This window comes from Bufo gargarizans, chromosome 6 (assembly GCF_014858855.1).
Source record: "Bufo gargarizans isolate SCDJY-AF-19 chromosome 6, ASM1485885v1, whole genome shotgun sequence".
Taxonomy (NCBI): Eukaryota; Metazoa; Chordata; class Amphibia; order Anura; family Bufonidae; genus Bufo; species Bufo gargarizans.
Window position 1 is genome coordinate 253,170,458 of NC_058085.1, and position 72,089 is coordinate 253,242,546.

Consider the following 72,089-nt stretch of genomic DNA (forward strand, 5'->3'; position numbering starts at 1 on the left):
ACGTATTTTTGGTCCACATCCAATCTCCATTTTTTGCAAGCCAGATCCATTCACTTCAGTGGGCCGCAAAAAATGCAGACAGCAAATCGTGATGTCTGCATCTGTATATCCGTTTTGTGGCATCTGAAAAAATATAGAACATGTCCTATTCTTGTCCGCATTACAAGGATAGGACTGTTTTATTATGGGCAAAATGCGGAACGCACACGGCAGGTATCTGTGTTTTTCGGATCTGCAATTTGCGAACTGCAAAACCGGCAATGGTCGTGCGCATGAGCCCTTAAAGGTGGCACAAATTGGTGCATCTAGAGTTTCTACACTTTTTCCCGACATGTTGGATAAAGGGGCGTGGCTTAGCTGAAAGAGATAGGGTTTGCTAGAAAGGTGTAAGGACTAAGAGGTGCCATTTGCTCCAAAATAGCGCTACAATTGTGGTGTAAAACTGTCTCAAAGTAAGCCAGCCAATAGTTGGTATAGAGTTAGAGAAAAGAGTCTATCCCTGCGCCACATTTACGGTATTATCAAGCCCATGATAAATATGGTGCCAATGTAGACAGGCTGTCTTAAATTTACCCCATCTTTAGGATTAGTAAATCTTGGCCTAGGTGTTTAAAAGTGTCTAAAACTTTTATTAATTGTGATGCAAGTTATGCATGCCAGTATTTTGGAGCAAATTGTGCCAAATTTCTGTAACATTTTCAGTAGCAAATCTTAACCAAAGACCTCATGCACACGACCGTTGTGTGTTCTGCAATTTGCAGAATGGCACAGACAGCCATTGCTATAACTGCCGATTCTTGTCTGAAAAACGGATAAGAATAGGACAGGTTATATTTTTTTACGGAGCAACGGATGAAGACAGCACACGGAGTGCGGTCCGCATCTTTTGCGGCCCCATTGAAGTTAATGGGTCCGCATCCAAGCCTCAAAAACTGCGGCTCGGATGCGGACCAAAACAACGGTCGTGTTTTCATGAGGCCATAAGTAGCTGACTGGGAAGTGGCCCTGGAAAAAAAACAAAAAGAGGCCCCAAATTTACAGAAGGTGGGGCAACACAAGTAGGCAAGGACAACACAAGTACATGGGATCAGCAATAGTGTAGTGCAGCACTAAATACTGCTGCCCCCGCCACAGTATTTAACTGTATAAGAGTCCTAAGGTACAGCTGAATTCAGGAGGGCACCTGTGGCTGCCGACCAAGTGCATAAGTACCTGATGCTCCTAGCATTTATTACTACTGACAGCATGAGATTATTGAATAGTGTAAGGGATCGTCTCTTTTTAGGGGGTCACACTCACAGATATCTTACTAGACAACGGATTTTCATGTCCAAACTGTGCATTTATTTTGACAGTCTTCTTATAAAGGATAGTCCAGTTATACATTACTGGGTGGGGTGAGGTTCCCGCACCGCCAACACTTAAAACACAAATAAACTCCTGCCCATCTAGCAGGTACCTAAACACAATACGTCCCTACCTCACTCATAGAGCTCAGTTCACACATGGACATTATATGCGGCTTTCCTCAGCCAACATCAATACTGCAGCCTCAAGGCTGTGGCAACTCCAGTACCTTTTGGGGGAGTGCGGCCCAGTAGTCCTTCAGACGCCGGCCGTGCAACCCTCGTTCTCTAGGTGCCGCTAGGTCCTCCAAACCTCAGGCTATTCAAAGCCTTGTGGCCCCCCAGTCCTCCTGACTGAGACCACATACAGAGCCTCTGCTTCACAAAACAGTCTTGCTCTCCCTCCTCAGACTGACCTACTCTGAGGCGCTTTACGCAAAGCTGATTACAGCAGGCCTCACCTGTGATCACCTCAGGTAGAAAGGAAAACCCATACTGGAAGGGTGTGGACTGGGAACTCCCTTTACCAAGCCTAGCCACCAGTCCAAGTAAAATCCAGCCCAGAAAATCTATACACTATGCTTTGCTGAGACTACTGCCACTCTCTGGATTTTATCTGTCTCACATATCTGAGATACCTGAAGTGGCACAACACACCTTCCAGCACTGTTCACATTACCACAGTAGTATAAACTTGGTCAGTGGCTACACCAAACTGAAAAAACTGGATAGATGCTCTACCCAGCGACTCGCCCCTGTGTCGCGAAATAAGTAGGTTATAGTAGAATATAAATATGGGAGGCTGCATATAATAACCACGATCTATGTAGAACTATTAACGATTTATTGATGTTGTTGGTAAAAAGATTTTTTTATTAAACTGTATTTGATGGAGATGGGACGGGGGCCTGCCCAGGAGGGGAGATCGAGGTGCTGATAAGCAGCCTGACCTCGATGTCCCGTCCCAGATTCTCCATCAAATACAGATAACCGAAAATGAAATCACATATTATATCCATAGCCCCAAACCACGAGGTCAATCACCTAGATACAACAGCATGTTCACTCACAGTAATTATTTACTAATAAAACTAACAATACAACCTAGAATAACACACAATCGCACAGGCACAATACGGCATTGCACTATAGCCATTGATTAGTGCACTTTACCGATATATACATATACTACCATATATAGCACTAATCGGTACACCACTATATACACCACTGCTCACGTATCTTTGTCCAAACAAAGGATTCTACAATACAAGCATTCCGAACCCATTCCAAATACAGTGGGGTCACGTGTACACAATTATAAATTCCCTCTATCTGTCTTTTTCTTTATTAGATACACTTCCCCTGTTTCTTTATTAGATACAATATCCCCTTATCAGATACACAATATTTTTTTATTTTTATTAGATACACCCAATTGTCAGTGCAATAACATGAATTTATTATAATTAATTTGTCTTATCTCACATACGCCCTACGGACGATCCATCCCAGGTTTTCATTGACACTTTAATTTTTTGGACAACTCCCTCCCCTGAGATACGCAACTTCCCTATATAAGGACTATAGAAGCCATATACTGCAGGCCACTGAGGAAGCGGCAGTGTGCCCCGAAACACGTTTGGTTACACTGCAGTATTACTATCACCCATAGCGCTGAACAAACCTGGGAACTAGACCAAAAAAGTACCACCTGTCTCCCCAAGAGAAGCATCACCCGAGGACCTGCATCGCAACTGGTTCCTTTGGAAAAACTAAAAGCAAGCCGACCACTCCCGCCCACGTGGGATGCCACACAACGGGCAGGTAGAGCCCAGCCAGCAAGCATTCCATCATCCCATCAGGATGGGTAATGTAACGAACGGCCGGCAACTTGCACAAGGCACCCGTTCTGATCTGTTATACTATATGTCTTTTTTCCTTGAAGCAGCATATTATTCACAACAGTGAACAACATACTACTAACGCATACATGAGCTGCTGGCTAAATGACCTGTGGTCACGTCAGATCACATGCTCCAATCACATGGTCCATCACCACCACTTTTTTTTATATATATTGGGACCTTAAATAAATTATTATAAAACCATATAATGGTCTATACTTCCATACATTATTCAGAGATTTGAGTGCCCCCCCAAACTTTTTATCATTTACATCTATGTATGTGTGATTACCTTTGGGCTTAGAGTGTTGTCTTTGGGGAGAGCACCTTTTCCAGACTATACCTGTTGGGGAGCCACTGATATTACGATTTTTACTCTATCTTTTCAAACTTATTTGTGGCTTATCCTCAAGATAGATCATCAGTATCAGAATGGTGCTGCATAGAACAGCTGATCAGTAAGGAACCCCCACTGTTCTGATATTGATCACCTATCCTGTAAAACCTCTCCTAGGCTGGGTTCACATCACGTTTTTGCCATACACTTAACGTATATGTTGGGGGAAAAAGGGATACAAAAACATAGCACACTACGCTTTTCCATTCTGCAGATGGCAAAAACGTGATGTGAACCCAGCCTTAGGTAGTCATATAGCCTAGGCTGGGTTTACACATTTAGTTTTTTTTATGCAATTTTTTAAGCTAAAAGGGTCTAAGCAGAAGACACGTTTAAAGCCAAGACTGATTCTTCTTCTCTTTTTTAATTCACTCTTGGCTTTGGCTCCATAAGCTGCACTTATCACTGGGATAGATATATGGAGTATTCAAAGCCATTCACTGAAAATAAAACTTCACTTTTAATTCATCCTTATAATACATATAGAGTGGAGTATACCACCTCCATGTAAACCAAAAAGGGGAAGTGGGGTTACAGAACCACCAACTGACTATGGAAAGGCACTATGAATGGCATAGGCAGCACACAATACAGGCTATTACAGCTAAATGATAAAGTACATAGAATATATACTATATTGGACTGTAGTATTCAGGTTAATTTTCTGTGTTGGCACTTTGCCATAAATAAGGCTTTGGGCTGCAGTTTGGGCACTCGGTCTGTAAAAGGTTCGCCATCACTGGACTAAACCATAGGGACAGGCCGAGGTCTGGGCAGGCAGAGTATGAGCAATCTGATACACAGTCTGAGGTCAAGGCAGGCAGCAAAGGGTCAATATGGAGGTCAGGCACAAGTCAGACAGAGGAGGGTCAGAATCCAGTAAATGGCCAAATAAATAGTTAGTACACAGGCAGTCAACATAAACAGGACACTAGCAAGTTTGGAAACCTGTTGCTCAGGCACCCTCTTATAGAGGAAGGTGCCTTAAGTATCCAAAGCTGACCATCCATTGGCTGGTGTGAATAAGGTGTGTGCACACTGGCCCTCTTAGAGCAGGGAAGAGTGCTCATGCACACCCTTTGGGTGAAGGCCTTTCTGGCAAGAAGCAGATCGCGGCCTGCTAAGGAAAACAAACAGGCAACTCCAGTGGTCAAGCCCACCACAAAAGAACAAAGGAAGGGCAGTGGGTCCGGGCCGCCGGAGCAGGAAGGTGAGTGGAGTGTATGATATGGTAGTTTTCCAACGCGGACCATCCAGTCATCAGATGTACACTGATGCCTATAAAGAAATATAAAAGGGTGTTGTGCTATTTTAAGATACCAAGCAATGAACCCAAATTTTCTAAATTGCTGAAACTAGAATAGTCAAATAAACTCACACACACATCCACTTACTCTTTCTGGTTTGTATGGAGGTATAGTGCAAGTAATGTCACTGTCACCACCGCCTAATAAAAAATTACACTGAATTAATGTCACTGATATTTAGGATGCGCACACGTTAAATAGAAGTTTGATGAATACCACACCTCGTGCCCGCTTGACATTACCTACGTCGAGCTCACGAGATGCTGTTTGGTCACGGGTTACCAAAGTGTGAAGTTACGCCCTCCAGAGGAGCAGGTAAGATCGGCTTGGTACAGTTTACACATACACCTCCTGTCCACGTGGGCACAGAGAGGCAACAAGCTGAGAGAGAATTTTCACTGCCGCAATGAAACAGCGCCTTCTCAGCCCGGGTATCTGCCACCAGCTTCTTGTTTGATATAAGCCCGGTCCGCTAACGGGATTATATAGGGTGAGAAACCAACCCGCGATAGCTTATAACTAGGCCAAAACACGGACGTGGGGATTTGTGATCAAGATACAAGATAGCACAAGATTAAATTATATATTTAATCTCCTTAAGGGCACACTAGATATAACACTATAAACACAGAGAATATATACAGTGGTCTGAGGTTACAGGTACAGGTGATATAGTATAAACAGGGTTAAGCAGAGCAAAAGTCAGTTACTGGGTAAGATGAAAGTGGGTTCCTTTCGGTTGTGGTGTGTTCTTTGCTGTAGTCACATAAAGGACAGTGATCTCAGCTAGTTCACGGGTCCCCCTAAAAACACATTACACGATGTGACCCTTCTTCAGAGAAAAGACACGCCCGCTTGCTGGCACAAGCCTCTTCTCAAGACCCTAATGATCACAGACCTTCAACCTACCCAGCTGTCCTTTGATATCCTCCTGCAAATACCAGGCTGTCAGGGTGAACGGTCTCATGATCCTTAATGATTCCGCCTCCTCCATGAAGTTTAACATGAACTTTTTCCAGGTCTTGTACAACTTCCTTCCAAATGTTTCTTTCTTACCTATTGCTTCTAGCCACTCCAGATGGAGCATATGCCTCAAACGCCTTAAAAACTCGGACTTTGATGGTACAGTTGGCTCCAACCATACAGATAACAAGCATCTCTTAGCCTCAAGAACTATCCTATGACCCATTGCTGTAAGGCCCCTATTCTGCTCACTTCCACCTTCATTCGACTCCACCTGCTTTCCCGCATGTAGCATTGCCATCCGGATGTCAATTTCCTCATTAAAATTACTACCATCCTGTAAGACCAGTCCCACCATCTTCCAATATTCCTCCAATTTAGTGCAGCTCCACAGCCCATGTATAAGGTCAGTTTTAGGGGTGGAACACCTAGGACAGGCCACCAACCTATCTGGTTTCGCACTAGTGGCCGGCATATCAAATCCATACTGGGCATGATGTATAATTTTAAAGTGGGTCTCCCTCATTGTCTCATTTACCACTGCCTTGTGTAGGGCTGCAATACCGTTTCTCACCATTGGGTAAACCACCTCCAGGCCTAATTTGTTCCCCCATCTCCCGAACAATCCCTGAGAGAAAGAATCCTCCCAATGGCATCTCAGACTACCGTATAGGAGCGATATGGATTGTCTGTTGCCAGAGATAATGAGTGTGTCAAATTTATTCTGAACCCATTCACCAGCCATGTTAGTAGCTAGACTCTTACAATAGTGCCTGACCTGCAGATATGGGAACAAATCAGATCCCGTCAGCCCCCACCTATCCGTTAGTTCTCGTAGAGTCGCCCATCTGTTCTCCTGAGTATGGAACAAATCCCCTACTGTCTTCAAGCCCTTGATTTTACACTCCCGCAACGACCGCTCCGACTGCCCTGGAAGAAAAGCTGGATTATTGCACAAAGGAAGGTGTTTCGAGATCTGACATGGCAGTCTATATATCTTTCTGAGGTTCTTCCATGTTACAATGGAATCTCGTAATATTAGCGAACACCTAGCTAAGCGTGGGAGTTGAGATAATTTGGTATGCACTAAAGCCTTTAAATCCCAGGGCGTCGCTAGCTGCTTTTCCAACCTCAGATTAGAGTAGTGGGAAGTCTCAATAAACCAATCTATCAGGTGCCTACTCAGACAAGCTAAATTGTAGCCCCTAACGTCAGGAACACTTAGCTCTCCGATCTCCCTTCGCAATTTCAGCTTCCTCAACGATACCCTTGGCTTTTTTACCATTCCAAATGAATTTTATAAAACATCCCTCCAAACTCCTCACATCTGCATGTCTCAGAAGCACTGGTATGGTTTGGAGTGGATACATCAGTTTAGACACTGCTAGCATTTTAATTAAATGACACCTCCCCATTAACGACAGCGGTAACTTCTGCCATCTGACTAGGTCGTCCTTAATTTTGTTGAGCAAAGGTGGATAGTTTAGCTGATAAATGGAGTGCGGTGTCCGTCCAATTTTTATACCTAGGTATTTGATTTGGGATTTTATTAAGGAACCCACTATGCCCTTGTTCCCGTCCGCCCCAAGCTTATTGTTCTGGCCTATTGGTAAAAGTTCACATTTTGACATATTAACTTTGTATCCGGAATACCTCCCGAACCTCTCCAATGCCTCAAAGATGTTTTCAATTTGTCCCTGTGGCTTTGACATAAATAAAATTATATCATCAGCAAATAATGCCGCTTTCACTTGCGCCTTGCCCACCTTAATCCCCTCAAATAAGTTAGACCTGCATAATTCCCTAGCCAGTGGTTCTAATGCCAAATTAAATAATAATGGGGACAAAGGGCAACCCTGTCTAGTCCCCTTTTGTAAGTCGAATGGTTTGGACAGGTGACCCTGCGTATATACCCTTGCCTGCGGTCTATGATACATCTGCGACAAGACTCCCCTAAAAGCCCCTGTGATCTCCATTTTATCTAGGACCGCCTCCAGCCATGCCCACCGAACATTGTCAAACGCTTTCTCAGCATCTAATGTGAGCATGGTTGGTGACTCCCCCTTCTCTGGATCATGCTGCACCCTGTCCATAACAGTAAGTACTGTCCTAATATTTGTCACCGCAGCTCGACCCTGGATGAAACCCACCTGCTCCTGTCCTATTAATGATGGCATAATTTTAGCCAAACGATCTGCAATAATTTTGGACAGAATCTTTGCATCCACATTTATCAGGGAGATGGGTCTATAAGAGCCCGGCAATAATGGGTCTCTCTCAGGCTTGGGTATCAATTTAATATAGGAGAGGCTAGTTCCATCCAGGGTCGGTTCACCCCTAAACATGCCATTGTAAACGTCCACCAACACCGGTGAAAACTGAGTACACAAAGCTTTGTAGTACTCTCCTGTATAACCGTCCAGTCCAGGAGCCTTAGAGTTTCCTAACCCTTTGATCACGCCCTGCAACTCTGTCACCGTGACCTCCGCATTTAAAATAAGTCGTTGTTCCTCGGTCATCTTAGGTAGTCTAATTTTGTCAAGAAGGGTGTCACTCAAGTTAGCATTCTCCCCATCTTTATACAGCTTTTCATAATAATCTCCCAAAATGGAGTTAATCTTTGCAGGATCATGGACCGTTGTCCCTACGGAGTTTTTCAAGCTATTTATGTACTGCGGTTGTCTCAGTCCCTTCGCCAGATTGGCTAGAAGCCTCCCTGACTTGTTACCATACTTGAACATCCTAGCCTCAAACTCAGAGCTACGTAGCAGTTCTCCTTAATACACTGCTCAAAACCTTGGCGTTCCTCTGACCACTTTTTCCTATTTGACTCCGTGGGGTCCTGTTTAAACTCGGCATAAGTTGCCCTAACTTTTTGGCTTGCCTGTTCCAGCTGTGCTTGAGCCTTTTTTTTAAGACCTGCCAGGTATCCCATGATTCTGCCTCTCAACACCGCTTTAGAAGCGTTCCAAAAAAGGTTTGGTGTGTCAATGTGGTTCTCATTATCTGTTTTGTATTCCTCCCACCAGATAGACAATTTTTCCACGAACTCTTCCCTCGTGCACAGTTGTGAGGGAAATCTCCATATGAAATCGGGGCCTCTAGGGAAATCGTCCCTCACCACTAGGGTCACCGGCGCATGATCAGAGATTACCAAGTCTCCTATATCCGACAGTTCTACTCTATGCACTAAATTGGGGGTCACTAATAAATAGTCTATACGAGACCAAGCATTCTGGGGGTGAGAGTAGAAGGTAAAACTGCTATCATCCGGATGGGTTTGACGCCAGACATCTACCAGTCCACCACCCACCAATAACTGCTGCAGTGCCTTGTCTTGCGAGGCCTCCCCCCCTACCCTTCCGTCAATTCTTCTCCTATCTACCACACCACTCAGAACCGCATTAAAATCGCCTCCAACTATCTTATTTACGCACGAATCCTCTAGCAGTCTCAATTCTAGGTCTCTTAGAAAGACCGGATTTCCCGTGTTAGGACAGTAAACATTGTACATGCTATATTGTGTATTCTGCACTTGTACTACAGTATGCACCCATCTCCCCTGAGAATCATTGGTCTGTGCTATAACCTGGCAGTTCAATTGCTTATTGATAAGCGTCATTACCCCAGCTTTCCGGTTGAGTGACGGGGACCCAATAACTCTGCCTACCCATAGCTTCTTCATTCTATCGAAATCCTGCGCCTCAAGATGGGTCTCTTGTAGGAAAACCACATCCGGATTAAGTTTTTTAAGGTGCCGAAGAACCATCCACCTTTTATGAGGCGATTTCAAACCTTTGACATTCCAAGTTATCACTTTCATATCTGCCACCAATGCTTTTTTTCACCCTTTATTTTTTGTTCTGTTTTCTTTTTTTTTTGTTTTGGGGTTTTGTCCCTCCTCTACTTATGAATATATATACTATCACACCTACCGAGCCAGGGGTCCACGTCACTCACCGAAAGCGCTCAGAGAGGTCCCTTGCAAAACAAGCGAACAAAAGATAATTGTTAGATTACCTACAACTTTTGTGCCACTGGCACTAACTTTTAGCGACTCTACCTCCTTCCTCCTCCAATCACAACCCCTTTAACTTCTCTAGTAACTTCCCTTTTTTTCTGGGTTGCGGGTCCCTCTCACTATGATAATTAGGAAAATACTCCTGCTTTATCCAAGTGAGGACTCACTATTAAATATGTTAGACATCCACCCGCGACAATCACATCTGCTACTGTTGTCATCCTCCCCACGCATAATATGTCATTGGCATTACAATTAGCATACAATAAGAACATAACTTGGCGGGCTGAACTGAAGTCCTCCCCAACATAGATGCTGTATCAACTCAATACCACCATCACAAACCAGTAAATATACCAGTCCCACAGGTACTTTGGAAGAACTTATCCGTCCCCCAGTGATATGACCAGGGACAAAAGTCATCTCCTAGGGTAGGAATCCTCTCTCCGGTCCGAAGATCTCCGCCTCCTAGCCCCAGGCTCTGGATACTCTCTTTCTCTCTCTCTTCTCCGTTCCAGATCACTCGGGTTCTCCATTCTGGATGAGCTTCTTCCTCCCCTCCTGTCTTCTGTCACTGTCTCCCCCAAAGTCTGCACGGATTTGATCCACTCTTCAGCTGCCGCCGCCTCATGGTGGATCGTGCTGGATCCATTAGAATGTAGCACCTTTAACTTTGCGGGGTATTGCAGTTGAAACCTGCGTCCCTTTTGATGTAGTAGGGTGCAAACGTGGCTAAACTCCCTCCTTTTCCTAGCCACAGCTGCAGAGTAGTCACCAAAAAGTTATACAGAGTGCCCCAACAACTTTAGTGGGCCTTTCTTAGCTCTGTACGCTTTCAACAGGGCTTCCTTGTCACAATAGTCCAGATATTTCATAATGACCTGACGAGGCTTGGGGCCCAGGCCTCTAGACGAACCCGTCTGATCCTGCTGTTCCTCTATTACCGGGCCAATTCTGTGGGCCCTTTCCACCTTACAACGCCCCTCTAGTCCCAGGGCCTTTGGTAACTCTTTCTCACAGATATCCATCAGGTTCTGTGGCTTGAATTTTTCAGGAAGCCCCACCAATCTCAGGTTACTTCTTCTGGACCGGTTTTCCAGGTCCTCTACCCGATCGTACAAAATCATGTTCTGTTTTGAAAGTTCATTTACTTTTTGAGCAGAAGCAGCCGTTTCATTCTCAGCTCTGGACAATCTCTGCTCAAGCTCCTCCAGTCTCGTGTCATGCTGGGAGACCGCCTCATGCAATTGCTGCAACGAGGCAGACAGAGTTATAGTGAGCGTCTCTCTGATATCAGGGGCTAAATGCCTGGCCACCTCTATAGCCAATCTTCTATAATCAATGTCCACTGAGGTATTCGGCTGATCAACCTGTTCTTCGATCTTACCCCCCTCCAGCAGTATTGCGTCAGTGGAGATGGAGAAGGGCGCGAGTCCGCCATCTTGCCGAGCGTGTCCTCCATGACTCTGCCCCGTCCTTTAGAGATCCTCCGTTTGCCGCTCCGCAACAAGTAGCGGTCCATATACTTATGGACTCTGGATGTTCAGGGGCCAGGACGCTCCCGTCTCAGTCCCCTCCTGCCGATTTATAACGAGCGGGGTATAGTTATTTGTGAGAGGTCACCGGAGCTCCCTCACGCTGCCGCCCGCATCACAAGCGCCGGAACCGGAAGTCCTCGGCACAAGCCTTTTAACCTGTAGCCGGCCCCTCCCCTCCCGGCCTTTGGGACCAACAGATCCGCCTCGGTTCCGGCTACAACTAGATTCCAAACATCATACCGTTAGTTGGTTTCTGTGGGGAGATATGTATATCTCCCTTCCCTGGCATTCCCCCTATCAAACCAAGAATATAGGTACGTTCATCGTGGCCACCGGGACACAAATATGTATCCGGTTTGCGCCTGCGATTGCCGGGCGATTCATAATTACTTATGAAATGTAGGTGCCAACATGTCTGGGAGGTAGCATTGATCCTGGCAAGGGCTGATACCTTCTGCTGGGGGTTTTTCCTGCAGGATCCGTGCTGTCTGACTGGAGGTGTGAAATGTAACAAAAGGTGGCTTGCTAGGAGTTTTCTACTAACTGGCTTCGGCTTTGAAGCAGGGTATCCCTGTGGAGCTTGATTTCCTCTGGATTCTTTCAGCAAATGGTGGGTGTGAGGACATGGCTGACAGTACAGTGGTGGCCAAAAGTTTTGAGAATTACACAAATATTAGTTTTCACAAAATTTGCTGGTAAACTGCTTTTAGATCTTTGTTTCAGTTGTTTCTGTGATGTAGTGAAACATAATTACACGCACTTCATACGTTTCAAAGGCTTTTATCGACAATTACATGACAATTATGCATAGAGTCAGTATTTACAGTATTGGCCCTTCTTTTTCAGGACCTCTGCAATTCGACTGGGCATGCTCTCAATCAACTTCTGGGCCAATTCCTGACTGATAGCAACCTATTCTTTCATAATCACTTCTTGGAGTTTGTCAGAATTAGTGGGTTTTTGTTTGTCTACCCGCCTCTTGAGGATTGACCACATGTTCTCAATGGGATTAAGATCTGGGGAGTTTCCAGGCCATGGATCCAAAATGTCAAACGTTTTGGTCCCCGAGCCACTTAGTTATCACTTTTGCCTTATGGCACTTTTCTCGATCGTGCTGGAAAATGCATTGTTCTTCACCAAACTCTTTTTGGATTGTTGGAAGAAGTTGCTGTTGGAGGGTGTTTTGGTACCATTCTTTATTTATGGCTGTGTTTTGGGGCAAAATTGTGAGTGAGCCCACTCCCTTCGATGAGAAGCAACCCCACACATGAATGGTCTCAGGATGCTTTACTGTTGGCATGACACAGGACTGATGGTAGCGCTCACCATTTCTTCTCCGGACAAGCCTTTTTCCTGATGCCCCAAACAAACGGAAAGAGTCTTCATCGGAGAATATGACTTTGCCCCAGTCCTCAGCAGTCCATTCACCATATTTTCTGCAGAAGATCAATCTGTCCCTGGTGGGTTTTTTTTGGAGAGAAGTGGCTTTTTTGCTGCCCTTCTTGACACCAGGCCATCTTCCAGAAGTCTTCGCCTCACTCTGCGTGCAGATGCGCTCACACCTGACTGCTGCCATTCTTGAGCAAGCTCTGCACTGGTGGCACTCCGATCCCGCAGCGGAATCCTCTTTAGGAGATGATCCTGGCGCTTGCTGGACTTTCTTAGACGCCCTGAAGCCTTCTTAACAAGAATTGAACCTCTTTCCTTGAAGTTCTTGATGATCCTATAAATTGTTGATTGAGGTGCAATCTTAGTAGCCACAATATCCTTGCCTGTGAAGCCATTTTTATGCAACGCAGTGATAACTGCACGCGTTTTCTTTGCAGGTCACCATGGTTAACAATGGAAGAACAATGATTTCAAGCATCACCCTCCTTTTAACAGGTCAAGTCTGCCATTTTAACCCAATCAGCCTAATATAATGATCTCCAGCCTTTTGCTCATCAACGTTCTCACCTGCGTTAACAAGACGATTACTGAAATGATCTCAGCAGGTCCTTTAATGACAGCAATGAAATGCAGTGGAAAGTTTTTTTTGGGGATTAAGTAAATTTTCATGGCAAAGAAGGACTATGCAATTCATCTGATCACTCTTTATAACATTCTGGTGTGTATGCAAATTGCTATTATAAAAACTTAAGCAGCAACTTTTCCAATATCCAATATTTATGTAATTCTCAAAACTTTTGGCCACGACTGTAAATATTAATCCATATTCCTCACAAGGAGGTATAGCGCAAGTATTGTCGCTGTCACCACCGGCTTATAAAAAATTACACTGAATGAATGTCACTGATATTTAGGATGCAAAAACGTTATACAGGAGGTATAGCGCAATTAATGTCACTGTCACCAGCGGCTAATAAAAAATTACACTGAATTAATGTCACTGATATTTAGGATGGGCAAATGTTATATAGGAGATGTAGTGCAGGTAATGTCACTGCCATCAGCATCAACAAAATGTGACTGAATGTCATTGATATTTCAGATACGCAAACATTATACATGAGATGTAGTGCAGGTAATGTAACTGTCCGCAGTGGACACCGTCTACGGAAAAAGTACATTGAATGTCAGATATTTTTAGGCTGCGCACACGTTACACAGGAGATATAGCGCAGATAATGTCACTGTCAGGCCTTTTTTTCTGGCGGAGCGCCCCGGAGAAAAAAAGCCCTGGTCACTGTCACCAGCGGCGAAAAAAATTTGACTGAATGTCACTGATATTTTGGATGCGCTAATGTTATACAGGAGATATGGCCAGGTAATGTCGCTGCCACCAACAGCAAAAACATTACACTGAATGTCATTGATATTTTGGATGTCAATGTCACTGTCACCAGCAGACTAAGAGGAGTTTTTTTTTTGTTTTTTTTTACTGCCACACAATGGAGCATTTTTTGTACTGGTGCACATTATTAGGGGGCTTTATTACAACTGGGGGACTATGGGAGCATTATTACTTCTGGGACACAATAACTGATGGGGGCACTGTAGGAGCACTATTACTACTAGGTGCACTCTGGCACAGAATTATTACTATTGTTGGGATTTTGGGGAGCACTATTACTGTATTACTTAGCACTATTACAGTATCAGCTTAGCACAGTTATTTTTGGGGGACATTATGGTTACACTATTAGTGTCAGGGGCACTATTTGCTGGATGCAGTTATTTTTTTAGAGCATTGTGTTCCAGTAATTATTGAAGGGGGCGTTATCTGTGTGTAACTAGTATTTTCAGGGGGTTTATCTGTTTCTACAGTATAATTTTGGGGGGCAGTGTCTCAGTATTGGGGGGACATGATGGGATGTTGAGAAGGTGGGAGGAAAAGTAGGAAACTAAGATGTCTGTCTGTCTGTCAAACTCTGCAGAGATGAAAGATGGTTCCAAAATCATCATGGTGGTCTGGTCTGAATGGAGATGAAGAAAGAGAACATCTACATCAAAGAAGACGTCACTGGATGTAAAAGGTATGGGCGTGATATATGGGTGGGGCTGTGTGTGGGTGTGGCTTGAGGGTGAGCTGGGACACAGGGGCCCCATAATCTCCTATTACCCGGGGAAGTGCCCCTCCCGAGACCAGGCTCTGGATCTGCCACTGGCTGCCACACACAATAGTCCTTAAAAGGACTTTTGGGTCTCTAACAAGTTTTAGCAATTTAGTGCAGGTTGCGCTAAAAATATATATTGCTGCCGCACACAATAGTCCTTAAAAGGTCTATAACAAGTATAAAAGCTAAAATATTCCTATTTCACTCCCTACACTATCCCTTCAGCTCTCCCTAAGACTGAGCTGAACACGCGTCATCGGGTGCTATATAGCAGCCGATGAGGCGTTTCGGCCAGCGAATCACTGTAATGCCAGTAGCCAACATACCTACGGCATTACAGTGAATTGCAGTACTTACCTGCACGTTTATTGGCACACGCGGTATTCGGCCGAACACCACAAGGTGCCAAGCATCTCGATGCTCGAGTAAAATTAGTGTTTGGCCGAGCATGCTCACCCAACACTAGTCTGTGCCTCTCTATGGCCTCATAGGCTTCAGGCCTTGTGGTCGGTGTCCGATGAGAACGACTGGCAGCTTTAGATGTTTGTCCAGGGATAATTATGGGCATTTTGGGCAGCCATGGCCCCCCCCATCAGCCACGGTCACCCAAAACGTCCTTATTATAATCCTCCATTGCTACATGGTAAAGGGAATCCATTAGCTCATTATTTTAAAAAAGAGCATTGCCACATTCCTAACATTCTGCTGATTCAAACGTTTCTACCCCATTCAGATCTGTGGCTCTGTTGCAGAGAAATCATGTCTATTCTGATATGCAAATTAGCCCTTTGGTGCAACAAGGGCAGCAAACTTGCACCTCCTTGCACCACAAGCTCTTGCCTTTAAAAAAATAAAAATAAAAATCCTCTAGGGCTGAAAGTGTTACTTCAGATTGCTGTCATCATTTAGCAGATACAGTACAAGTGTACTAAATGTCAGCAGTTAGGTGGCAATCTGTAAATTATTGATCTGCTCTTACATTATGTGTTTCTGGAAATTCTGGGACTTGTAGTCCGAAAGTACAACTATAACAGTCTAGGAAAGAAATGTGAACAAATCCCAAAGAGCAAGAGGGGATTCGTAATGGAACAAATCAGAACACTGCAAACGGATCACATGATCAGAGTAATATCACAAGGAGGCTTGGAACGCACAGACAGGAAGCGCTGGTAACTTCTGTCGGGAGGAAAGTCAGTAATAGGAAACGCATAGGAGACACAGAGACAGGAGTGGAGGCATGTAAGTTATTGTATCTGTAACCTTTAGTGCCATTCTAATACAGGAGGAGCAGACTGTGGTGTCCTGTCTGTTATTATACTACAGGAGGAGCAGACTGTGGTGTCCTGTCTGTTATTATACTACAGGAGGAGCAGACTGTGGTGTCCTGTCTGTTATTATAATACAGGAGGAGCAGACTCTGGTGTCCTGTCTGTTATTATACTACAGGAGGAGCAGACTGTGGTGTCCTGTCTGTTATTATAGTACAGGAGGAGCAGACTGTGGTGTCCTGTCTGTTATTATACTACAGGAGGAGCAGACTCTGGTGTCCTGTCTGTTATTATACTACAGGAGGAGCAGACTCTGGTGTCCTGTCTGTTATTATAATACAGGAGGAGCAGACTGTGGTGTCCTGTCTGTTATTATACTACAGGAGGAGCAGACTGTGGTGTCCTGTCTGTTATTATAATACAGGAGGAGCAGACTCTGGTGTCCTGTCTGTTATTATAATACAGGAGGAGCAGACTCTGGTGTCCTGTCTGTTATTATAATACAGGAGGAGCAGACTCTGGTGTCCTGTCTGTTATTATAATACAGGAGGAGCAGACTCTGGTGTCCTGTCTGTTATTATAATACAGGAGGAGCAGACTGTGGTGTCCTGTCTGTTATTATACTACAGGAGGAGCAGACTGTGGTGTCCTGTCTGTTATTATAATACAGGAGGAGCAGACTCTGGTGTCCTGTCTGTTATTATAATAAGGAGGAGCAGACTGTGGTGTCCTGTCTGTTATTATAATACAGGAGGAGCAGACTCTGGTGTCCTGTCTGTTATTATAATACAGGAGGAGCAGACTCTGGTGTCCTGTCTGTTATTATACTACAGGAGGAGCAGACTGTGGTGTCCTGTCTGTTATTATACAGGAGGAGCAGACTCTGGTGTCCTGTCTGTTATTATACTACAGGAGGAGCAGACTCTGGTGTCCTGTCTGTTAGTATAATACAGGAGGAGCAGACTGTGGTGTCCTGTCTGTTATTATAATACAGGAGGAGCAGACTGTGGTGTCCTGTCTGTTATTATACAGGAGGAGCAGACTCTGGTGTCCTGTCTGTTAGTATAATACAGGAGGAGCAGACTGTGGTGTCCTGTCTGTTATTATAATACAGGAGGAGCAGACTGTGGTGTCCTGTCTGTTATTATACAGGAGGAGCAGACTCTGGTGTCCTGTCTGTTAGTATAATACAGGAGGAGCAGACTGTGGTGTCCTGTCTGTTATTATACTACAAGAGGAGCAGACTCTGGTGTCCTGTCTGTTAGTATAATACAGGAGGAGCAGACTGTGGTGTCCTGTCTGTTATTATACTACAAGAGGAGCAGACTGTGGTGTCCTGTCTGTTATTATACTACAGGAGGAGCAGACTCTGGTGTCCTGTCTGTTAGTATAATACAGGAGAAGCAGACTGTGGTGTCCTGTCTGTTATTATACTACAAGAGGAGCAGACTCTGGTGTCCTGTCTGTTATTATAATACAGGAGGAGCAGACTCTGGTGTCCTGTCTGTTATTATACTACAGGAGGAGCAGACTCTGGTGTCCTGTCTGTTATTATAATACAGGAGGAGCAGACTGTGGTGTCCTGTCTGTTATTATACTACAGGAGGAGCAGACTCTGGTGTCCTGTCTGTTATTATAATACAGGAGGAGCAGACTCTGGTGTCCTGTCTGTTATTATAATACAGGAGGAGCAGACTCTGGTGTCCTGTCTGTTATTATAATACAGGAGGAGCAGACTCTGGTGTCCTGTCTGTTATTATAATACAGGAGGAGCAGACTCTGGTGTCCTGTCTGTTATTATACTACAGGAGGAGCAGACTCTGGTGTCCTGTCTGTTATTATACTACAAGAGGAGCAGACTGTGGTGTCCTGTCTGTTATTATACTACAGGAGGAGCAGACTCTGATGTCCTGTCTGTTAGTATAATACAGGAGGAGCAGACTGTGGTGTCCTGTCTGTTATTATACTACAGGAGGAGCAGACTGTGGTGTCCTGTCTGTTATTATACAGGAGGAGCAGACTCTGGTGTCCTGTCTGTTATTATAATACAGGAGGAGCAGACTGTGGTGTCCTGTCTGTTATTATAATACAGGAGGAGCAGACTCTGGTGTCCTGTCTGTTATTATAATACAGGAGGAGCAGACTGTGGTGTCCTGTCTGTTATTATACTACAGGAGGAGCAGACTCTGGTGTCCTGTCTGTTATTATAATACAGGAGGAGCAGACTCTGGTGTCCTGTCTGTTATTATACTACAGGAGGAGCAGACTCTGGTGTCCTGTCTGTTATTATACTACAGGAGGAGCAGACTCTGGTGTCCTGTCTGTTATTATAATACAGGAGGAGCAGACTGTGGTGTCCTGTCTGTTATTATAATACAGGAGGAGCAGACTCTGGTGTCCTGTCTGTTATTATACTACAGGAGGAGCAGACTCTGGTGTCCTGTCTGTTATTATACTACAGGAGGAGCAGACTCTGGTGTCCTGTCTGTTATTATACTACAGGAGGAGCAGACTCTGGTGTCCTGTCTGTTATTATAATACAGGAGGAGCAGACTGTGGTGTCCTGTCTGTTATTATAATACAGGAGGAGCAGACTCTGGTGTCCTGTCTGTTATTATACTACAGGAGGAGCAGACTCTGGTGTCCTGTCTGTTATTATACTACAGGAGGAGCAGACTCTGGTGTCCTGTCTGTTATTATACTACAGGAGGAGCAGACTCTGGTGTCCTGTCTGTTATTATACTACAGGAGGAGCAGACTCTGGTGTCCTGTCTGTTATTATACAGGAGGAGCAGACTCTGGTGTCCTGTCTGTTAGTATAATACAGGAGGAGCAGACTCTGGTGTCCTGTCTGTTATTATAATACAGGAGGAGCAGACTCTGGTGTCCTGTCTGTTATTATACTACAGGAGGAGCAGACTCTGGTGTCCTGTCTGTTAGTATAATACAGGAGGAGCAGACTGTGGTGTCCTGTCTGTTAGTATAATACAGGAGGAGCAGACTGTGGTGTCCTGTCTGTTATTATACTACAGGAGAAGCAGACTCTGGTGTCCTGTCTGTTATTATAATACAGGAGGAGCAGACTCTGGTGTCCTGTCTGTTATTATAATACAGGAGGAGCAGACTCTGGTGTCCTGTCTATTAGTATACTACAGGAGGAGCAGACTGTGGTGTCCTGTCTGTTATTATACTACAGGAGGAGCAGACTCTGGTGTCCTGTATGTTATTATACTACAGGAGGAGCAGACTCTGGTGTCCTGTCTGTTATTATACTACAGGAGGAGCAGACTGTGGTGTCCTGTCTGTTATTAGGACACCACAGTCTGCTCCTCCTGTATTATAATAACAGACAGGACACCAGAGTCTGCTCCTCCTGTATTATAACAGATAGGACACCACAGTCTGCTCCTCCTGTATTATATCTGTTATAATACAGGAGGAGCAGACTCTGGTGTCCTGTCTGTTATTATAATACAGGAGGAGCAGACTCTGGTGTCCTGTCTGTTATTATACTACAGGAGGAGCAGACTGTGGTGTCCTGTCTGTTATTATACTACAGGAGGAGCAGACTGTGGTGTCCTGTCTGTTATTATACTACAGGAGGAGCAGACTCTGGTGTCCTGTCTGTTATTATACTACAGGAGGAGCAGACTGTGGTGTCCTGTCTGTTATTATAATACAGGAGGAGCAGACTCTGGTGTCCTGTCTGTTATTATACTACAGGAGGAGCAGACTGTGGTGTCCTGTCTGTTATTATAATATAGGAGGAGCAGACTGTGGTGTCCTGTCTGTTATTATACTATAGGAGGAGCAGACTCTGGTGTCCTGTCTGTTATTATACTATAGGAGGAGCAGACTGTGGTGTCCTGTCTGTTATTATACTACAGGAGGAGCAGACTCTGGTGTCCTGTCTGTTATTATACTACAGGAGGAGCAGACTCTGGTGTCCTGTCTGTTATTATAATACAGGAGGAGCAGACTGTGGTGTCCTGTCTGTTATTATACTACAGGAGGAGCAGACTCTGGTGTCCTGTCTGTTATTATACTACAGGAGGAGCAGACTGTGGTGTCCTGTCTGTTATTATAATACAGGAGGAGCAGACTGTGGTGTCCTGTCTGTTATTATAATACAGGAGGAGCAGACTGTGGTGTCCTGTCTGTTATTATAATACAGGAGGAGCAGACTCTGGTGTCCTGTCTGTTATTATACTACAGGAAGAGCAGACTCTGGTGTCCTGTCTGTTATTATAATACAGGAGGAGCAGACTCTGGTGTCCTGTCTGTTATTATACTACAGGAGGAGCAGACTCTGGTGTCCTGTCTGTTATTATACTACAGGAGGAGCAGACTCTGGTGTCCTGTCTGTTATTATAATACAGGAGGAGCAGACTCTGGTGTCCTGTCTGTTATTATAATACAGGAGGAGCAGACTGTGGTGTCCTGTCTGTTATTATAATACAAGAGGAGCAGACTCTGGTGTCCTGTCTGTTATTATACTACAGGAGGAGCAGACTCTGGTGTCCTGTCTGTTATTATACAGGAGGAGCAGACTGTGGTGTCCTGTCTGTTATTATACTACAGGAGGAGCAGACTGTGGTGTCCTGTCTGTTATTATACTACAGGAGGAGCAGACTGTGGTGTCCTGTCTGTTATTATAATACAGGAGGAGCAGACTCTGGTGTCCTGTCTGTTATTATAATACAGGAGGAGCAGACTCTGGTGTCCTGTCTGTTATTATAATACAGGAGGAGCAGACTCTGGTGTCCTGTCTGTTATTATAATACAGGAGGAGCAGACTCTGGTGTCCTGTCTGTTATTATAATACAGGAGGAGCAGACTCTGGTGTCCTGTCTGTTATTATAATACAGGAGGAGCAGACTCTGGTGTCCTGTCTGTTATTATAATACAGGAGGAGCAGACTGTGGTGTCCTGTCTGTTATTATAATACAAGAGGAGCAGACTCTGGTGTCCTGTCTGTTATTATACTACAGGAGGAGCAGACTCTGGTGTCCTGTCTGTTATTATACAGGAGGAGCAGACTGTGGTGTCCTGTCTGTTATTATACTACAGGAGGAGCAGACTGTGGTGTCCTGTCTGTTATTATACTACAGGAGGAGCAGACTGTGGTGTCCTGTCTGTTATTATAATACAGGACGAGCAGACTCTGGTGTCCTGTCTGTTATTATAATACAGGAGGAGCAGACTCTGGTGTCCTGTCTGTTATTATAATACAGGAGGAGCAGACTCTGGTGTCCTGTCTGTTATTATAATACAGGAGGAGCAGACTCTGGTGTCCTGTCTGTTATTATAATACAGGAGGAGCAGACTCTGGTGTCCTGTTATAATACAGGAGGAGCAGACTCTGGTGTCCTGTCTGTTATTATAATACAGGAGGAGCAGACTCTGGTGTCCTGTCTGTTATTATACTACAGGAGGAGCAGACTGTGGTGTCCCATCTGTTATTATACTACAGGAGGAGCAGACTGTGGTGTCCCATCTGTTATTATAATACAGGAGGAGCAGACTGTGGTGTCCCATCTGTTATTATAATACAGGAGGAGCAGACTCTGGTGTCCTGTCTGTTATTATAATACAGGAGGAGCAGACTCTGGTGTCCTGGCTGTTATTATATTACAGGAGGAGCAGACTCTGGTGTCCTGTCTACTAGGGATCGACCGATTATCGGATTTACCGATATTATCGGCCGATATTCAGACAGCTGATCGGGTGTCCGACCCCTGCCGATCTGATATTGATGACCTATCCTGGGGATAGGTCATCAATAAATATAACTTGGACAACCCCTTTAATCTTCATTAGTGGCGCAGTGCTCCCCCCCCCCCCAACCCCAGTATTAGACATTGGTGGCGCAGTTCGCCCCCCCTCCCCCCTAGTATTAAGCATTGACGGCGCAGTGCGCCTCCCCCCCAAGCCCCCCAGTATTAAGCATTGGCGGCGCAGTGCGCTCCCCACCCCAGTATTAAAAACATTGGTGGCGCAGTTACCATGGCAGCCAGGACGCTATTGAAGCTCCATGCTGCTGTGTGCACAAAGCACAGAGCAGCAGGGACAGTGTGAGCTCCTATTCACCCTGATAGATCTCTATCAGGGTGACTAGGACAAGGGTTCTAGTCCCTAAGGGGGCTAAAAGTTTTTAAAAATAAAAATAAAAAAAATTACAAAATTAAAACACCAGAATATTAAGTATAAAAGAAAGATTTACAAAAAAAAATACACATTAATTTTCAGCAGATTTGTGGGAATTTTCAAAAATAAAAATTCCCAGAATATCGGTATAAATTATTGGCCTGAAAGTTCACAAATTATCGGTATCGGCCCTAAAAAAAAATCAATATCGGTCGATCCCTACTGTCTACCTGGTTACTATAATACAGGAAGAGCCGACTCTTTTGTCCTTTCTGTGATTGGTTACAATACAGGGGTAGTAGACTAATTAATTTCAATTGCGTTAAGTTGAATATCATCTCCTGCTGCTGATTTGCTATTTATAATGATCCACATCATCTAGTGACATAATTATATACCAGACAATGGTGGGAGATTTTCTTTTACATTGACTATAATTTTATGTTCTCCATCATTAGAGTTTAGATCATATGACTCAGCAGGAATGGATGAAGTAAGGAGTTGCGAGGCTGGAAGATTGTTAAACCTGACACTGGAGATCATCTACCTCCTGACTGGAGAGGTGAGAGTTTGTGTAGTATGTATTGGAATGAGACTGGGGTTGGGGTTGTATCAGTACTTTACACAACATTGTCAGAGGCAGGGTAAAAAAGAGGTTCCAAATATACTGTAAGGGATCGTCTCTTTTCAGGGGGTCACACTCACAGATATCTCACCAGAGAACGGATTTTCATGTCCAAACTGTGCATTTATTTTGACAGTCTTCTCATAAAATATAGTCCAGTTATACATCACTGGGTGGGGTGAGGTTCCCGCACCGCCAACACTTAAAACGCAAATAAACTCCTGCCCGTCTAGGTGCTACCTTAACACAATACGTCCCTACCTCACTCATGGAGCTCAGTTCACACATGGACATTATATGCGGCTTTCCTCAGCCAACATCAATACAGCAGCCTCCAGGCTGTGGCAACTCCAGTACCTTTTGGGGGAGTGCGGCCCAGTAGTCCTTCAGACGCCGGCCGTGCAACCCTCGTTCTCTAGGCGTCGCTAGGTCCTCCAAACCTCAGGCTATTGCATAGCCTCGTGGCTCCTCAGCCTTGCCTAGCTGAGACCACACTGCCAGAACCTCACCAGGCCTCTGTCTGCACACTTACCAGGGTGAGACACACCCAATCACAGAAACCAGATTAAATGGAATCCCTGGACGTGAGCATGCCCTAAGTCCCGGACTGGAGCATGTGGAACAGGCACCCACCCAACACATTGCCTGTTCCCAGTAAAAGCCCGTCCTGAAATAGCTGAACCAGCTACACTATCTATATGGTGTCCCCCAACTACTTTAATGGACACCTGGACTAGGGCTTTTACTCCACTAAGGCCGGGCCCCTTGGTGACGCGCTACTGGTGCAAACAACACCTCAATGTTCACATTGCCACAATACTTTATTTTAAAAATCCGTCTGCTAATCCTTTTTATAGTAAGCCACGCCCCCTGAGCCCCGCTTTGTCGTGCAGCCAGTTCGTTCATGGCTGCACGCAACATGGAGGAGCTTTACAGAATGCTCGTCCATGCCTTTATTGTAACATGCCCAATCTGCCCTCCGGTGATTGCTCTGATTGGCTAGTCCAGGAATCCTCAAACTGCGGCCCTCCAGCTGTTGTAAAACTACAACTCCTACAGTGCCCTGCTGTAGGCTGATGCCTGTAGGCTGTTCGGACATGCTGGGAGTTGTAGTTTTGCAACAGCTGGAGGGCCGCAGTTTGAGGATGCCTGGGCTAGTCTGTACAGACTAGTCAATCACATGATCCTAATGCCGGCTGAAAGGTTTTGATCTCCACAGTCCGTGACTGTGGGGATCAGAACCTTCTAAAATGTGTGTATATATAATATTTCCCCCCCACCCCCCTTGGGCTACAGCCCCAGTGTGCCCCCCTAATTTCAGGATGGCCGGCGGCAGCGCTGCTGATCCCCCTCCCGCCCCGATCTGTTTCAGGATGGCCAAGCTGTTAGCAGAGTGTCAGCTATAATATACAGCTCACACTCTGCTTGAAACGGCCGACATAGGGACCGCTGTATGGAAGGGGTTAAGAGATGGAGGGAGCTCCCTTCCTCCCCCATCGGGCGCTGCTCTGCTGTGGCAGTGTCCCGATGGTTACCATGGCAACCGGACGCCTTCACAGGCATCCGGCTTGCCTTGGTATAGCTGATCAGGCTCCTGCTAAACTCAGAAGCCTGATCAGGCTGAGGCCTCATGCACACGACCGTTCAGTTTTGTTTGCGGTCTGCAAAATGCGGATCCACAACAAATGGAAGCAGCCCGTGTGCCTTCCGCAATTTGCGGAACGGGCGGCCCATTGTAGAAATGCTATTGTCGGCAAAACAGACAAGAATAGGACATGTTCTATGTAACGGATCTCCTGGCACCCCGACTGGGTACCTCCGTTGATGAATGCTCCTAGTGCTTCCCGAGGACTCCAAGCACTCCACTCGACACCGTAACCACCACAGGAACCAGGAACAGCTCTTACAAGAGCTAGTAGTTATAGCCAGGGGAGTATAGCAAATCTTCAGCGTATAGCAATCCCCAGTGTCGATCAGTTACCCAAACACCAGCCTCAACATGATGAAGGGTAAAACAGGAATTCTTTATTGAACACACAAGCATTGACTTATATACACATTTTCCAACAAGGGTACCACCCCCGTGGACCTGGTTGGGAACTGAGGACATAACATAGCAGCCAATCTTTTACAGTTTAAACACAAAAACTATACATTCAACAAACACAATGGCATTGCCTGTGACGCAATTAACAAACACAATGGCATTGCCTGTGACGCACTCAATAACAGAATAGGCATTGTCTTTGACTCAATCAACAAAATAAAATTACCAAAACACAATGGGCTCTGCCTGTGATACAATTGCCAAACAGAATGGGCTAACGTAATCACTCACAGGCAGAAAACACCCATTTTTCCTCAAAACCCCACATATCCCCATAATTTAGCTCTGATCTGGGTGAACAACATATCCAAAAATCACCCAGAGCAGGGGTTCCCGAATTCCATGGAAGTCACATTTGGCCGACCGCAAGCATGGCTTTCCTGCCCAAAACAGTTCCACAGATTTAGGCTGTGCGGCCGGTCTGTCTTCTCCTTCAAAGTTAGTATATGGGCCATAATCCTGAGGCAAGAGGCTGGCACACAGGCCCCTCCAAAACCCAGTGGCGAGGTTAGTTTTGCCACATTCTATTCTTTTTGCGGGGCCACGGAACGGAGCAACGGATGCGGACAGCACACGGAGTGCTGTCCGCATCTTTTGCGGCCCAATTGAAGTGAATGGGTCTGCATCCGAGCCGCAAAAACCGCGGCTCGGATGCGGACCCAAACAACGCATGTGTGCATGAGGCCTTACTGTGAGTGACAATGCGCTGCAGCACGCTATACAGTGTACTGTAGTGTATTGTAAACCATCAGACCCACTGGATATTCAAGAACCAAGTGGGTCTGGGTAAAAAAAAAGTGGGGAAAAAAGTAAAAAAAAAAAACACTAATTTCTTCTTATAGCCACATATTTATAATTGATAAAAAAAAAAAAAAGGAAAATACATTGCACATGTTTGGTTTCATCACGTCCGTAACAATCTGATCTATAAAAGGATCACGTTACTTTCCCCACACGGTAAACACCATAAAAAAAAGAGAAAAACTATGATGACATTTTTCCCACCTCACTTCTCAAAAAAAGGTATCAAAAAAGTCGTATGTAACACAAAATAGTACAAATCAAACCGTCAGTTCATCCCGAAAAAAAATGAGACAATCGCCCCAAAAATTACAAAAATATGGCCTTTAGAAAATGGAGACACAAAAACTTTTTTTTTTTTCTAAAATGTTTTTTTGTGTAAAGCCAAAATAAATTTAAAAAAATAGACAAATTGGGTATCGCTGCGTCAGTAACGACTTGCTCTTTAAAAATATCACACACTCTTCCGCCAAAAGGTAAATTCCGTAAAAAAAGAAAGTGTGCCAAAACAACCCATTTTATTGGTCTATTTGCCCAATAAAGTGTAATATTAAATGATCAAAAAATATTATGTACCCAAAATTGGGACCAATGAAAATGTCAACTCTTCCTGCAAAAAATTAGCCCCTGCACAAGACGATCAGCAGAAAAATAGAAAAAATGTCTTTCAGAAAATGGAGATAGAAAAACATGAAGTAGACATATTTGATAAAATCGCGTCCGTAACAACCTGCTCTATAAAAATAGCACATGATCTAAGGCTACTTTCACACTTGCGTTAGGAGCGTATCCGTCTGGTGTCTGCACAGACAGATCCGCTCCTATAATGCAAACGCTTGCATCCGTTCAGAACGGATCCGTTTGCATAACTGTTTATTTCAGATCTGATTTTTCACTTCGGAAAACTCAGATCCGACAGTATATTCTAAACACAGAAGCGTTCCCATGGTGATGGGGACGCTTCAAGTTAGAATATACTGAGAACTGTGTACATGACTGCCCCCTTCTGCCTGGCAGATGCTGCCAGGCATCAGGGGGCAGACCCCCCCCTCCTGTATTTAACTTATTGGTGGCCAGTGCGGCCCCCCCTCCCTCCCCAGTATTAATTGTAACCAGTGCGGCCCCCCTCCCTCTATATTCATCGGTGGCCAGTGCGGATTCCCAGTATTAAATATGACCAGTGCGGCCTCCCCCTCCCTCCCTCCCTCCCTCCCCAGTATTAAATATGACCAGTGCAGCCCCCCTCCCTCTATATTCATTGGTGGCCGGCCAGTGCGGCCTCTGCTCTCCCCCCCCCCCTAATTAAAATCACCCCCCCCCCAATGATGGGGGGGGGGTGATTTTAATTAGGGGGGGGAGAGGGGAGGCCGCACTGGTCATAATACTTGGAATCCGCACTGGCCACCAATAAATATAGAGGGAGGGGGAGGCCGCACTGGTCATATTTAATACTGGGGAGGGAGGGAGGGGGAGGCCGCACTGGTCATATTTAATACTGGGGAGGGAGGGAGGGGGAGGCCGCACTGGTCATATTTAATACTGGGGAGGGAGGGAGGGGGAGGCCGCACTGGTCATATTTAATACTGGGAATCCGCACTGGCCACCGATGAATATAGAGGGAGGGGGCTATAATTAATACTGGGGAGGGAGGGGGGGCCGCACTGGCCACCAATAAGTTAATTACAGGAGGAGGGGGGGTCTGCCCCCTGCTGCCTGGCAGCATCTGCCAGGCAGCAGGGGGCAGTCGTGTACACAGTTCTTAGTATATTCTAACATGAAGCGTCCCCATCACCATGGGAACGCCTCTGTGTTAGGGTCCATTCACACGTCCGTTGTTTGTTTCCTGATCTGTTCCGTTTTTTTCAATGGGTCCTGAAAAAAAACGGACAGCACAATGTCAGATCAGGAAAGAAACAACGGACGTGTGAATGGACCCTTAGAATATACTGTCGGATCTGAGTTTTACGATGTAACTCAAATCCGATGGTATATTCTAACATAGAGGCGTTCCCATGGTGATGGGGACACTTCAAGTTAAAATATACCATCAGATCGGAGAAAACTCCGATCTGATGGTATATTAATAGGAACTCCTGACTTAACATTGAAAGTCAATAGGGGGACGGATCCGTTTGAAATTGCACCATATTGTGTCAACGTCAAAGGGATCCGTCCCCATTGACTTGCATTGTAAGTCTGGACGGATCCGTTTGGCTCCGCACGGCCAGGCGGACACGAAAACCCTGCAAGCTGCGTTCGGGTGTCCGCCTGCTGAGCGGAGCGGAGGCCAAACGGTGCCAAACTGATGCATTCTGAGAGGATCCGCATCCACTCAGAATGCATTGGGGCTGTACGGATCCGTTCGGGGCCGCTTGTGAGAGCCTTCAAACGGAACTCACAAGCGGACACCCGAACGCTAGTGTGAAAGTAGCCTAACCTGTCAGATGAACACTGTATAAAACAAAAAATAAAAACTGTGCCACAACAGCCATTTTTGGTTACCTTGCCTAACAAAAAGCATAATATAAAGCGATCAAAAAGTAATATGTACCCCAAAATAGTACCAATAAAACCATAATCTCATCCTGCAAAAAATGAGCTCTACATAAGACAATCGCCCAAAAAAAAAAAAAAATATGGCTTTCAGAAAAAGGATACACTAAAACATGACTTTTTTCAAAAATGCTTTCATTGTGTAAAACTGATTTTTTTTTTTTTTTTAAGTAGACATATTAGGTAAGGGCTGCATTTGTAACGACCTGCTCTAAAAAAATATGTCATGCTCTAGCCCCTCAGGTGAATGGCGTAAAACAATAAAATAAAAACTGTGTCAAAACAACCAATTTTTTGGGTCACCTTGACCCACAAAGAGTAATATTGAATGATCCAAAAATCATATGTACCCAAAAATGGTATCAATAAAAACATCAACTCTTCCCACAAAAAATGGTGAGCTTTCAGAAAATAGTGACACAATAAAAACAAGATTTGTTTTGTTTGGCCAGGGATGTCATGTGACGACTCCTCTGAAGATGCATGCTGGGATTTTTACTTTCACTTTGAAGCTGCTCCAAACAGCCTCTCCTCAATGGGAGCATGCTATGCTGAGCACATTAGAAAAATTATATGCACACAGTATATCTCTCATGATACAAATACCTCGTGGCTTTAGTTATTATCTGGGGCCATTTATTTATTTATTTATGTTTATGCGTATGGTTGCCAACCCCTTTAAGTTTATTGAAGGGGTTTTCCAAATTTTTGCTATTGATCATCTGTCCTCCTGATAAGTCATCGATGTTAGATCAGTGGTGGTCTGACACCCGGGATACCCATGATCAGATGCTCAGGCAGCCTCTGGCACTGGAAACAAAATACTGGTACTGTCTGGCCACTAAGCCTTCTGCTTCTGGCTCCATTCACTATTAAATTTCCAGCTCCAGCAGTTTCCAAAACAGCCGATTGGTGATGGTGGAACCCATGTGCTGACCTCTGTCCCCAACGTGTATTCTTCTTTTGACCTCTGAGATTAGTCCAGGTACGGACAGAACCATTCTAGTCAATGGGCCAGTTGACATAGTATAAAACTGCAGCATGCACCGTCTGATTTCTCGCAAGGCTCTGTGTGAGAGAAGCAGACCATACAGTGAAATCTGTGGCAAATCTATAGGAAAATCTGGGACAAAAAGGAAAAGCCACAAAAATCTGCTGTAGAAATTCTGCTGCAGAAAATCCGCCCTGACCGTGTCCTCACTGGCCTGGTTTTTGTGCCTGATTAAAAGTGGATACTATCTACTATTTGCACCTGAAGCTTGTCTGAGCGGGAAGACACAGGCGTTCACTCGTTGGGCACTGGGCCAGTAAGTTATATGGTGCTAACAACGGTTTCTTTGGAACACTATGGTGTGGTATTTCTGATGGCAAAATGTTTTTCTCTTCACCCATAATCCATGCGAGGAGGACCTCCCATCCAGAACAGGAAACTTGAGAAGATAAAAAGGTTTACTGTCCACCAGATAGAAAGTCCTGGGAGACTCTCTCTCTCTTTTTTTTTTTTTTTTTGGGGGGGGGGTTACTTTGTTAACACAAAGGAAAGGCTACTTACCATAATGGTCTGTTCCCTTTGAGGCGTAAGTCTTTTTAAAAGAATAAGGAAGGTCAAAAGACCAAATAAATCCCACTTCAAATTTACAACTTTTATTGTGCAAAACACAAAAAAAGCAGCGTGCATTCCGCATTTTATGAAACGTCCTACGCATTGAACAGTCCTATCCTATTTTTGGGGGGACAAGGTGACTAAAAAATGGTGAATCGCAGTTTTTATTTATTTATTTTTTCGCGTTATGGCGTTCACTACATAGGAGATTTTTTTATAGTTTGGACTTTTCGACATGGCGTTATTTTCTATGGTTATTTATTTATTGTTTATATATTTTATATATAAAATTGGGAAAGGGGGTGATTTATACCTGTCACCGGGATTTTGCGCATAGAGCTGAGGACATGGGTTGCTAGATCACCGCTAGCACATCCACAATACCCAGTCCCCATAGCTCTGTGTGCTTTTATTGTGTAAAAAAACTGATTTGAAACATATGCAAATTAACCTGAGATGAGTCCTGTCCCTGACTCATCTCACATACAGGACTCATCTCAGGTTCATTTGCATATGTATCAAATCGTTTTTTTTACACAATAAAAGCACACAGAGCTATGGGGACTGGGTATTACGGATGTGCTAGCGGCCATCTAGCAACCCATGGCCTCAGCTCTATGCACAAAATCCCGGTGACAGGTTCCCTTTAATATTTTAGTGTTTTGTTTTTGTTTACTTTTTATTTAATAACTATTTCCCCCCTTAGGCTACTTTCACACTTGCGGCAGAGTGATCCGGCAGTCTGCATGCAAACGGACAGCATTTGTAGACTGATCCGGATGCGGATCTGTCTTACAAATTCATTGCAAGAACGGATCCGTCTCTCCAGATGTCATCCGGAGAAACGGATCCGTTATATATATTTTTTTCACATTTTTTTTACCGGATCTGGCATTGCGGTATTTTTAATGCCGGATCCAGCACTAATACATTTCAATGTAAATTAATGCCGGATCCTGCATTCTGGAATTTTGGACTGTCGGGTATTTATCATATATAAAAATATGAAATCATAAAAATTATGATTTCAGATTTTTTTATGAAAAATAAAAAAATTAAAAAATTAAAATGGAAATTTAATTGGCGGACATATAAACGCCAGTTCTTTTATTGATGAGATCTAAAGTTAATTTGTGCAGCTAATGAAACAGGGTGCAATTAATTATACAAAATATAATTTATTATAAATACAAGCAGTACAAATGGCATACAAATGAATACAAAGATATATCAAAATTGACCATAAGATGGTGCTCCACCGTTTACAGGCTGACTTAAGTACAATACAATACTACTTTTCCTTTTTATCAAATTATTACCGATTAATATACTGGTAATCGAAATATTATAATGCAACAACAACAAAAAAAAAAAAAACAATAGAAATGAATCTGTGGAAAATCCCTTATGCTCAATCAGAGAATATGGCAGTAAGAGACATCTTATAAATACGCCCGTTGACCTAACTACGGATAACAAAATCCGATCAGAGATTCCACTCTGATAGCAATATTACAGAAATTCTAATGATGTGCACGTTCATTAAAATTTCCCATAAAATTATTGTTAACACTATTGACCCACTAATAATGGGGTCTCAACTATATGCCAATTGGAGCGATTTATAATTACTGCAAGTAAAATATATTATACATTACCCCTTGCTTTGGGATAAAGAGCTTTTAGAAGGGACCCAGCTTTCCAAGATTCAGATCTATCCCGTCCTGTGGTATGTTCCTGATGTGTGAAGTGATGCTGATGAATCTGAATTCCCACGTGTTCTCCCTGAAGAAGTTCCAAGTGATGTTTGGCTCAAGTCCTCTTTGTCTCAAGTGATTTTTCAAGTGATCTTAGTTTTTTCTTCTAAAAACTGGTTTAGATATCCACATCCTTATCTATGCCCATCCCCTCTTGGATTAGGGATTTCCAATTAGATAAGGTGGGTGTGACGTATGGTAATCATGGGTATGATGTCATTTTATTGACATTCTTTCTGCCCATCTACCACTTGATGGCACTGTTGTATCATATAGCAATTTTTAGAATTAACATATATATCCGGCTTTATTACACCTCTTAACCTTTGGTCTCTCCCAACTTAAATCAATTAGGAGGCATTCTCTCTGACACTTTAGGATCACTTTCCCAGACATCACGGATCCATTTTGACAGTCAACAGACCATCTTATTTATGGTCAGATAAGAGAACCATAAACTTCTAGCTTTTGCCCTGGTTTGTATACACCTAATTGTCACAGCTATTTGAGTAATGATGTTTGAAATACCCTCAGCTCCTCTGAATAGACCCTTCTTAAGAGAAGAAAACAACAACTTGCTATATCCCCTCAATGAGATACAATACAAAAAGATACATTAATAATGTCTGGTTATAATACTTAATATTGCTTATTATATATGAATCATTAACAAGTTCAAACGCTAAATAAATGCACACAGGAATATATATATATATATACGAAAAGATACCCATTCCACACCAGATGTGTTTTATGGATGTCTCTTATTAGATCATGAAGCTATATAACACCCATTGTTCCTCAGACTGATATGTTTAGAGAAACCAGTGTTTTTAAGCAATAACCTCTCATGACCCCGGTAGTTAAGACAGTTCATGTGAGACCCATTACAATCTCTAAGATACCACATCTGTTGGCAATAACTTTTAAAACAATATACATTGTATGCCAGTGACCATTCCTTCTCTGGCTTATTCCAGCAGAGTTTTTGGCCTCTTAAAGGTAATGTGAATCTCCATTTTGGTTCTAATATTGTCAGACCTTAATGTGCAGATATGAATATGCCCGACAGGACGGAGATAATACTGCAGTATGCTCCGGTATTTCCTCCAAAACGCCGTTCAGTGACTGAAACCATGTTCCCTCAGCAGTCTCTCCCTCCCCACTGTGCCGCTGCTGCCACCAATGAGAGGAGATAGGAGGGGGGAAGACTGTGGCCATTGCACCCCCCCCCCCCGTACTATATAATTGCTGGCAGTGGCCACAGGATCCCCTCCCCTCCTCCTCATTAGTGGTGCAGTGGCAGTTGTGATCGGAGCCCCAGCAACGTAATCCCGGGGCCTGCGATCGGTTACCATGGCAGCCAGGACGCTACTGAAGCCCTGGCAGCCATGGTAAGCTCCCTGCTGCTGTGTGTGCAAAGTCCTATTCACCCTAATAGATCTCTATCAGGGTTAATAGGACAAGGGATCAAAAGATCCCAGGTTCTAGACCCTAAGGGTACTTTCACACTAGCGCTTTTATTTTCCGTCATAGGGGATGTAGTGGCTGGGGACGGGGTCAATGACTTGCCCCTGATCCCTGATCACGACGGGATTTATACACTTAAGTTGACGCTCAGTGCTGATCCTGCTATTGACATCCTCCGGTCTCGTATTATTCCTGTTTTTCTTTGCCACATAATGGTTACCATGGTCATTTGATGACAACAATGTCAGATCCCGTTCTGCTGGACATGCGTAGTGGTTGATTACCACACAAGCCGACATATTCAGTGTGGGCGGATAAGGTCACATGGGGCGCATGCTCGGGACGTGAGGAAATCTCCCGTTCCTAGAATGTATGCCTGCGCAGTATCCAACATGGGACGCTGAAGTTCCGCTACACATGTGAGGATTCATGACGTGGGTTTTAATTGATATATGATTAAGCACAGATGCACTTTATATATGAATTATTGGTAATTATGAATTTAACATGGAATCATGGCTATAGAGGAATTATTTACAATCACTATGTATGTAATAATGCTGTATTTTGTAAAAAAAAAATCTTTTTAATCATGTTTTTCACTGTATATTTATATTTATTCATTGATGACCAATTATGTAACATTGATTAGACCTACTTGTTTAAATATGTTGAGAGCACTGTATTCACTAGCTGGACAAAGGCTCCATTGAGAGAGCTGAAATGTGGCATTGCTGTTGGGTGTAATAAAATCCACCTTTTTCATCACAAGATTGGAGTGCTGCCCTCATTTCATTGATTTCTAATTATATATATATATATCTCAATAAATATATAAATGTCGCACTAGGGCACTGAAACCACACCAGGTGCTCCTGTAAATTGAGACCACTCTCTCAATACAGCAAATAATATAAAATGGATAAACAGGGCACTCACGGATAGCCGAGACCAAGTATTAGAAGCAATTATTAGCTTTTATTACTACAACAAATAAAGTCGATAAAACAATGTAGCACAATGTGGCACAATAATAATAGATAAAACAATGTATCACAAAAAACAGTATCGTAGGTGAGCTGTAGATAGGATATATTGTAGTCTATTGACCAGCTGAAAAATGTTCAATGATGCAATCTAATATATCTCCAGTCCAATGACGTTGCATCCGAAAATGCTATCAATGAATCATTGACTGCAGTGTTTCAATTGAGAATGGCGGCGTCACGCCGAAGCAATAAGGTAGCGGCGTCCCGCTCCTGAATAGCTTGCAAAGAAAGATAATCCGTTACCTTTACATCGACCTGTAGTTCGTCCGGAAATGTCACTTTAAGCCTTCAGATGTTTTGTTCCCAGAATATGCCTTTTGTTGTATTTTAGCACTATTCCATCAGGATATTGAATTCGGCTCGTTTTTTTCCGTTACGGTCGGTTAGTTGGTAACTCCAATATTTCAGTACAGCAATGGGGTGTAGCACCAGACGCGTTTCGGGGTCCAAACCCCTTCCTCAGTGGCATGCTTCACCCCATTACACACCCCTCTTTTATACTGAATGTTCTTTGCTTTGATTAGTCCCAATTGGATCGTAACTTCCTGTTTGTCGATCATACTCAGGTGTTCTACCCTACAGCTCTAATATGGGCATAGTATTGCATGGGAAAGAATTGTCAAAATTGTAAGGCACCAAGAAAAAGTCTTCTTTAGCGGCTTTAGCAGTTTGATATAGTTCTGCAATTTCATCCAATTGTATATCTACAACTGCTGCATACTATGGAATAAAAAACGCATCTACACCTTTTTTTTTTTTTTTTTTAAGTGGATAAGAGCAGAACTAGATCAACCAAAAGCGTCTTACTCATGTACAACATCACAATATTTATAAAAATGAAAAATTCCACTTTTTAGGGGATACTTTGTAACCCAGTAGTTGTTTATTACATACCACATCTATATATTACATAGTGTCGCTTATATAACCATATATAAATCAAACTTTAGTTAAAACATATTATGAGCACAAATATGATATTGCAAATAAAATAAAGTAAAAAGACTTCACCAATATCTAAAATGTATAAAATATACATTATTAAAATGTTAAAATGAGGGATGTGTTGTGGTGGGCACCCATGTCTAGAGGAGAAACCGACTGTGAGTAGAAACAGTCGGTTAGTCGTCGAAACATCGGTGACCACCACTTTCTCATAGGAACCCAAAGAGCTCAAATTCTGCATTGAGCCCCCTGGGCATCAGGGTATCAAGTTCAAAAATTCTTTTAGTTTCTAATCTAGACATTTTTTCTATGTGGTTGCCTCCTCTCCATTCTTTCTCCACTTTATCAATGGCAAAAAATTTTAGACCTGAAGGGTCCTGATTGTGTGTAATTTTAAAGTGGTAAGATAGTGAATGGTTTTCAACTCCCTTCCGTATATTGTTTATGTGTTCCGAAATACGCTTTTTTAGAACCCTTTTAGTTCTGCCTATATATAGTCGTTTACACGGGCATTCTATGGCGTAAATTACATTGTCTGAGTTACAGGTTAGGCAATCCTTTATTGAATGGCAATAGTTGTTGTGGGTAGATACCAATTCACTAGTCTTTTTCTGGAAGGATGTAACTTTACAGTTTTTACAACTACCACACCTGAAAAAACCTTTTAGGCCTATCCAACCTGAAATGGTAGATTCCCTGTTTATTTGTTTTTTCACAGTGGGTGCCACTTTTAGGCCTAAATTGGGTGCCTTCGTAAAAATAATTCGTGGATTTACTGGTATGGCAGTGCCTATGGTTTTGTCCTTTTGTAATAAATGCCAGTGTTTGATTATAATTTGGCGTATTCTTTTATAATCATCGCTAAAGGGTAAGATTAACTGTAACGATTCTTGGGGAGATATTGAATTATGTATTTTATCCTCAAAAAAGGACTTTCGATCCATGGTTTTTACTTGCTGAAGTGCTTTGTCCAGGATTTCTATAGGGTAATTTTTCTCCAAAAAACTTTCCCTCATTTTATTGGCCTCCAACATATATTGTGTTTCCAATGTACAGTTTCTTTTTATTCTTCGGAATTGTCCTTGTGGGATGTTTAATAGCCAACTAGGGAGGTGACAACTATTAAAAAGAATATAGCTATTCTTGGCAGTAGGTTTAATGAAAGTGCTGCAAATAACATCTTGATTTACTATATTAATGTGCAAATCTAAAAATTCTATCTTCTCCTGACTTGTCACTCCTGTAAATTTAAGGTTAATATCGTTAGAGTTAATGTCCTTTAAAAAAGTTTGTAGGCTCTCATCTCCACTTTGCCATATAAATAAAATGTCGTCTATATAACGTTGCCAGAGCACCAGGTCCGTCCCCAGCCTGGGCCGTATGACCAATCTTTCCCATTCCGCCATAAATAAATTGGCGTAGCTGGGGGCGAACCTGGTGCCCATGGCAGTACCCTGTGTTTGTAAGTAAAAAATCCCCTCAAAATTAAAATAATTATGATTTAAAATGAAGTCTATTCCCTCAATAATAAAATCAATTTGTTCAATTTCCAATCTACCCTCTAGTGTTAGTTGGGATCTTACTGCCTGTTTACCCTTATCATGATCTATTACTGTATATAGGGATTGTACATCTAGAGATCCCATGATCCAGGTGTCCTTAAATTTTAATTTCTCCACTATTTGAATAATTTGTGTAGTGTCCTTTGTATATGACTCAGTTTTTTGGACCCTAGGTTGTAACATTTGGTCTATATACTGTGATAGATTTGACGTAAGGGATCCAATGCCTGACACTATAGGCCTGCCTGGGGGATTTTCTTGATCTTTGTGTACTTTTGGTACGCAGTAGAACATGGGTATTCGCGGGGTTTTATTCAATAAAAATTTGTGCTCCTCATCCGTTAAAATACCTTTCTTGTGGCCTCTGTCACAAAAAGCCACCAGTTCTGTGTAAAAATGGTTAGTGGGGTCACTAGGTAATTTGCGATAGGTATTAGTGTCTTGCAGCTGTCTTAGACATTCCATGTTATATTTGGAAATGTCCTGGATCACAATGGATCCTCCTTTATCTGCTGGTCGTATCACTATACTATTATCTTTCTGCAGAGTCTTAAGAGCTTTTATTTCATCATTGGACAAATTTTTCCATTTATATTTAGTGATATTTTTGATTTTCCGTATATCACTTTCTACACATTTTTTGAAACTTGCCATTTCATGGCTAATTTCATTTTTGGGATATTTTTTAGATCTATTTTTACATGTTGTATGTATATATTGGTCATTTCTGTCAATTTCTCTAGTAGTTGGATTTTTAAGGAAGTATTTTTTGAGGCACAAACGTCTTATAAATTTTTCCACCCCTATAAAGGTGTCAAATTTATTTAGGGCAATTGTGGGGGCAAATTTAAGGCCCTTATTTAATAATTGTTTTTGGGGATCTGTAAGGGTTATGGAACTCAGATTGATAATAGAATCATTTTCTATTAGATCTAAACTCATCTGCGTTGTCCCCTTTTTCTTCCTGCCTCCTCTACGTATTTGTGTCTGTCTCCCTCGTATGATTTTATCCTTTTTGGGTAATGGTGTTCCTGATGGTGATTTTGGTTGTGCAGTGTAGTGCTCTTGATAAGGGACATAGTGTCTTTGTGATTTGTCTACTTGTTGGTGATATGGAGTGTACATTGTTTGGGGCCTGTTCCTCAAATTGTATTGATGATCCCCCTGATGAGTGATATTGTGTGTATGAGCTTCCTCCTGTGGTGGTATATGTCTTAACCGTGTCCTGTGATGTGGTGGGGTCCTGTCTAAAAAAACCTGCCTGTCTTCAAGTGCCTCAAAACGGTTCTGTGTTGGTATTGTGTATTTAACAGTGTTATGGGATCTTTCTCTGTCCGTCACATTTTGTGTTTCCTCTGTTAGGATTCCTATTGTTTCAGTGTTTATAATAGAGTTACCTGTATTGGTAATTTGGTTCTGCCCAATTTTAGGTATAAAATGTAATTTCTTAATTTTCTTTTCCATTATATCTTGCTCTACTTTATCGAGATTATTACAAAGTTTAGATTGCCAATAGTTGAATTCATCATTTCTTGGCAATTTTCCCATATTAGTTTTCATCTCATTAATCTTATCCGTCACCTCGCTCAATATTTCTTTCCTTCTTTTCAGAATTAACTCTACCAAGGAAAGGGAATACTGATGGAGCAGCTGGTCCCATTCGGTGTTAAATGTGGGACTATGTAGATCCTGTGCAGGGGATTTAGTCAATGTTAAACCCTTTGGAGTTTTACCACAATCCACAAACCTGCACAGTGTCTTAATCTCCCATCTCTGTCTTAGCTGCTTCACCAGTAAATTCTCCAACTCCCTGAATGTGTTTCTCATCATTCTATCATTTTCTACATTAACCTCTTCATTGTTAAACACAAAATTTTCAACCTTCAATCTTTTGGTTTCTACATGGTCCCAGATATCCATGGTGTTTACCGTGTCCTGTGCAGACATAATGAGTGGACAATATAAAGCTCAATAAATATATAAATGTCGCACTAGGGCACTGAAACCACACCAGGTGCTCCTGTAAATTGAGACCACTCTCTCAATACAGCAAATAATATAAAATGGATAAACAGGGCACTCACGGATCACCTGAGTATGATCGACAAACAGGAAGTTACGATCCAATTGGGACTAATCAAAGAAAAGAACATTCAGTATAAAAGAGGGGTGTGTAATGGGGTGAAGCATGCCACTGAGGAAGGGGTTTGGACCCCGAAACGCGTCTGGTGCTACACCCCATTGCTGTACTGAAATATTGGAGTTACCAACTAACCGACCGTAACGGAAAAAAACGAGCCGAATTCAATATCCTGATGGAATAGTGCTAAAATACAACAAAAGGCATATTCTGGGAACAAAACATCTGAAGGCTTAAAGTGACATTTCCGGACGAACTACAGGTCGATGTAAAGGTAACGGATTATCTTTCTTTGCAAGCTATTCAGGAGCGGGACGCCGCTACCTTACTGCTTCGGCGTGACGCCGCCATTCTCAATTGAAACACTGCAGTCAATGATTCATTGATAGCATTTTCGGATGCAACGTCATTGGACTGGAGATATATTAGATTGCATCATTGAACATTTTTCAGCTGGTCAATAGACTACAATATATCCTATCTACAGCTCACCTACGATACTGTTTTTTGTGATACATTGTTTTATCTATTATTATTGTGCCACATTGTGCTACATTGTTTTATCGACTTTATTTGTTGTAGTAATAAAAGCTAATAATTGCTTCTAATACTTGGTCTCGGCTATCCGTGAGTGCCCTGTTTATCCATTTTATATATATATATATATTGTGTGTGTGTGTGTGTGTGTGTAAATGATTTTACTTATGAGATACATCCTGATATGATTTGTGTTTTGGACCTGAAGATCATTAACGGTCCTGGGGCCGCATCATAACTGATATTTATCGTAAACCGACATCTATGAACAACATCTTACATTGACAAAGCTGGCACCCTAACCCAGTCAAGAGTGACATCTCTATTGGCCAGTACCTCCGGGTTCGGAGGAACTGTGCAACAGTTGAGACTTTAAACATGGCGCCTGATCGCACGTGCAGCGGGTGCCATGGCAGGCAGGTCTCTGCTGTTTCATACAGCAGAGACCTGCGGCTAATTACCGTGAGATCACGGCATCCAAATGCGCAAAAACCCAGAAGCTCAAGTTGCACTGAACACTGTAAGGCCTCTTTCACACGGGCGAGTTTTCCGGGTGGGTGCAATGAATAGCACCCGCACTGAATCCGGACCCATTCATTTTAATGGGGCTGTGTACATAAGCAGTGTTTTTCACGCAGCACTTCTGCATTGCGTGAAAATCGCAGCATGTTCTATATTCTGCGTTTTTCACGCAACGCAGGCCCCATAGAAGTGAATGCGGTTGCGTTGCGTTTTTCACACAAATAACTTAGCAACACTCAAGGGATATCGGACAAGAAGTAGGAGTTTCTATGCATCTGGCTTGAAGCAGCACATGAGCCAGGAGTTTGCTGCACCATTTTGCAGCCCTTGCAGAGCGAAAAAATTGGAAAATGCCAAAGACACCACGGGCAAAGGATGTGGAGAGGCTCATTGTCCTCTTCCAGGAGAGGCCCTGCCTTTGGGATCTGCGTTCTGGGGATTACCAGGACTGGTATAAGAAAGATGCCGCCTGGGTGGAGATAACCCAGGAGCTATTTTCTACCATCTGGGAGAAAAGCAAAGGGAAAAGTCAGCAGAATTTGGGTAAGTAGCCAATGTATACATGTTTGATCCTTGCTGTCCTCCCTAACATAGGGCATGTCATACTTTAATTGTATATTTGGCAACATTTTTCCTTCTTGTCTTTTTATTACAAGTTGACGAGGTAAAGAATCGTTGGCGGAGCTGCAGGAACCAATTCAGGAAGGAAATGAAGCAGCATGGGCGAAGTGGTTCTGGGCCCCCAAAGAAACATCCCTATATATACTTTATGTTGGAATCATTTTAAAAATGTCACTTTATTTTTTTAGGACATTAGAAGGCTTAGAATTTTAGAAGCAATTCTTACAATTTTTAAGAAAATTGTCAAAACCCACTTTTTAAGGACCAGTTTAGGTCTGAAGTCACTTTGTGGGGCTTACATAGTGGGTACCCCTATAAATGACCCCAATGTAGAAACTACACCCCTCAAGTTACTTAAAACTGATTTTACAAACTTTGTTAACCATTTAGGCGTTCCACAAGAAAAAGGAAAATGTAGATCAAATTTTAAAATTTAAATTTTTTGGCAGATTTTCCATTTTGATCCATTTTATTTCTTTCGCACATCGAGGGTTAACAGCCAAACAAAACTCAATATTTATTTCCCTGATTCTGAGGTTTACAGAAACACCCCCCACGTGGTCGTAAACTGATGTAAGGGCGCACGGCAGGGAGCAGAAGTGTAACGGGGTGCCGAAGGCGCACTCGGTCTCCCATCAGCCGCAGACCTGCTGCTTAGCTTCGGGAGCGAGGATCCCAGGGCGGCTTTGCTAGCTGGGAGGTCCTCCCTGCTCCTAGGTCTGCCTTGAGCGCCGAGCTGATCATTCGGTGCTCAACTGGTCGGCCACGTAACATGACCCTCACTCCCCACTATAAATACAGGCAGCCTGCTGGCCACAGGTTGCCTGTTAATTTTAGGTATCTGGTGATTGTTTTGTTCCTGCATACTTACCTGATCCTGTGTTCCCTGACGATTCTCTGCCTGCTCCTCCTGTACTGCGCATCTCTCCTGATATCCTGACCCCGGCTTCCACCTGACGATTCTTTGCGGACTCCTGTTGTACTTCGTTTCTCTCCTGGTATTTGACCTTGGCTTTTCCTGACTATTCTCTGCTCATTCCTTAGTACTGTGTAGCTCTCTAGGTATTGACCCGATCTGTTCACGTTCCATTATTTGTCTTGTCTGTCTTCCCAGCACGTATCCTAAGTTAGGGACTGCCGTCTAGTTGTCCCCTGTCATTAGGACTTGCAAGGCAAGAAGCAGGGCCAGGGGTGAGGGTGGAGCGCAGTGGTCACTATCTTCCCCCCCTGTGTGTAGTGTACGTTACCTTTGCAAGAAGAAAAGGCGTGCCGCATGGTTTTTGGAAGGCAGATTTTGCTGAACTGGTTTTTAGAGGCCATGTCCCATTTAAACCCCCCCCCCCCCCGATGCACCCTTACAGTAGAAACTCCCAAAAAGTGACGCCATTTTGGGAACTAGGGAATAAGGTGCCAGTTTTATTGGTAATATTTTTGGATACATATGAGTTTTTTTGATAATTTATTATAACACTTTATGGGGCAAATTGGTTGTTTTAGCACAGTTTTTATTTATTTATTGTTACAGTGTTCACCTGAGGGGTTAGGTCATGTGACATTTTTATAGAGCAGATCGTTACGGACGTGGCTATACCTAATATGTATACACAATAGTAGCATTTTTTAAACAAAAAAAAAGTTTTAATGTGTCCATGTTCTGAGAGCTACAGTGTGTTTGTTTTTTTTTTTTTGTTTTTTAGCGATTTTCTTATGTAGAGGCTAATTTTTTGAGGGATGAGGTGATGGTTTTATTGGTACCATTTTGTGGCACATACACCTTTTTGATCACTTGGCGTTGCACTTTGTGTGATGTAAGGTGACAAAAATGGCTTTTTTTTGACAGTTTCTATATATTTTTTTATGGTGTTTATCGGACTGGGTGGATCATGTGATATATTTATAGAGCCGACCGTCACGGATGCGGCAATACCAAATATGTCTATTTTTTTATTATTTTTTAAAATATTTTTAAATTAGGGATTTTTTTTTTACATGTGAAACCTTTTTTTATTTAACACTTTTCTTTATTTTTATTTTACACTTTTAGTCCCCCATAAGGTCATACAAGACCTCTGGGGGACATTTAACTTCACTTTTATTTTATTTTTCCACTATTGATTTCTCCTGTAACTGCGGCTGACATAGTAGCCCCAGTTATAGGGGAAATACACCCCCCCATACTGCACTGTACAGCCTGAGAGCAGGGCTGATCGATGTCTGTGAAAGACCCGACAGCTCCTGCACTCACCCGGCTCTGGCTTCCTGCACTGTATACACAGCACTTGGTGAGCGCTTTGTACAGTATACAGCGATCTAGAAGGCAGGGACACCTGGGATCTGTCAACCCGATCTGCAGCTGCACGAGTAGGGTGCAGCTGCGATCTCTGAATGGATGTTCCAGAACGTCCATTCAGAGATTAACCAGCCGCCCAAGGACGTTTATATCCTATGGGCTGTTGGGAAGTGGTTAATGTCGTACTATGTGATAAAAGTAGTTTGCTGATAATAGTAATAGGTGACTGTAATCTTTAAAATCCTAAATAGTGTTAATATAGTAAAATAAATCTTTTGTTAAATTTTTTTTAAGAACGGAGGACAACCTAGAGGAGGAAGGGGAAGAATCGGCTTCACACCTATCAAGCGCCTGTGAAGAAGACACTACCTCTGGGGCCGTACAGATGGAGAGTGTGACAGGAGCCAGCACGGCAAAAGCCAGGCCTCCACCTGCATCCAAAGGCCCTTACTGGTGCTGACTGCAGCTCCATAACCATCAGACGGCATCTGAGACTGAAGGGCTTCAAGATACAAAAAACGTCTCCTTGAACGCCACAGAACTGCTTGTTTGGACTTTGCAAGAGAGCACCAAACATGGGACATTCAAAGGTGGAAGAAAGTTTTATTCTCTGATGAGAAAAAATGTAACCTTGATGGTCCTGATGTTTTCCAACGTTACTGGCATGACTTGCAGATCCCACCTGAGATGTTTTCTACGCGCCACAGTGGAGGGGGCGCCAAAATAGTATGGGGTGCTTTTTCCTTCAGTGGAACAATGGAGCTTCAGGAAGTGCAGGGGCGTCAAGCGGCCGCTGGCTATGTCCAGATGTTGCAGAGAGCATTCCTCATGACTGAGGGCCCTCGTCTGTGTGGTAACGACTGGGTTTTTCAACAGGACAACGCTACAGTACACAATGCCCGCAGGACAAGGACTTCTTCCAGGAGAATAACATCACTCTTTTGGCCCATCCTGCGTGTTCCCCTGATCCAATTGAGAACCTTTGGGGATGGATGGCAAGGGAAGTTTACAAAAATGAACAACAGTTCCAGACAGTAGATGGCCTTCGTGCGGCCGTCTTCACCACTTGGGAGAAATGTTCCCACTCACCTCATGGAAACGCTTGCATCTAGCATGCCGAAACTAATTTTTGAAGTGGTAAACAATAACGGCGGAGCTACTCATTACTGAGTTAATGTTTGGAAGTAGAATTTCTGTTTTGGGGGGGTTTAGTTTTTTTTTTTTTTTTTTTTTGGAGGTGCGGTCCTAAACTTTTGATCAGCTGAAAAACAGCCTGTTTCAGTTTACCGTATTCATTGTTTTCATTAAATTGAATGCTCAAAAAATGTTTTGTCTCACTCCCATTTCTTCTTGTTGCATGTTGAAGCTCTACTTGGAACCTTGTTAAAATCCAGCCATGCTAAATAGGATTTTTTGCCATTTATCAAGTGGTCTTAAACTTTTGATCAGGACTGTATGACCCAAATCCTATGAATATTTGCACTTTGACCATCTATCACTTAGACACCTTAATAATATTAGTGTGCTTTTAACCAATATGCCCACAATACAAACTGCTTTTTAAAATAATATTAGACATATATCTTTTATTAGACATATATACATTACATGTTAGAAATAAGATAATGTCCTTTAAGCACACGATAGCCAAAACATTACAGTTGAAATGTAAACGCCATGACACATTCAATGATTTTTTTTAATTATGTGAGAATGAGGCCAACTAAAACTTTATTAATGATGATGTGAAAACAGGCATAGATTTGAGGATACATTTTTACACTTGTAATGAATGAGATATTAGTACATATTTCACATACTGTGTTTAAAACATTATATGTAAGCAAAATATGTAAGCTCGCAACCCACGTCAAGGGTCCTCATTATCTTGCGAGTCCCTAACAAAAATATGTAAAAACTAACAAAAAAAATAACCATCCAGGTTAGCCAAATATACTGGCACACACAAACTTCCATGAGTTGAGGACTACTGCTGAAAAGGGAATGAACCGATAGGGGACAGAAAATAACTCCCTCGCTTTCAGTCCAGCAGATCCAGATCGTCCAAGTGTTAAAGTGTCTCTTCCTGATGGCGGACTGTAGACTTGTCACAGAGCGGACGCAAGGAATCTGTGAGCGTAGTTACATCCAATTAATGACATAGCGGAGGGGGGCGGCGGCAAAGAGTTCGGGTGTGGGCAGTTACTTCTGCTGGAAGAGGCGTGCTTGGGCTCTAAAGGAAGGTGGGCTGGGCACCGTAGGGGAGAGTTACTGGGCTCCAGAGAAGGATGATAACGCCCCTCTGGGCACCGTGGACACTCATTTGCATAACAGAAAAAAAATTGATTTTATCGCTAATGAAACCAGGAAACAATAAATGAAGACTACAGCAAGAAATATGGTATTTTACTGTACATGGCAGTAGTAACACCTTAATATGCTCAAACCAGGTGACAGATTCCCTTTAAAGAAAGTAAGAGCATTCAGCTAAATCAACTTCCCCAGACCATTACCAGATACACACAGGTGACGGTATCCTCATCATTACAGCCAGGATTTGAATAATTAACCCCCGCGGAACAGGAATCGGGTGTGACTAATCAATTACTTGTAAGTACACCAAGTGACTTTATACAAAGTGGCAGCGCCAAAAGCACACACAGTTTATGAATAAAAAAGAACAATATACAATACATGTTTACTACTATTAAGTACTTATACATAGAACAGGTAAAGTTCTGAAGACACAGGCCATAGACCAAACAGCTATGTCTGATATTATATAGTCTTGCCTTAAAGTAATAATAAGATGTTCTTCAGGTGACACACTCCACCGCATATTTGTGTCCTGGAAATTCAAGGCAGGCCTCAACTCCCCCAACAGCCGATCAAAGGTAGCCACCGACATGCGGCAATAATTGAAGAACTTCCGAGGGTGCGCACGGAGCTCAGCGTACAAGCCAACAAAGAGACCTTTGCTGGCCCACTGCGACATGATAGGCTGCACCCACATACGCTTCCTCCGCGGTTCCTCCTCAATCATTTCTGGCTGCTCTCCAAAATGGCAGTAGACCAGCCAGTGCAAGAAGACATGGTCAGTGGACATCCTGCAAAGGGAAATCCAATCGCCAAACACACACACGTCAAACGAACAAAACTCCCCAAACAAATGGAGCTGTCCAAAAAACCAAGGCATGCTGGGGGTATTTATATGTGTTTGCAGTAACAGGCAATAACGCGACACAATCGCATACAAAACTGACAGCAGTCGCAAGCAAAATCGCACGATTTTCCCTGAACTGCATCCAGACAAAATCTGTGACGCCCGTGTGAAAGAGGCCTAAGCCTTGCTGACGAGGGTTACAGCATTCATGCTGCAATTCTTATTTTGGCCACTAGATGGCAGGCCAGGATAAGAAATGAACAATTTGCAGTCCAAAACTCATTTTAAAAGTCACCGATCAATGAAAAATAAAAAAAATGCTTTAAATGAGCTTTAAAATCATCACACAAAAAATAAATAAATAAAAGTTTAAATCACCCATCCTTTCCGTATAATAAAATAAATAAATACCTAAATAACAATAAATATAAACACCATGGGTATCACTGCGACTGAAAACACCTGTACTATATAAATATTTTTAAAAATTCCAATACGACGAATGGCGTAACGGAAAAAAGGGTCAAAATGGCCTATTTGCCATTTTTTCATTGCTTCTCTTACCCAATTTTTTTTAAATAAAATGTAATCAAAAAGTCACACACTCCAAAACGGTAACAATAAAAATGACAGATTGTCCGGCAAAAAATTAGCCCCTATAGATAGCTTAGTATACATAAGTATGCAAAAGTTATGGGGGTCAGAATATGGTGCTAAAAAAAAAAAAATGTTTAAAAATGTTTTTTTTTTATTACACTACTTAGACATAAAAAAAACGTATCCATATGTGGGTATCGTTGTAATCGTACTGACCCAGTGAATGAAGGGCATGGGTTAGTTTTGCCGTAACGAAACGCCATTGGAACAAAACCCGTAAAACGGAGGAGGCATTGCATTAATATATTTTTTTTTTCATTTCCACCCCATTTTGAATTTTTTTTACCGCTTCCCACTACATTTTATGCCATAATTAATGGTGGCATAAAAGTTACATTTTAAATACTATTAGGGGGAGGATCCCTAGTGAGATTTATTTGGTCTTTTGACCTTCCTTGTTGTAATAGTTAATTTTGCCTAGGACCCTCCTGAGGGGATTAGTCATTGCTTAATCTCTTCAATAGAACAGCCTATCATTAAGTTTGGTTCCTATTCCAGGAGTTTTTTTTTCTCCATGCTGCTTTCCAGATTCCCCCCAGCTTGCTGTGCAGGCAGCCTCTATCCAGCACCTTGTGTTGGTTGCAGTTGGCAGGCTTGAAGCATGAGTGTGTTGTATGGCCAGACGCCCGGATAGGAGAAGGGCCTCCTTTTTTTAGGAAGGCATCTTAGTGATACATAGCTAGTGTGTTAAATTGGCAATGGGGATAGCCAGCCTTTCAGCTCTAGGGAAGGGCTGAGAACCTTTGGCAGCCTACAAGATACCATACATGGCAAAAGCCTGTGTGCCATCCCATCTTAATGCTGCAGATTCTCAATTTTGGTATCTGCCTGTTGGCGTATGGGATCTTTTACCCGCATCGAGTAAGATGTAATTTGTCCTTTTATTTTCCCCTGCTGGTGGTTTAGTTGTATATCCTGTTTGCCTTTGTCATTTTGAGTTTATAAGATCTTTAATAGTGTTTGAGTGAACTTGTGTTTTCAAGTTCTACTCACAAGGTTCGCGTTATCTAAGAATTCCGGAATGGATTCCGCTACCACGGACCGAAACCCGAACCTTGTATGCTGAACTTGAAAGCAGAAGTTCTCTCATCCCTAATTTTTTTTTCTAATCACTGGGCAGTGTGTAGTCACTAGCCCCTTATCTGGTATTGTTTCCACCTGTATTGTTGGGTCCCTGGTGCTCTGAATTTCCAACCCTCCGAGGGATCTAAATATCTGAGGATGTATGCTCTGGACCTGGCTTTCTGCCTCGTTGCCTCTGGGCCTGGCTTGCTGCCTCGTTGCCACTGGGTCTGGCTTGCTGCCTCGTTGCCTCATGTAGGGGGCATTTCCAACCAGCCGCTCAGTCCATCTCAGGTGGGCTACAACGGGGCCACCGTTCTTGTGAACTGTGGGGGTCCCAGCAGTGGGACTAGCTGACATGCAGCTGCTCGGCCATGGAAACCCATGCTATGCAACTCCTGGTGCACAGTTGTTCTGCTGATGTTAATGTCAGAAGAGTTTTGGAACGCTGCAGTTATTTAGTCAGCATAACGTTGGCCACTGATATACGGCCCCGCTCTGTAACTTTACATGGTCTGTCATTTCATGGTTAAGTGTTTCTGTGGTTCCTCAATGCTTCAACTTTCCAATAATACCTCTCACAGTTTATTGTGGAATATCTAGAAGGGAAGAAATTTCATGAACTGACTTGTTGCAACACTGGCATCCTATTACAGTACTGCGCTGAATTCAGTGAGCTCTTTAGAACGACCCATTCTTTCAGAAATATTTGTAAAGGCAGACTGCATGGCTAGGGGCTTTATTCAGCAGAATTCAGTGATTGAGAGGTGTGTTCTAATACTTTTGGTTTTTGGGATTTACTTTTTTGGCGTTCACTATATGCTATAAATAAATATTCTGTGGCTCAGTATGATTTTGATTATACTAAATTGATATTGTCTGTAAAGGTTCTCATTTATCAAGGTCATGGTATATCTGTAAGGAATAAATCAAGGCAACTGGACGTACTGAAGATTTCTTGAAAACAATTGATATTGTTTTTATTATTTTATGCTTGCATAATTACATGGTTAATATGGTTGAAAAAAGACATAAGTCCATCAAGTTCAACCAAGGGATAGGTGGGGACGCGAATCCCAGAAGGAAGTGAGAATAATAAACACTTTTACAAAATAATTATTGTTGTTTTTACCAATAAATTATGTATACAATTTATAGTACAGGTTACAAATGCAGTGTTTCTTTTTTATATATTTTTTCTCATAAAAAGTTATTTTAGAATCTTTTTCTGTAAAACTACTTAGGTGCTGCAGTCGGCAGACTCACAAGAGGAAGATCTGTGACTCTCAGCCTGTCCCTCCATGCTGCCTGCTTGCCCTCTTCACTCCTTCTCGACACAGGAGCCTCAGGTCAAAAGACACTAGAGAGCTGAGATCATGTCTATTTTGCATATCACTGTTTCCCAGGGAGCTTTGCATTTTGGATTGCTGTGTTGAGACTCTTACATGAGGTTCCACTGTGTTTCTTTGTAGTTGGTCTCCCTAAGATCAGCTATTGTTTTGTTTGAGTAGTCTCCAAGACTTGGCTCCAGGTTAGCCAGAATTCTTCTCCACACTGATGAGGGGCAAGACCCCGAAACAGCTGTTTATGGATGATAATTATATTTAGCATTGTCTCTCTCCATACACAGGATTACACAGTAGTGAAGAAGACATCTGATAAGTTTATGACCCCCAGCAGCCATCCCCGTGTCTCAGGAAGATGGACCAGGAAGCGTAACCACACCATGGAGTCTCCACCTCACTCACTGATACTTGATAAAAGCAAAGTATATAAAATCCTAGCACTAACTAATGACATCATTGAGCTGCTGACTGGAGAGGTGAGCGTTGGATGATGACTGTGTCATTGTGTGTGTCAGATTAAGTTACTTTCACACCTCAGGTGTGAATTCCAGCAGACAAAGTAGAGAATCGGCTGGACACAAACTGCAGCATGCAGCGGTTTGTGTCTGGCTGGATCTCCACCGGACCCCGTTATAATTAATGGGTCCGGCGGGCATTCGGTTTGTATCCTGCAGTGCCGAATCCGGTGGATTCCAGCAGGCTGTTCTCTACCGGAAATCACACCAGAGTTGTGAAACTAGCCTTACTCTAAGGTGTCAGGATGTCACTATCTATCTCTCCATGCAGGAGTGGGAAAATTTAGATAGGCATGAAGATCTCTACAAGGATGTCATGATAGAGGACCATCAGCCTGTCACATCACCAGGTAAGAAGAGAATTAAATTTTTCGGTAAAGAAGGGATCATTTTTGTGCATCACCTAGATACACCTGTCATATGATCATCACATATACAGTATCCAGATTGGAGGATGGGAATAGTAGTGGCTCCTGTTATCACACAGTCTATCACAGTGGCTGTCCTCTCACCGTTACTCCCTAGCGCCAGTGCAGCATAAGAAAGGGGCACCTTTTCCTCCCTCTGGGCACACCCTGATTCTGGAGCTCCTACCTGATAGTATTTGGGTTGTCTGTGATGTTAGGTGTTTGGATGGGTGCAAGGCTGGGGCGTGTTGAGTGCAATGGCCGGTGTATGGTATAAGAGTCAGGAAAGCAGGCCAGCGTTAGAGAAGAATAAAAGTTTCTTTCTTTTTTTTAAACTCACTTTATAAAAAAAAAATCAAATAAAACATATACAACATGAGTTGTGACATAGTAAGGTACAGATTACAAGAAAGATACATATTGCAGTATGTAGAGATCCATTAATTGTCCCTGAGTATCAGCAGTGAGCATACAGTGAGGTAAGGTGTTTAAGGTAGTCATAAAGGCTTGTACAGAATATTGCGTCAAAGGTGATGAGCTCCATGATCCCCAGATCTTGTTACACTTGGAGTCACAGCCTCTGTGTTTGTTAAAAGTTTTTTTTTTTTACGGAGTGTAAAATAGGAGTTGTACATCCAGTTATAGCAAAACACAGTCTCAACTGTACACAGTGCAAATTAATTCCCCATATAGGAAGGTATGGAGGATGGTATGCTATTTCTCTCACTGTAATCTCTGGTTGGTGGCTGTAATCTGGCAATTATGGCTATAGGATCCACTGCGGGATACAGGTCTTTAAAAGCATGTCTGGCGAGGACATGTTTGAGTGTGATAGGTGCCTTAAAGGGGTTGTCCCCCTTCAGCAAATAGCATTTATCATGTAGACAAAGTTAATACAAGGCACTTACCAATGTATTGTGATTGTCCATATTGCCTCCTTTGCTGGCTTGATTTAATTTTCCATCACATTATACACTGCCTGTATGCAGGGGATACAACCACCCTGTAATCCAGCAGTGGTGGCCGTGCCTGCACACTATAGAAAAAGGCTCTCTCTGATGGCTGGGACTGTGGGAGTGCGCATAGGCCAGCACCTTTTCCTATAGTGTGCAAGCATGACCACCACTACCAGATTGCAGGGTGGTCATAACCCCAGGAAACAAGCAGTGTATTATGTGATGGAAAATTAATATATCCAGCAGAGGAGGTAATATGGACAATCACAATACATCAGTAAGTGCCTTGTATTAACTTTGTGTACATGATAAATGCCATTTGCTGAAGTGAGACAGTCCCTTTTAACTGTAGACCCTCACAAGCAGCAAAGTCTGAATAGCTGTAGTCACATGTTATCTTGCTGACTCTTATGCTTGGCCATTTAAAGTTTTTATTTCCTTCTCTCTCTCTTGCTGTGGCAGATGCAGTAACTTTCACAGTGATTAGTTAGTCTCTGAGGATAAAGAGCATATGGACTTGCTTCCTCCCTCCTCACGAACTCATCTGCTCTCCCTTTATCTAGTCAGGAAGTAGGACTATCTCCTGTCTTTCCTGAGAGGGGTGGAACAGGGTGGTTAACCCTGTCCCTTTCAACCATACCAGGCCATGCTGGGTGTACATTACATTAAGTAACATAACATTATAATCTATTAGCAGATACCCCCTGCACTGGAATACTGCAAATGTATTCAATTATGTGCGTTTTCTACAGATGGATCCAGTACCAGAAATACTCCAGAAAGATGTCCCAGTCCTCTGTATTCACAGGATTCTTCAGACGATCTCAGTGTACCACAAGATCATCAGGTAAAATCATTCTAAACTGTGTGATCTTAAAGGGGTTATCCAATACTATAAAATGCCCCCCCCCCATAATCCAGGCCCCTCACAATGAATATACTTACCTGGCTCCCTGAGCAACTCCTGGTCCCCGCACTGCCGCTGCTGCTTCTCCCAGTGCATGGATGAAAACATCCGGTGTCAGGGGGAGCAGCCAGTGGGGGACGGGGACAAATCTCCCTAGCATCGCGGGAGACACTAGGGAGCCTCGTCCCCGTAACCGCCTGCCATTGGCTGCTCGCGCCCCCCTTCCCCGACACCAGATGTTTTCATCCATGCATGGGAAGAAGCAGCAGCAGCGGTGTGGGGACCAGGAGCGGCTCAGGGAGCCAGGTAAGTATATTCATTGTCAGGGGCCCGGAATATGGGGGAGCATTTAGTCTTGGATAACCCCTTTAAGGGAAGATTTTTTTCAGATTTGAAACCAAAGATGTTCTTATTTTTTCTTTTTCTTCTCTGTTTAGTGTGAAGATCTGATTGATATAAAAGTTGAAGTTATAGATGAAGAAGAAGAAGAAGAAGAAGAGGAGGAGATATACAGCAGAAATGATAGACAAGTTAAGGAGGAAGAACCAGATTTCAGCACAGGTTTGTTTTAAGATCTAAATACATGGTACACAAAGCCACTTTACACCTCATTCGGTCACTGCTTCAATTCATTATGCTACACTTTAAAGGGAATCAATCACCAGTGACTGCTCTATCCAGCAGTTTGCATATACACTTAGCTGTGGTTCTCCTGATCAAAATGCTGTTTTTCTTTTGTTTATCCATGGATCCTTTCCTGAGTTGTGATACTTTTTCTTAATATACAAAATACCTTATTTTTTAGAGGAGGACAATAAGAAAAAAATATTTTTCATTAGACCTAAGGTCAGACCCCCAATGTTAATAAGACCCCAATAAGACCTCAGCTCAGACCCTAATGTGAATGACCCCCAATAAGGCCTCAGATAAGAGCCCCGTGCCTCTCATAAGCCCACAAATGCCCCTCATCAGCCCCCATATGCATCTCATCAGCCCCCATATTAGCCACCATTGCCATATTCCAGCCCTCATAATGGCCCCCATTGACATATTTCAACCCCCATATCAGCCCCATAGCCATATTTCAGCCCCCTGCCTCTCATCAGCCACAGAACACACAAAACAAAAAACAAAACACTTACCTCTCCTGATCTGGACACCACAGCGTAAGGTCACAGAGCACCCTCACGCTGTGCGCAGCCACAGCACTGCCGACAGCTGAGGACTAGGAAGCCGTGAGTACAGAGCCATCACCAGCTCTGGTACTAATGAGTGCTTCCATAATGGAAGAGCTCATTAGTATTCACTCCATAAGACGCAGAGACATTTTTAAAAATGCGTCTTATTGGGCAAAAAATACGGTAAGCCTTTGATGCAATAAAGGCATCAATATTGCTCTTGTTGCACCCAAACTCTTTTTGCGGTCAGACCCTCCCTGGCTGCTTTGCCACTGCCTGGCCTTTTTAATCAAAGCAGCGTGGGAGGGGCTGGCCACAGAAACTAGTGACGCTTGGGTGCAATAAGAGCAACGGTAATGCCCTCAATGTACCAAAGGCTAAATTCACACATTTAGAAAAATAAGTCTCACAAATTATGAATGGAGCCTCGGATCAGCAAATGAAATACAGTATTTTAATCAGGTGAACAACAGCTATGTGTCTATGTATATGTTGGATAGGAAGGTTGCTGGTGTCAGATTCCCTAAATCATGGTGTTAAAAATGTGAATGAGGAAGTGGTCCTAGGGAAGACCATTATCTGCACTTACTGCTTTCATCGTGCATCAAGCCCAAAGTTTCAGTCCAGAAGTTCTTGCCTCTATTTTGCCATTAAATGTAGTCACTCCATTGCAGTTACTAGATTTGACAATTTGTACATGTTCCTGGGGCTGTACCTATAAGAATCATTGCTCATTAGATCTTTTGGAAGTTGTCATTATTAGGGTCTATTCACACGTCCGTTGTTTGTTTCCTGATCTGTTCCGTTTTTTGCTGAACAGATCTGGACCAGATCTGGACCCATTCATTTTCAATGGGTCCTGAAAAAAAACGGACAGCACAATGTCAGATTTTTTTTCAGGACCCAGGACCCATTGAAAATGAATGGGTCCAGATCTGGTCCAGATCTGTTCAGCAAAAAACGGGACAGATCAGGAAAGAAACAACGGACGTGTGAATGGACCCTTACAGTAGAGACCAAGATGTCTTCCTCTGTATAGAATTCTCAGGAAATTGTTGTCTGCAATAAGCTCCACATATCATTTCCCACAAAACTAGCCATTTGGGGATATTATAATCCAGTGACGTGTTTATAGAAGACCATACAATCAAAAACAAACACCAACATTTTTGGCTGTTTTGCCATTGTATTTTCCTGGGGGATTTAGCATTTTTAGTTCATTGAAGGGGTTGCCCTGTGAAGACAACCCCTTTCCATGTGCCTTATTAGGACATATGGAGATCAAAGAATGGTATTCCATTTGGGACTCCCTCTATAAGTTAGAACAGAGAGTCGGGCTGACTCATGTAAGGGCGAGTTCGCATTTGCATTATGGAATTCTGTTATAGGCTTCCGTTATAACAAAGCTATAACGGAAGTTTAGATCGGAATGCAAAACTGAAGCCTTTAAGAGGCATTCCGTTTTGCTCCGTCCTAATATGGCCACAAATAATGGTTCTGTTTTGTTCTTTTATACATGATGAAAAAAATAGTCCTGTCGACGAGGCTATTTTTTCCATCATATATAATGGAACCGTTATTCCGTTATAACTCTGTTATAACAGAATTCCATAATGAGAATTCGAACCCGCCCTAATACGATGTTCCCCTTCAGAGCATGCTTCATGGGAAAGGTCTGGGTGACTGCAGCTTGCTCTGGAGCTGTTTGTCATGAGCTGGACCAGGAGTGATCAACTGATCAGAGCAGATAACATTCTGAATGGGGTTGTCTCTCATGAGACAATTTCTTTGGGAGAGTGTGCTTTCAATCTTGACTCTGGAGATATTGGACTTTTTTTAAACCATATTGGAAAGCCTGATCTGTTTTAATTTGAAAGTTTATGTTTCTTTTAATTTTCATGTTACACTTCTTATTAATGTAATACGTTTAAAATATTCAGATCATTTTATTAACTGCTTAAGGTATGACCATTTTTGGGCCTTCAGGACTAAGCTTATTTTATGTTGATATAATTTTATTTGCTGGGTTATGTTTTTTTTTGGGGGGGGGGGGGGTTAAGTATAACTAAACTGGCAGTCCCCTCCCTTTGTCAAGTTCTTTAGATGCTGTGGTTACTACTGACTGTGGCATCTAATTATTTAAATGGAGGTATGAAAAGTTTTTCTTGTCCTGAAAGTTAAAGCAGAAGCAAATATCACTGCTATGTTCCCTCAGTTGAACACATGAGGACAGCTGCTGCCTCTTCCTTGTCTAAAGTCTCCATGACATACCGGTATGTCAGGAACATGGCAATCTATGAGGGACATATGCCAGTGAGCACTAATTGAGTGATTTAATTGTTCATGTTCAATTTATTTTTATTTATTTATTTTTATTTAGGTCTGCGGGACCTCTCAAGTGAACATTTAACTGTGTCTCCTCATTGTGAAAGAGAAGGTTATAATTTAACACAAGATTGTCCAGGAGAAACCCCCATGTGTCCCAATATATCCCCAGTCTGTCATCTGTTGTCTGATCTCCCTGGTCCCAGGGGACACTGTCCTGATAAGTCTTGTACTGAAAGTGCAGGTCTAAAGCAGAACAGTCTATATACATGCTGTAAATGTTCGAAACGTTTAGAAACCAAAACCCTTCTGCTGCGACATCAAAAAATTCACATGAAAAAGATTCCATTTTCATGCACTGACTGCGGAAAAAACTTTCCCCACAAGTCTGAACTTGTGCGACACAAGAGAATTCACACCGGAGAGAAGCCATTTTCATGCACAGAGTGCGGGAAATATTTTACCCAAAAGTCAAATCTTGCTGAACACCAGAAAACTCACACAGGAGAGAAGCCGTTTCCATGTTTAGAGTGTGGTAAAAATTTTGCAAGGAAGGCAGAGCTTATTAAGCATCAGAGAATTCACACGGGGGAGAAGCCATTTTTATGTTCTCACTGCGGGAAGCGGTTTACCCACAAATCGGAACATGTTCGACATGAACGAATTCATAAGGGGGAGAAGCCATTCCTATGCTTGGAGTGCGGATACACCTTTGCAATGAAATCTGAACTTTTTAAACATCAGAGAATCCACACAGGAGAGAAGCCATTCTCGTGTCCTGATTGTGGAAAGTGTTTTGCGCAGAAGTCAACTCTCGTCACTCATCAGAGAATTCACACTGGAGAGAGGCCCTTTGTATGTATAGAGTGCGGAAAGGGATTTGTACAGAAGTCCGATCTTGGAAAGCATCAGAGAATTCATACAGGGGAGAAGCCATTCTCATGTTTTGTGTGTAGGAGATGTTTTACAAGAAAATCTGACCTTCTTTCCCATCAGAAGTATCATAAACATGGTAATATCTGAAACCACGTCTTATATATGGAATTATTCCACATAAAAAATTGAGTCACTTTATAAAAAACATTTTATTACTTTTATAGTGTATTGATCCTATCTGACACACCCAAATCTATTTTAACCCCTTAAGGACACAGGGCGTACCGGTACGCCCTATTTCCCGAGTCCTTAAGGACCAAGGGCGTACCGGTACGTCCTGACTTAAAATCGGCATTCCGGCGCCGCGGGGGTTAATCGGAACGGGATTTCGGCTGAAATCATTCAGCCGGCATCCCGTAACAACGCAGGGGGGGGTCATTTGACCCCCCCGTATCGGCGATCGCAGAAAACCGCAGGTCAATTCAGACCTGCGGTTTTCTGCGTTTCCGGTCCATTCGGGTGTCCGGTGACCCGATGAACCGGAAAAAGACTGCGATCGGTGGCGTAATTATACACCACCAATCGCAGTCCGAGGATTTGAGGAGGCGGTGCTGGCCCTGGTGCTGAACACTGCTGTCCAGGGTGCTGATTGGTGCAGGGGAGAGAGGCGCGAGATTCAAACTTCCTGCGCTCCTCTCTCCCCTCCTCTTCCTGTTCTGCACGAGCACCCGGCAGCATCGTCCAGCACCAGCTCCTGTGTCCCCCTAATCGCCATCCATCACCCTCCTGCACCCATCGCCACCCAGGTAGGTTAGGGTCAGTGAGGGAGAGGCATCGTTAGGCAGGGAAAGAAGGGAAAAGTTAGTTAGGAAAAAAAAAAAAAAAAAAAAACTTTTAACTTTTACACAAAACTTTTTTTGATCCATCTATCAGACCCCAGACCTTCCCCTGCCACTTGCCCCCCCCTACCAGCCCCCCACCACCACCAGCCCCCCCACCCCCTCCACCCATCCCCCCACCACTCCCCCCAACCCCCCCCCCACCACCACCACTAGCCCCCTCACCACCACTTTTTTTTCTGCGTTCGCTGACTGGTCGGCACTTTTTAGCGTCCGTCCACTGTTAGCGCATCGCCTGCCCCACCGCTGATCAGCGTTGTACCGCTAATCAGCAACTTTTTTTTTTCCTAACACTTGCCCTTTTTTCCTTTTTTTAGTACGCGAACACCCGTTGCCCCCACACACACGCACATATAATAAAGTTTTACACACACGCACACCTACACGCACACACACCCATGGCCCGCCGGGTGTTCTCGGCCGAGGAGGCATATGCCCAGATTGCCTCCGACTCCGAGAGCCCCAGTGAGGATGAGGATGACCCCACATTCCTCTTATCATCAGCATCCTCCTCATCATCATCGGATGACGATGAGCCACCAAGGCGGCGGAGACGCCGCCAGGCGGAGCCAGGGGCCGCACATGCTAGGGATCCTGTGGCCCACCCTAGTACGAGCCGCCCTGGGGTTCGTACTGGTTTCCCGGCCCACCAAATAAGTTCACCGGAGACCCCTGCCGATGAACTTAGCTGGTGTCCCCCAGTGGACTTTGAGCCTGAGATTCCGGATTTCGCTGGCAATCCTGGAATCCAGATTCCCACAGTGGGGTTTACTGAAATTGACTATTTTAGTTTTTTTTTCAGTAACCCACTGGTGAATTTGATGGTGGAGCAGACGAATCTGTACGCCCAACAGTTCGTCGCTCAAAACCCAGGCTCAGTTTTGGCTAGACCCGGTGGCTGGACGCCGGTCAGTGCAGCCGAAATGAGGACATTTTGGGGCCTCGTGCTGCATATGGGTCTAGTCCAAAAACCCAGTGTCAGGCAATACTGGAGTGGGGACGTCCTGTACCAGACCCCACTGTACAGTATGGTCATGACACGCTCCCGGTTTGAGGCCATCCGGAAATGTCTGCATTATTCTGATAATGCAGCATGTCCACCCCGAGGTGATCCTGCCTATGACCGGCTGTATAAGATACGGCCTGTCATCGATCACTTTGGGGCCACATTTCAGCAGGCCTACGTACCTGGAAGGGAGGTCGCGGTTGATGAGTCGCTCATTGCGTTCAAGGGGAGACTCAGTTTCCGCCAATATATTCCCACAAAGCGAGCGAGGTATGGCGTGAAGCTATACAAAATTTGTGAGAGTACCTCAGGGTACACTTACAAATTTCGTGTGTACGAGGGGCGAGATTCCCGTATTCAACCCCCAGAATGTCCCCCCACTCTGGGTGTTAGCGGGAAACTCGTGTGGGACCTTATGTACCCACTGCTGGATAATGGTTACCACTTGTACGTGGATAACTTTTATACCAGCATTCCCTTGTTCAGGTCCCTTGCCGCCAGATCTACGTTCGCTTGTGGGACCGTGCGGAAAAATCAGCGCGGCCTCCCTGCCTACCCCCTCCAGGTACCTATCCCCAGGGGTGAGACCCGTGCACTTACCAGTGGAAACCTGTTGCTGGTCAGGTATAAGGACAAGAGGGATGTCCTTATGCTGTCCACAATCCACGGTAACGGCACCACCCCAGTCCCTGTGCGAGGTACCGCGGCAACGGTCCTCAAGCCCGATTGTATCGTCGACTACAATCGGTATATGGGAGGAGTTGATCTCTCGGATCAAGTCCTCACGCCATATAACGCCATGCGCAAAACCCGGGCATGGTACAAAAAAGTTGCGGTCTACTTGGTGCAGGTTGCCATGTACAACTCTTTTGTACTATCCCGAAGCGCTGGCAGCACAGGGACATTCCTCCAATTCTATGAGGCAGTCCTCAAGGACCTGATCTTTTCGGACCGGGAAAGAGCAGGCCGGAGTACCTCGGGAACTGGAGGCGCCCGGATCGTCCCTGGCCAACACTTTCCAGGTGTGGTCCCCCATACTGGAAAGAAGGGACGAACCCAAAAAAAGTGCAGAGTGTGTCGCAGGAGGGGGATACGGAAGGACACCACCACTCAGTGCGACACGTGCCCCGATCATCCGGGCCTCTGCGTTATCGATTGCTTCAGGGAGTATCACACTTCCATGGAGTACTAAATTTTTATAATCCCCAACAGTTCACTAGAGAACATAAAACACTATGGCTCTCAGACTTTGGAGACACGAAAACTATTTTTCTTTCCCCCAAAAATATTAGTTTTAGTGCAGGCATCCTCAAACTGCGGCCCTCCAGATGTTGTAAAACTATAACTCCCAGCATGCCCAGACAACCTACAGCCATCAGCAGGGCATGGTGGGAATTGTAGTTTTACAACATCTGGAGGGCCGCAGTTTTAGGATGCCTGCTTAGTGTCTCCAAAGTCTGAGAGCCATACATATTGGGCATCGTCGCGTGCGTAAAAGTCGTCGCTATAAAAATAACTTTTGACCAAACGCCTCGGATGAACGGTGTTAAAAATATAAAATAAAAACGGTGCCAAAACACCTATTTTTGGGCAAAATTTCAATTTAAATCCATTTTGCCGGTAATAAAGCAAGGGTTAACAGCCAAACAAAACTAAATATTTATTGCCCCGATTCTGTCGTTTGCAGAAACACCCCATATGTGGTCGTAAATGGCTATATAGCCGCACGGCAGGGCATAGAACGAAGGGAACGCCATACGGTTTCTGGAAGGCAGATTTTGATGGACAGTTTTTTTTTTGACACCATGTCCCATTAGAAGCCCCCCCTGATGTAGCCCAGACTAGAAACTCCAAAAAAGTGACCCCATCTAAGAAACTACACCCCTCAAGGTATTCAAAAGTTACTTTACAAACTATGTTAACCCTTTAGGTGTTCCACAAAACTAAATAGCGAATGTAGAAACCATTTTAGATTTTAATTTTTTTGTTACATTGCCTCAAAAAAGAGTAATATAGAGCAACCAAATATCAAATTTACCCCAAAAATAGTCCCAAAACAACAACCACCTTATCCCGTAGTTTCCTAGATGGGGTCACTTTTATGGAGTTTCTACTCTAGGGGTGCATCAGGGGGCTTGAAAGGGTACATGGTGTAAATAAACCAGTCCAGCAAAATCTGCCTTCCAAAAACCATATGGCGTTCCCCTTCTTCTATGTCCTGCCGTTTAGCCAAATAGTAGTTTACCACCACATATGGGGTGTTTCTGCAAACTACAGAATCAGGGCAACCCATTTTGAGTGTTGTTTGGCAGTTAACCCTTGTTTTACTCCTAGAAAAAATTGATTATATTGGAAAATTTTCCAAAAAATTGAAATTTCATAATTGTTTCTCCATCTGCCATTAACTCTTGTGGAACACCTAAAGGGTTAACAAAGTTTGTAAACCCAGTTTTGAATACCTTGAGGGGTGTACTTTCTTAGATGGAGTCACTTTTTTGAAATTTCTATTCTAGGGGTGCAACAGGGGGCTTCAAATGGGACATGGTATAAACAAAACCAGTCCTGCAAAATCTGCCTTCCAAAACCCATATGGTGTTCCCCTCCTTCTATGTGCTACCGTTCGGCCAAACAGTAGTTTACGACCACATATGGGGTGTTTTTGCAAACTACAGAATCAGGGCAACCCATTTTGAGTGTTGTTTGGCAGTTAACCCTTGTTTTACTCCTAGAAAAAATTGATTATATTGGAAAATTTTCCAAAAAATTTAAATTTCATAATTGTTTCTCCATCTGCCATTAACTCTTGTGGAACACCTAAAGGGTTAACAAAGTTTGTAAACCCAGTTTTGAATACCTTGAGGGGTGTACTTTCTTAGATGGAGTCACTTTTTTGAAATTTCTATTCTAGGGGTGCAACAGGGGGCTTCAAATGGGACATGGTATAAACAAAACCAGTCCTGCAAAATCTGCCTTCCAAAACCCATATGGTGTTCCCCTCCTTCTATGTGCTACCGTTCGGCCAAACAGTAGTTTACGACCACATATGGGGTGTTTTTGCAAACTACAGAATCAGGGCAACCCATTTTGAGTGTTGTTTGGCAGTTAACCCTTGTTTTACTCCTAGAAAAAATTGATTATATTGGAAAATTTTCCAAAAAATTTAAATTTCATAATTGTTTCTCCATCTGCCATTAACTCTTGTGGAACACCTAAAGGGTTAACAAAGTTTGTAAACCCAGTTTTGAATACCTTGAGGGGTGTACTTTCTTAGATGGAGTCACTTTTTTGAAATTTCTATTCTAGGGGTGCAACAGGGGGCTTCAAATGGGACATGGTATAAACAAAACCAGTCCTGCAAAATCTGCCTTCCAAAACCCATATGGTGTTCCCCTCCTTCTATGTGCTACCGTTCGGCCAAACAGTAGTTTACGACCACATATGGGGTGTTTTTGCAAACTACAGAATCAGGGCAACCCATTTTGAGTGTTGTTTGGCAGTTAACCCTTGTTTTACTCCTAGAAAAAATTGATTATATTGGAAAATTTTCCAAAAAATTTAAATTTCATAATTGTTTCTCCATCTGCCATTAACTCTTGTGGAACACCTAAAGGGTTAACAAAGTTTGTAAACCCAGTTTTGAATACCTTGAGGGGTGTACTTTCTTAGATGGAGTCACTTTTTTGAAATTTCTATTCTAGGGGTGCAACAGGGGGCTTCAAATGGGACATGGTATAAACAAAACCAGTCCTGCAAAATCTGCCTTCCAAAACCCATATGGTGTTCCCCTCCTTCTATGTCCTCCCGTTCGGCCAAACAGTAGTTTACGACCACATATGGGGTGTTTTTGCAAACTACAGAATCAGGGCAACCCATTTTGAGTGTTGTTTGGCAGTTAACCCTTGTTTTACTCCTGGAAAAAATTGATTATATTGGAAAATTTTCCAAAAAATAGAAATTTCAAAATTGTTTCTCCATCTGCCATTAACTCTTGTGGAACACCTAAAGGGTTAATAAAGTTTGAAAAAACAGTTTTGAATACCTTGAGGGGTGTAGTTTCTAGAATGGGGTCATTTTTGGGAGGTTTCTATTATCTAAGCCTCACAATATGACTTCAAACCTGAACTGGTCCATAAAAAGTGGGATTTTGAAGATTTCTCAAAAATTTCAAAATTTGCTTCTAAACTTCTAAGCCTTGTAACATCCCCAAAAAATAAAATATCATTCCCAAAATGCTACAAACATGAAGTAGACATATGGGGAATGTAAAGTCATCACAATTTTTGGGGGTATTACTATGTATTACAGAAGTAGAGAAACTGAAACTTTGAAATTTGCTAATTTTTCAAAATTTTGGGTAAAAAATGTATTTTTTTATGCAAAAAAAATAACTTTTTTGACCCAATTTTAGCAGTGTCATGAAGTACAATATGTGACGAAAAAACAATCTCAGAACGGCCTGGGTAAGTCAAAGCGTTTGAAAGTTATGAGCACTTAAAGTGACACTGGTCAGATTTGCAAAAAATGGCCCGGTCCTTAAGGTGAAAATGAGCCCGGTCCTTAAGGGGTTAAAGCATACCAGCATGTGGAGTTGTTGCCTGAAGCATAGACTTGCCTTGCCTGTGAAAATCCAATCTTCTAATCCAGAGAAATGCTTCTTTTTATCATTCTGCTAATGAAATTTTAGGTGCACCATGGACAGGGCCTGGCCCTGGCCTTTATGGATTGTTCTGCACATGTTAACCCTTTCACTGCTGAGCCACTTTTCACCTTAAATACCAGGCTGATTTTTGTGACTCTGACTTGTCAGTTTATGTGGTAATACCTTTGGAACACTTTTTTACTTATCCAAGCCATTCTGAGAATGTTTTCTCGTGACACATTGTACTTCATGATAGCAGTAAATTTGAGTCAATATATAAAAAATCCAAAATTAAAGAGGACCTTTCATCTGACAAAAAATTCTGAACTAAGTGTCATGATCTGTACAGTGGTGCCCAGGGATCACACTGAACTTACTATTATCCCTGGGCGCCGCTCCGTTCTCCTGCTATGCCCTCCGGTATGTTCGGTCACTTGGTTATAGTAGGAGGAGACTGCCCTTGTTCTCCTGGCGTCTTCTTCTCCCAGGCTGTAGTGCAGGCCAATCGCAGCGCATAGCTCACAGCCTGGGAGTTTTTTTTTCTCCCAGGCTGTGAGCTCTGGGTTGCGATTGGCCAGCGCTACAGCCTAGGAGAAGAAGACGCCCAGGAGAACAAGTACTATAACCAAGTCCCTTAAGTCTCCGCCTACTATAACCAAGTGACCGAACATACCGGAAGGCATAGCAGGAGAACGGAGCGACGCCCAGGGATAAGAGTAAGTGCAGTGAGATCCCTGGGCGCCGCTGTACAGATCATGACACTTAGTTCACAATTTTTTGCCAGGTGAAAGGTCCTCTTTAACAAAAAATTTGAAAAAATACACAATTTTCTAAATTTGAATTTCTCCACTCTTAAGACAGATAGTAATGCCTCATAAAACAGTTATCAGTCATCATTCCCCATATCTCTACTTTACGTTGGCATTATTTTGTAAATGTCATTTCATTTTTTTAGGACGTTAGACGTTTAGAAGCAATTTTTTTAATTTTCAACAATGATTTTTGTGTACTGTGCCGCACGCCACAGTACCTCTGAAACTTAGGGACTGGAACAGTGGTAGACTCGTGTAGTAATTATCCACGTAGAGATGGTAACCCTTATCCGGCAGTGGGTGCAATAAGTCCCACACTATCTTTCCACTAACTCCTAGGATGGGGGGGGGGAGGGGCATTCTGTGGGTTCTATCTGGGTGTCCCTCCCTTCATAAACCCGAAACTTGTCAGTCTACCCAGAGCTACTCTCACAGATTTTATACATTTTTATGCCATACCTTGCCCACTTGCTGCGCAGGTACTGGCGGAATCTTACCCTCCCTTTAAAAAGTAATGTAAGGGACTCATCTACACAGACATTTTGTTCTGGGGTGTACACTTCTGAGAATGTTGCGTTGAAGTGGTCAAGGACGGGCCTAATTTTGAACAGACGGTCAAATGCGGGGTCATTCTGGGGTAGGCACTGTTCATTATCGTTGTAATGCAAAATATTCAGTATTGATTGGAATCGATTACAGGCCATGGCATTATTGTAAATTAAAGTGTGGTACAAGACAGCCACACTCCTGTAATCTTTGGTTTCTTAACAATGCCCATATGCAGCAAGATCCTCCAAACGGTCATCATCTCTGCTGCATTTACTAGGGTCCAACCTAGGGGTCTAGCATATTATGTTGTGGGGTTCTGGGCAGTGAATTGCTAGGCGTATAAATTTGTTTGGGTAACCATCAAATATGTAAAATCTTCAGAGAAAAAGTGAACCCCGCACAATCTATCTGAATTCCTGAGCTGCCCACAAACTCAGGAATTTGGGGCTGATAATGTCAGGGGGTGGGGTCCATGTGGGCTCATATTTCTGATTGTTGGTCTAAGGCTGCTGCTTTCAGGAATCTGGCTATCCAGGGAAACTCTGCCAGACTAGCCCCTAATGCTGAAACTTGAACCCTTAGGGGATTAGGAGAAAGCCCTAGGTCTAATCCGTCCTGAAGAAAATCTAATATCATTGATATGTTAGGTTTTAATTGGTCAAACGAATCCCCATACCAAAGTTTCTCCAAACTTTAAAATACGCTTTGTTTGTATTTTGTTTCCTACTAAGGAGTAGGGTGGAAACCACTTTATTAGATAACCCCAATTTTAAGAGGATGGATTTTTTTTAATCCAGGCTGACATCTTTAGGATTTTTAAATTCGGGTGGAGAATGGGCCCTTGATACAACAGATCCGATCTCAGAGGTAGTAGAAGGGCAGTGCTCCAGACTAAAAAAAATACCTGGTAGCCATTGGCTCCTGAACTGAAAAATTTAGGAGCCAAATCCAATTTTTGGTCGCCAAATCGAAACCGAATCAAAATTTTGGTACCGTGACAACGCTACTCCGATCAGATTGGCATAGGGTTGTTTTGATACCAAAATTTTGATTCCCTTTCGTCACCATAAAGTAATGCGGTGCGATTTTCACTCATGGTTGCTAGGATGAAAGTCTATTCACTGTATTATTTTCCCTTATAACCTGGTTCTAAGGGAAAATAATAGCATTCTTTAATACAGAATGCATAGTAGAAGGTCAATATAAGGCTACTTTCACACTAGCGTTAGAGCGGATCCGTTCTGAACGGATCCGCTCATATTAATGCAGACGGAGGCTCCGTTCAGAACGGATCCGTCTGCATTATATTGTCAAAAAATGTCTAAGTGTGAAATTAGCCTGAATGGATCCGTCCAGACTTTTACATTGAAAGTCAATGGGGGACGGATCCGTTTGAAAATTGAGCCATATTATGTCATCTTCAAACGGATCCGTCCCCATTGACTTACATTGTAAGTCTGGACGGATCCGCACGCCTCCGCACGGCCAGGCGGACACCCGAACGCTGCAAGCAGCGTTCAGGTGTCCGCCTGCTGAGCGGAGCGGAGGCTGAACGCCGCCAGACTGATGCATTCTGAGCGGATCCGCGTCCACTCAGAATGCATTGGGGCTGGACGGAAGCGTTCGGGTCCGCTCGTGAGCCCCTTCAAACGGAGCTCACAAGCGGACAGCCGAACGCTAGTGTGAAAGTAGCCTAATAAACATTGGTGGCGCAGTGCCGCCCCCCCAACACCCCAGTATGATAAATATTGGTGGCGCAGTGTGCTCCCCCAATATAATAAACATTGGTGGCGCAGTGCGCACCCCCCAACACCCCAGTATAATAAACATTGGGGGGCGCAGTGTGCCCCCTCAATATAATAAACATTGGTGGTGCAGTGTGCACCCCCTCAATATAATGAACATTGGTGGCGCAGTGGGCAGTGCCAATGAGGGTTAAATTTTTTTTTAAAAAATTAACTCGCCTCCTCCAATTGATCGTCTCCTGTTCTTTCTTCAGGACATGTCAAAGGACCTGTGGTGGCATCACTGTGCTCATCACATGATACATCACATGATACATCACATGATTCATCACCATGGTAATGGACCATGTGATGAGCTCAGTGACATCACCACAGGTCCTGAAGAAAGAACAGGAGACCGGCAGCTACGCGATCAACTGGAGGAGGTGAGTTAATTTTTTAAAATTATTTTTTAACCCTCATTGGCACTTCCTACTGTGCCACCAATGTTTCTTATACTGGGGTGTTGGGGGGGCACACTGTGCCACCAATGTTTCTTATACTGGGGTGTTGGGGGGGCACACTGTGCCACCAATGTTTCTTATACTGGGGTGTTGAGGGGGCACACTGTGCCACCAATGTTTCTTATACTGGGGTGTTGGGGGGGGGCACACTGTGCCACCAATGTTTCTTATACTGGGGTGTTGGGGGGGCACACTGTGCCACCAATGTTTCTTATACTGGGGTGTCGCCATTTGTAAATTCTAAGTCGCATTGGCGACCACTTTGGTCGCCATCTGGAGCCCTGAAGGGGGGCTTTTATGCTGAGTGATTTTAGCAGTGCAAACCAGCTCCTCTTGGGCCAGAAGGGAGCTACCAAAATCAAGGTACATTTTTTTCTTTGAAATTTATGAAGGACCTTGGGAATTAAAGGAATGGGTGGGAATGCGTAAACTAGTCCTGATTGAAGGCATCCACCACAGTTGGGAGATCTCTCTGGTTGAGGGAGAAAAAAATGATGTATTTGGCGAAAAGATCTATTTATGGTTTGTCCCACTTTCTTATCAGCTGAAATGCTTCTGGGCATAATGTCTACTCCCCCAGGTCCAGAACATGATGGCTCAGGTTAGGTGGACTGCCAAGATCGAGATTATATTTCGTTCTGCCCAAGAAAATATCTTGTTGAATTGTCCGAATAAATTAGAACATGACTGTCTTTTGACAAATGTGATGTCTTCTTCAGAGCTTTCCAAATTGCTTGTAGTTCTCTGAAGTTTGAGGATTGTTGTCTTATGAGGAGTGGCCATTTGCCATGGTAGGTTTTCTGCTGAACTACAGCCCACCCAACCCTGAAGACTGGCGTCCGATGTGATTACAAGATGATGTTCCTGGTTCCAGTATATTCCCTTCTTTAGATTGCTGTCTATGAGCCACCACTTTAGGGAGTTTTTTACATTTCCATCTAAAAAAAAATGTTTGTCTAGGGTTATTTGTGACCTGTTCCACCTGGATAGAATGAGTTTCGGAAGGGGTCTTAAATGTAATTGAGCCCAAGCAACTGTTGGGATACATGTTGAGAGACTTTCTAGAATCTTCATTGCTGTCCTGATAGAGCAGAACCTTTCTCTTTTTGAATTTTCTTATCTGGTCTTTCAATTTCTCTATTTTGAGAGAAGTTTAGGAATGATCTCTGAGAAATAGAATCCAAAGATATCCCCAGAAATGTTTTCCGGCTGTTTGGGGAAAGATTTGATTTCTCCCAATTGATGATCCACCCCACCGATTGGAGGTGGTTTAGAACTTTTTGTAAATGGTTTTGTAATAGATCCTTGTCGTCCGCTATCACTAAAAGATCGTCCAGATACGGGATGACACTGATTGCTTCTAGTCTTAGAGCTGCTACCGCCTCCGTCATGATCTTGGTGAACACTCTTAGCGCTGAGGAAATTCCGAAAGGGAGATGTACAAATTAATAATGTTGGATGTAACCCCTCGTCTGTATTGTAAATCTTAGGAAACTCCTCGATGTTTTGCATATCGGGATATGGTAATAAGCATCCCTCAAATCGATGCTTATTAATTTTACTGCTGATCTTAAAGTTTCCATCTTGAACTTTTGATATGTAATGTATTTGTTCAAGGGTTTTAGATTGATTATAATTCTGGATTTCCCGTTTGGTTTTTCTACTAAGAATAGACGAGAGTAGTGGCCCTTTCCCAGCTGATCTTTCGGGGCAGGTTCTATTGCTCCTAATTTTAGTAAATCTTCTATGCCTATCATTCAGGTACCTTGTTGAGAGGGAGGAAGACTGATGACAACAAATTTTTCTGGAGGGGAGGACTCTAATTCCACGCGATAACCTTCTCTTATGATGTGTAGGATCCATGAATTTGATGTTATTTGCTCCCAAGTTCTTAAAAAGGAGCTGAGTCTTCCCCCTACTTGTATGGTGTCATTGTTTCAGATTAGAGGAGGAGGTTTCCCCTCTATTAGGGTTGAGAAGGAAATTCCTTCCCCTGCCCGTTTTGCATAACTCCACCTCCCTGTTTTTCCCTTATCTTTCCGCTGTTCCGATTGGTACTGGCAGCCACGAAATTCAGTCTTTTTGATTTAAATCTTTCCTCTGGAAACGTTAAGTTTTAACGTAAATTTGTTTTCCCTTAGTTCTAACAGAGCACAAGTGGGGATTCCTCCCCTGTGAAGCCAGTCAGGACAGGCGGAATTTTTGTTGAAAGAAAATTACTGCCAAGTATCAATAATTAATTATTTAAACCCACCCCTATATAGGATTCCCCGCCCTAGCAGGAGGTGCTTTTTAGCAAGTAGAACTAATAACTGAGATGGGGTGGGAAATTTGTGTGCTGCTGTTAGGACTAAGGGAAAACAAATTTACGTTAAAAATTAACGTTTCCCTGTCGTCCTAACCAGCAGCACAAGTGGGGACTTAGCAAGGAGTACTACACACAAATTGGGAGGGACCCCCTTACTCATTTTTTATTTTTTTTTCCTAAGAGACAGCGGCACTTAGAATAGACTGTCCAAAGGCCACTCCCTCAGACCGTCTAGAATCTAGATGATAATGTCTAATAACGGTGCTCTGGGAGCTCCAGGAAGCGGCAGCACAGATCTGGTCTAGCGGAATCAGCTTCTTCTCGGCATTGGAAGTGGAGACTGCCCTGGTGGAATGGGCAGTAACAAAGGATGGAGGAGCCAAATCCTGAGATAGAAAGTCTACCTGGATAGCCTTTTACCCACCTGCTCAAGGAAGGTTTAGAGGCTTTCAGACCTTTGTTTTTACCTGCATAAGACCAGAGGAGATTTTCAGACCTTCTGAAGTCGACAGTTCTGTCCAGATACTTTCTTAGGACTCTAGGGATGTCCAAGGTATGTAACATTTCTTCTTCTGGAGATGATGGAGAAGGACAGAGAACCGGTAAAGATATTGTCTGGTTGGTATTCCTGAAAGACGGGACTTTAGGTACAAAGGTCGGAAGGAATCTTAGCAGGACCTCGTCCTGAAGAAACAATATGTATGGCTCAGAGGCCCCCAGGGCCTGGAGTTCTCCAATCCTTTTTGCAGAGGTAATGGCCAACAAAAAGGTGACCTTTAGGGACAAAAACCTAAGATCGACGTTTTCCAAAGGTTCAAATGGGGAAGAACATAACCCTTTTAGAACAACAGATAAATCCCAGTCCTGGATTGGTCTCAGGATGCTGGGTTTAAGTCTCTCAGCTCCTTTAAGGAACCTCCTGATTAGGGGGTCTTGAGAAAGAGATCTGCCAAGACAGGCAGATAAAGCAGAGATATGGACTCTGAGTGTAGACGGGCTTAGACCCTTGTCCAGACCATCTTGAAGAAACTGCAAAATAGCTGAAAGAGGGGGATCTGAGGCTACTACCTCTTTATCAGCACACCATTGAAGGAATACCTTGTTTATCCTGGAATACTTCTTATTTGTAGACTCCGCTCTGGAGTGTGAAATTGGAGTAGTTGGGATCTTGTGCCTTCCTGTCTGTTGATGTAAGCGACCACAGTCATACAGGGAGTGCAGAATTATTAGGCAAGTTGTATTTTTGAGGATTAATTTTATTATTGAACAACAACCATGTTCTCAATGAACACAAAAAACTCATTAATATCAAAGCTGAATATTTTTGGAAGTAGTTTTTAGTTTGTTTTTAGTTTTAGCTATTTTAGGGGGATATCTGTGTGTGCAGGTGACTATTACTATGCACAATTATTAGGCAACGTAACAAAAAACAAATATATACCCATTTCAATTATTTATTTTTACCAGTGAAACCGATATAACATCTCAACATTCACAAATATACATTTCTGACATTCAAAAACAAAACAAAAACAAATCAGTGACCAATATAGCCACCTTTCTTTGCAAGGACACTCAAAAGCCTGCCATCCATGGATTCTGTCAGTGTTTTGATCTGTTCACCATCAACATTGCGTGCAGCAGCCACCACAGCCTCCCAGACACTGTTCAGAGAGGTGTACTGTTTTCCCTCCTTGTAAATCTCACATTTGATGATGGACCACAGGTTCTCAATGGGGTTCAGATCAGGTGAACAAGGAGGCCATGTCATTAGATTTTCTTCTTTTATAGCCTTTCTTGCCAGCCACGCTGTGGAGTACTTGGACGCGTGTGATGGAGCATTGTCCTGCATGAAAATCATGTTTTTCTTGAAGGATGCAGACTTCTTCCTGTACCACTGCTTGAAGAAGGTGTCTTCCAGAAACTGGCAGTAGGACTGGGAGTCGAGCTTGACTCCATCCTCAACCTGAAAAGGCCCCACAAGCTCATCTTTGATGATACCAGCCCAAACCAGTACTCCACCTCGACCTTGCTGGCGTCTGAGTCGGACTGGAGCTCTCTGCCCTTTACCAATCAGGCCACGGGCCCATCCATCTGGCCCATCAAGACTCACTCTCATTTCATGAGTCCATAAAACCTTAGAAAAATCAGTCTTGAGATATTTCTTGGCCCAGTCTTGACGTTTCAGCTTGTGTGTCTTGTTCAGTGGTGGTCGTCTTTCAGCCTTTCTTACCTTGGCCATGTCTCTGAGTATTGCACACCTTGTGCTTTTGGGCACTCCAGTGATGTTGCAGCTCTGAAATATGGCCAAACTGGTGGCAAGCGGCATCTTGGCAGCTGCACGCTTGACTTTTCTCGTTTTGAATGAAACGCTTGATTGTTTGATGATCACGCTTCAGAAGCTTTGCAATTTTAAGAGTGCTGCATCCCTCTGCAAGATATCTCACTATTTTTGACTTTTCTGAGCCTGTCAAGTCCTTCTTTTAACCCATTTTGCCAAAGGAAAGGAAGTTGCCTAATAATTATGCACACCTGATATAGGGTGTTGATGTCATTAGACCACACCCCTTCTCATTACAGAGATGCACATCACCTAATATGCTTAATTGGTAGTAGGCTTTCGAGCCTATACAGCTTGGAGTAAGACAACATGCATAAAGAGGATGATGTGGTCAAAATACTAATTTGCCTAATAATTCTGCACTCCCTGTATTGTCGGTACGAACTCTCACCACCTTGTTGCGGATAAGAGGAGCAAAGTGATTGAGAGCTAGACGGACTGCTCTCAACTCTCTCATAATGGATAAGAAAAGTTTCTCTTGAGGACTCCAAGTACCTTGTACTGGATTCTCCTCCAGATAGACTCCCCAACCTAGAAGGGAGGCGTCCGTGGTCAACGTGATCCAACGAGGTTGAATCAAGGACCTCCCATCTGATAGGTTTCTCCACCACCTGAGTGAGGTGGACAGGGAGTGCGTCTTGCTCAAACCCCTGGAATTGCGATTCCAAACCGCTAACACTTCCTCTTGGAGGGGATGTAGATGCCACAAGGCCCAAGGAACTGCCTCTGCAGATGCTGACATGTGGCCCAACATCTTCATAAGAGTTCGAAACTCACCTGGGTACCAGAAGGAACTCTGCTGCTCTTATTACATGATCTTTCCTTTCCGGAGAAAGAGTCATGTGATCGAAATTGATCACAA

The 72,089-nt window shown here is 43.3% G+C and overlaps 1 protein-coding gene across 3 annotated transcripts; it reads left to right on the forward strand.

Moving 5' to 3' along the window:
* Positions 1-16,189: 16,189 nt before the first annotated feature.
* LOC122941629 (gastrula zinc finger protein XlCGF57.1-like) lies at positions 16,190-56,677 on the forward strand. 3 transcript variants are annotated; one of them, XM_044299020.1, is made up of 7 exons: positions 16,190-16,275; positions 22,910-23,013; positions 49,546-49,737; positions 50,048-50,126; positions 51,892-51,986; positions 52,484-52,607; positions 55,605-56,674. In XM_044299020.1, the coding sequence occupies exons 2-7, from the start codon at positions 22,936-22,938 to the stop codon at positions 56,570-56,572; spliced, it is 1,536 nt and encodes a 511-aa protein (XP_044154955.1). In that variant the 5' UTR covers positions 16,190-16,275; positions 22,910-22,935; the 3' UTR covers positions 56,573-56,674. The 3 variants fall into 3 exon arrangements, with proteins under 3 accessions (XP_044154955.1, XP_044154956.1, XP_044154957.1); XM_044299021.1 differs by having other exon boundaries at positions 16,207-16,271; positions 55,605-56,675; XM_044299022.1 differs by lacking the exons at positions 16,190-16,275; positions 22,910-23,013 and adding an exon at positions 49,336-49,446 and having other exon boundaries at positions 55,605-56,677.
* The last annotated feature ends 15,412 nt before the right edge of the window (positions 56,678-72,089 follow it).

Excerpts from the sequence above, each read along its gene's own strand:
- LOC122941629 (XM_044299020.1), top strand. The coding sequence starts at position 22,936 with ATGGATGAAGTAAGGAGTTGCGAGGCTGGAAGATTGTTAAACCTGACA. Across the intron at positions 50,127-51,891 it reads TCAGCCTGTCACATCACCAG|ATGGATCCAGTACCAGAAAT; the intron begins GTAAGAAGAGAA and ends CGTTTTCTACAG. Across the intron at positions 52,608-55,604 it reads AGAACCAGATTTCAGCACAG|GTCTGCGGGACCTCTCAAGT; the intron begins GTTTGTTTTAAG and ends ATTTTTATTTAG.